Source organism: Carcharhinus amblyrhynchos, chromosome 1 (genome assembly GCF_965287045.1).
Source record: "Carcharhinus amblyrhynchos chromosome 1, sCarAmb.v2.hapA, whole genome shotgun sequence".
Lineage (NCBI taxonomy): Eukaryota > Metazoa > Chordata > Chondrichthyes > Carcharhiniformes > Carcharhinidae > Carcharhinus > Carcharhinus amblyrhynchos.
Genome location: NC_137324.1, coordinates 78,963,931 through 79,036,019, shown reverse-complemented (window position 1 = coordinate 79,036,019; position 72,089 = coordinate 78,963,931). Strand labels below are relative to the sequence as shown.

The window sequence follows — 72,089 nt, the reverse complement described above, 5'->3', positions numbered from 1 at the left end:
CATTGGCCACAGTTTTGCACATTCGCCTAAACTATTACTAGCTCTTTGAAATGTTATTCCATTCCAATGCTGCCTATAGTGTTACACTGATTCGGATATGTGGCTTGCTGTCTGTAAGTCATTAATAAACATAGGGAATGGTTGTGGCACCAAAATAGATCATTGCAGACTCTACCAGCCACATCCTAACACTTACAGCACTTCTCCATTTCCCCAACTCTCTGTCTCCTGCTGATCAGCCAGTTATCTAACCAATTTCATTCCATCACAAGGTCAGGAATGGGGATATTTGCTGATGATTGCACAATATTCAATGCCATTCACAACTCCTGAGATACTGAAGCTGGATATTTCCATATGAAGCAAGACCTGGACAATATCCAGACTTGAGCTCACAAGTGGCAAGTAACATTTGTACCACACAGGTGCCAGGCAATGGCCATCCCCAATAAGAGAGAATCTAACCATCCACCCTGGACATTCAATTGCATTACCATCGCTGAACACCCTACTAGCAATATCCTGGGGGTTACCATTGACCAAAAACTGAACTGTGCCAGCCATACAAATACTGTGGTCACAAGAGCAGGTCAGAGGCTAGGAATACTGCAATGAGTAACTCACCTCCTGACTCCCCACAGTCTGTCCATCATCTACAAAGCACAAGTCAAGAGTAAGATGGAACACTCATCACTTGCCTAGATGAATGCAACTCCAACAATACTCAAGAAGCTTGACACCATCAAGGACAAATAAACCCATTTGTTGGAGCCCCAATCACAAATGTTCATTTCCTCCATCACCAATGCACACTAGCAGCAGTGTTTACTGCCTACAAACTGCACTGCAGGCACACATCAAGTTTCCAGGACAGAATTTCCCATGAGAAATTTTGCTACTGTTTGTTAGAGCAAGGATATGAGAAACATGAGATAATATCAGAGAGTAAAACCAAGCTGCACAGAATATTGGAAAAGATAGCAGTAGAATTGGAAATAGTGAGTTAATAGGTAGAGTACAAGAGAAAGTAATAGGGTGGAATTTTACGAGATTTTTTCTTAACTGTTCAGCTAGTCTGAAAATGGGAGAATTCCAGGTCCATTTTTCACCCCCAATCTTATGCACTCTATCTCTGAAAAGATGGGCTAGTCAGTTTCTAGCCAGAGAGGCTGTAGGTGGGACTTAACTCACCGGGCAGCCTGTAGAGGGATGTATCGTATATGTGCAGACCTCTGACACTGCACATGCGCATTAACTGTAGAAGGGTCAGACAGATAGAGAGTGAGCTGTCAGGCCCCTGCTGCTGGAGGCTGCCTCAACTAGCTCCCCTCCACCCGCCCCCCCCCCCCCCCCCCCGCCACGGTCACAGTGGCCCACGATCTGAGGTGCAGTCCCTGCTGCTCCCCTGCCTCCCAAACTGATTGTAGCCCCAACATCCGGATCGATTGCAACCCTGCCGCCCAGACTGATCGCGACCCCCTCTCTCCATCACCGATCACATGCGGAGTGGCAATGGGTTCCCCTCACCTCATTGGCCCGTCCACATTGGCTTCACCCGTTGGCCCTGTCCCTTGGCACTGCCACAGGTCATTGCCCAGATGCCTATTGGGCATTGCCCAGGTGCTGGTGGCACTGCCAGTCTGGTACTGTCCTGCTTTGCACTCCCCGGGGGGCCTCAATGGTCTCCGGTTCCACTGGCGAGGCCAACATGGCTGTTCCCTGTTCGTGGAGAGCAGACCTTTTCCTCACCAGAGAGAACCTCTCTCGCCAAGGCCATAAATGCAAGCGAGCCCAGACGATTGAGGACAGGGCTCGCGAAACACATTGAAATGAACATATACATAAACCTACGTAAACTTAACAGCCATTTCCAGCGAGAGGCTGACCACACTGGAAATCTGTGACAGGCACGAAAACCAGCACCATTTACACTAGCTGCTTTATGCCCGATTTTACAACATTTCCCCGTCACGTAAAGTGGCTGTAAAATTCTGCTCATTGAGTCCAGGTCAGGGTTACTATGCATGTATGTGAATGCAAGGAGCGTGGTAAATAAGATTGGTGAATTACAGGTGAAGATTGCCATGTGGAAATATGATGTTGTGGTGATAACAGAGACCTGTCTCAAAGAAGGGCAGGACTTGGAGTTAAATTTTCGGGTGTTAACTATTCCTGAATACAAAATGGTCAGGAAAGATTGGAAAGGAGGAAAAGTAGGAGGAATCATGGTATTAAGGAAAGCACTGCAGTGCTGGAGAGGATATCTATCCCTCAATGTTTGCTTTATCAATCGAGCATAAACCATAAAAACAGAGACGTCATGTTGGAGTTACATAGAACTTTGGTAAGGCATTCTTTAAAAAGTACCTGAATGAGCACTTGGCACAGCACAACATTCAAGGCTATGGGCCGAGTGCTGGCAAGTGGGATTAGGTGGGAAGTCAGATATTTCTCACATGTTGGTGCAGACACAATGGGATCCCACTGAGGTCAACAGAGCTTCCTGAGGTCCGCGCCTTGCCTGCAATAATTTCCGTGGCAGGTGGAGTGGTAAACTACCAGTCGATGGGCTAATAGGCAGAAGGACCGTTTCTGCTCTGTGTGAAATAACGGATGCTCAGAGGTTCATTTTCCAATTGTCATTCAATGTAGGTGAGGAACCAGAGGATTGGAGACCTGTGAATGTCGTACCATTATTTCAAAAGGTTGAAAGGGATGGGCCAGAAAATTATAGGCTGGTCAGTCTGGCTTCAGTCGTGGGCAAATTATTGGAAACAATTCTGAGAGACAGGATAAACTGTCAGTTAGAAAGGAACAAATTGATCAATGGTAGCCAGCATGGTTTTATTAGGAAAAGATCATGTCTTACTAACTTAACAGAATCTTTTAAGAAAGTATCAAGGAGGATTGATGAGGATAGTGCAATGGATGTTGTCTCCATGGATTTCAGGAAAGACATTTGACAAAGTATCACATGGCAGACTGGTCAGAAAACTGAAATTTCATAGGATACAAGGGCAGGTGCAGGTTATATCCAAAATGGCTCAGTAACAGGAAACAAAGTATAACAATCAATGTTTTGTGAACGGAAAACAGTTTCCAGTGGTGTTTTTTCAATTTATTCATGGGACACAAGTGCTGCTGGCCAGCATTTATTGCCCATCCCTGGATGCCCTTGAGAAGGTGGTGCTGAGCTGCCTTCATGAATTGCTGCAGTCCTCATGTTGTGGGTTAACCACAATGCTGATAGAGAGGGAATTCCAGGATTTTGATCCAGGAACTGCAAAGGAATGGTGATATATTTCAAAGTCAGAATAGTGAATGGAGGGGACCTTGCAGGTGGTGATGTTTCCATGTATCTGATGCCCTTACCCTTCTAGATGGAAGTGATTGTGGGTTTAGAAGTTGCCACCTAAGGATATTTGGTGAATTGCTGCAGTGCATCTTGCAGATAGTATACACTGCTGCTACTGAACGTCGATGGTGGAGGAAGTGGACATTTGTGGATGTGGTGCCAATCAAGTGGGCTGCTTTGTGCTGTACGCTGTCAAGCTTCTTGAGTGTTGCTGGAGCTGCACCCATCCAAGTAAATGAGGAGTATTTCATCACATTCCTGACTTGTGCCTTGCATGTATTGGACAGACTCTGGGGAGTCAGGAGGTGAGTTACTTGCCGCAGTATTCCTAGCCTCTGAACTGGGCTCGCCACTGTATTTATGTGACGAGTCCAGTTCAGTTTCTGTCAGTTGCAACCCTAAGGATGTTGACAATGGGTAAATCAGTGATGGTAACACCAATGAATGTCAAAAGGCAGTGGTTATTGGTGATGGTCATTGTCTGGCACTTGTGTGACATAGATGTTCCTTGCCACTTGTCAGCCCAAGCCTGGACATTGTCCAGATCTTGTTGCAGTTGAACATGGACTGTTTCAGTATCTGAGGAGTAGTGAATGGTGCTGAACATTGTGCAATGGCAAACATCCCCACTTCTGATCTTGTGACAGAGGGAAGACACTACCCCGAGGTACTCCTGCAGAGATGCCCTGGAGCTGGGATGACTGACCCTCCACAACCACAACCATCTTCCTATCTACTAGGTCTGACTCCAACCAGCAAAGTGTTTGCCTCATGATACCCATTGATTCCAGTTTCGATCGGGCTCCTAAATGCCACACTCGGTTGAATGCAATTTTGATGTCAAGTGTTGTCATTCTTACCTCACCTCTGGAATTCAGCTCTTTCATCCATGTTTGAATTAATGCTGTAATGAGGTCAGGAGCTGAGTGACCCTGGCAAAACTCAAACTGGGCATCACTGAGTAGATTATTGCTGAGCGGATGCTGCTTGATTGCACTGTGAATGACCCCTTCCATCACTTTACTGATGATCAAAAGTAGACTGATGGGATGGTAATTGGCTGAGTTGGATTTTGTGTACAGGACTTACCCGGACAATTTTCCACATTGTCAGGGAGATGCCAGTGTTGTAACTGTACTGGAAATGTTTGGCTAGAGGAGCGGCAAGTTTTGGAGCACAAGTCTTCAGCACTATTGCCGGAATTTTATCAGGGCCCATTGCCTTTGCAGGATCCAGTGCCTTCAACCGTTTCTTGATATCATGTGGAGTGAATCATTTTGGCTGGAGGCTGGCATCTGAGATCTGGGAATCACTGGAGGAAGCCAAGATGGATCATCCACTTGACGCTTCTGGCTGAAGATTGGTTTGAATGCTTCAGCCTTATATTTTGCACCGATGTGCTGGGCTTCCCCATCATTGCGGACGGGGATATTTGTGGAGCCTTCTCCTCCAGTGAGTTGTTTAATTGTTCACGACCATTCACAATGGCGGGACTGCAGAGCTTGGATCTGATCCGTTGGTTGTGGAATTGCTTAGCTCTGTCCATCACTTATTGTCTATGCTGTTTGGCATGCAAGTAAGTTGTAGCTTCACCAGGTTGACACCTCATTTCTAGGTATGCCTGGTGCTTTTCCTAGCATGCCCTCCTGTACTCTCCCTTGAACCAGGGTTGACCCCCTGGCTTGATGGTAATGGTTGAGTGGGGGTTATGCCGGGCCTTGAGGTTGCAAATTGTGCTGCAATACAGTTCTGCTGCTGTTGATGGCCCACTGCACCTCGTGATGCTGGTTGGGCCTATATAATGTTGGGCGTATATAAATGATGTGGAGGGAAATGTAACTGGTTGATTAGTAAGTTTGCAGATGATACTAAGGTTGATGGATTTCTGGATAGCGATGAGGACCGTCAGAAGATACAGCAGCATATACATTGGTTGGAGACTTGGGTGGGGAGATGGCACATGGAGTTTAATCTGGACAATGTGAGGTAATGTATTTTGGAAGGTCTAATACAGATAGGAAATATACAGTAAATGGCAGAACCCTTACAAGTATTGATAGGCAGAGGATCTGAGTGTAAATGTATACAGGCCACTGAAAGTGGCAACACAGCTGGAGAAGGTAGTCAAGAAGGCAAATGGCACGCTTGCCTTAATTGGCTGGGGCATTGAGTTTAAAAACTGGCAAGTCATGTTGCAGGTTTATAGAACCTTAGTTATGCCACACTTGGAATATAGTGTTCAATTCTGGTCGCCACAGTACCAGAAAGATGTGGAGGCTTTGGAGAGGATACAAAAAAGATTTACCAGGATGTTGCCTGGTATGGAGGGCAGTAGCTATGAAGAGAGGTAGGAAAAACTTAGTTTGCTGTCACTGGAATTTTGGAGATTGAGGGTTGACCTGATAGACGTCTACAAGATGATGAGAGGCATGGACAGAATGGATAGTCAGAAGCTTTTCCCAGGGTGGAAGATTTAAGGTGCGAGGGACAAGGTTTAAAGGAGATGTATGAGGCAAGTTAGTTACATAGAGGGTAGTGAGTGCCTGGAACTCACTGCCGGTAGATGTAGTGGAAGTGGATATGATAGTGACTTTTAAAGGATGTCTGGACAAATGCATGAATAGGGTGAGAATGGAGGGAAATGATCCCCAGAAGGGTAGGGGGTTTTAGTTCAGTCAGGCAGTGTGGTCAGTGCAGGCTTGGAGGGCCGAAGGGCTTGTTCCTGTGCTGTAATTTTCTTTGTTCTTTGTTTGATGAATGCCCAGTCTGGAGTTGCTAGGTCTGTTTGAAGTCTGTCCCATTTAGCATGGTGCTAGTGCCACACAACATGATGGAGGTTATTCTCAATGTGAAGGCAAGATTTTGTCTCCACAAAGACTGTGCGGTGGTCACACTTATCGATGCTGTCGTGGATATGTGCATCTGCAGCTGGGAGATTGATAAGCATGAAGACAAGTATGGTTTTCCCTCTTGTTGGTGCCTTCACCACCTGCGAGTTTAGCAGTTATATCCTTCAGAACTAACCAGCTCAATCAATAGTGCTGCTGCCAAGCCACTCTTGGTGGGGGTGGACATTGAAATTCCCCACCCAGAGAACATTTTGTGCCCTTGTCACTCTCAGTGTTTCCTCCAAGTGTTGTTTAACATGGAGGAGTACTGATTCATCAACTAAATTTGATCTGATTTGAGTTATTATTGTCACATGTATTAGTATACAGTGAAAAGTATTGTTTCTTGAATGCTACACAGGCAAAGCATACCGTACATAGAGAAGGAAATGAGAGAGTGCAGAATGTAGTGTTACTGTCATAGCTAATGTGTAGAGAAAGATCAACTTAATGCAAGGTAAATCCATTCAAAAGCCTGACAGCAGCAGGGAAGAAGCTGTTCTTGAGTCGGTTGGTACATGACCTCAGACTTTTGTATCATTTTCCTGAAGGAAGAAAGTGGAAGAGAGAATGTCTGGGGTGCGTGGGGCCCTCAATTATGCTGGCTGCTTCGCCGAGGCAGCGGGAAGTGTAGACAGAGTCAATGGATGGGAGGATGGTTTGCATGTTGGATTGGGCTACATTTATGGCCTTTTGTAGTTTCTTGCAGTCTTGAGCAGAGCAGGAGCCATACCATCCATGTCGACCATCCGGCACATCTTGCAAAGGTTGCTGTGGCAGGGTTGTGTGGTGCTGTGGTCACTGTTCTCCTGAAGGCTGGGTAATTTGCTGCGAACAATGGCCTGTTTAAGGTTGTGCGGTTGTTTGAAGGCAAGAAGTGGGGGTGTGGGGATGGCCTTGGCGAGATGTTCGTCTTCATTAATGACACTTCGAAGGCTCCAGAGAAGACCTTCAAACAACCGCACAACTTCAAACAGACCATTGTCCACAGCAAACTACCCAGCCTTCAGGAGAACAGTGACCACGACACCACACAACCCTGCCACAGCAACCTTTGCAAGATGTGCCGGAAAGGATGCCCCAAGGCATTGTACGCTGGGGTGACCATGCACATGCTACGGCAACTGATGAATGAACACCATTTGACAATCACCAGGCAAGATTGTTCTCTTCCAGTCGGGGAACACTTCAGCAGTTACGAGCATTCGGTCTCAGATTTTCAGATAAGCGTTCTCCAAGGCAACCTTCACGACACACGACAACGCAGAGTTGCTGAGCAGAGACTGTTAACCAAGTTCCGCACATATGAGGACTGCCTGAACCAGGATCTTGGATTCATGTCACACTATCTGTAACCCCCATGACTCACCTGGACTTGCAAAATCTCACTAACTGTCCTGTTTGGAGACAATATGCATCTTTATAACCTGTGCTTAACGCTCTCTTCACTCACATTGTCTGTACCTTTAAGACTTGATTACCTGTAATGACTTGCATTCCAACCAGTATTTTGTAAATTGAGTTTGTGTCTTTATATGCCCTGTTTGTGAACAGAGCTCCACTCATCTGATGAAGGGGCACTCTGAAAGCTAGTGGCTTTTGCTACCAAATAAACCTGTTGGGTTTTAACCTAGTGTTGTGAGACTTCTTCCTGTAATTTGGCAGCCAGAATGATACATAAAACTCCAGCTATGGCCTATCTGGCATTTTTCACAGTTCCAAGATTGCAGCCCTGTTTTTATTGTAATTCCTTACCCAATGAAGGAAAGCATTCCATATGCTTTCTTCAGCACCTCGTCCACCCGACCTGCCACCTTCAAGGACCTGTAGACATGCACTCTCAGGTCTCTCACTTCTTCAATTCCTCTCAATATCTTCCTTTTTTTTGAGTATTCCCTTGCTTTGTTTGCCCTCCGCAAAGACATTACTTCACACTTTTCCAGATTGAATTCCATTTGCCAATTCTCTGCCCACTCAACCAAACCATTAATATTATTCTGGATCACCAGCCATCCTCCTCACTATCAATACACTATCAGACACTCCGCCAGTCCGCAGACACACCTCCGGACACAGTCTGCAGACTCATGAGTCCCTCTGCCGGACTCATGCGCCCTCTGCTGGCCATCAGCTCGCCACATTGAGCAGCGGCTGCCGTGGGACGGGCAGTTTGATCAGATTCAACCCCACTCTCAGGGCAGGGGAACTCTTTCATTGCTAATCTACAACCACTGGACCTGAGGCCACTTCACCCGAGATTTCCTAAAAAACAACCGGTTCAGTTTGTTTTCTTCTATTTAACAACAGCGGTCTCCGTGGAATAAAAAGAGAAAAAGTCCAAATGAACACAAGAGTGTATTGCTGTACAGTCTACACTTTAATGATACACATGCCCATGTTCTGTCTGTTTTACAACGAACTGTTTTTTTTCCAATTCCATGGATATAAAGTGGCAATTTATATTTGCTTTTTGTAATTTAAAATCGGAAACAAAACAAACACATTGCACATTCCAGAGCAATATGCCACTGCGGCTGATAAAATGCCTCAAAATCCAAATCGCCTCCTCCTTAACTAGTTAGATGAGTTTTGTTTCTTTTACACTCTCCACACTACAATAGAACCCATAATACTTGGTCCACTTGGGCTTCTTATCAGCTGTCTGGTGCCTCATCTCATTATTTTGTTGGATTTGACTTTGCAAAGCACTAGAGTAAACATAATTTCTAAATGGATTCACCCATTGTATGTCTCAAGTAAGTTCATCAATTCGCGTAAAAATCACTGTGAAAGAACAAGAGGCCGTTGCTACATTTATGCGATTAGCCTAAAGTTCACAGAATGTTGTGATGATTGTTGCTCCAAGTATTTAGCGACATGGTCAGTCCCTACCTGGAAAATCTTTTAACGGGAAATAATTATTCTATGTACTGGGACGTCAGAATGTTCTGGTTTTGAGAAGCAGACTGATCCTCTTTAGTCACCCAGAAATGTGACAAGCTCAGCAATGCCATTGTCTTGTTACTCTCCATTCAGGCTCTCGACTTTACAGTTGCTGTCCTGATCAACAGGACACAGCTTTTGTGAACACGCTTTCCTATCTCTCCTCGCTGAATGGCTCTGCCCCTGTTTTTAGGTAAATAACACAGAGAGCGATACAATACGAAATCTCCTTTAAACTCTGTGTGGAAAGGAAGCCAGCGTTGTCTACTGGTTCTCATTTGAAATGAATTAACCCTGTACTTTTCATCTTGGGTAACATTCTGTCCTCGATTCTGTAAATATTCTGGGAGCCGTCCATAGTCACAATGGGATTAAACACCCGGTTTTCAAACAGGATTTATATCAGTCTCTCTTTTCTTATCGCTTCTGAAAAACCTCTCTTTGACTACCACTGATCTATACATGTCTATCACATCCATTCTGGTGCCTTCTGTCTGTTTACATTCCGATTTATCTCAAAACTGCTGTTTTTCGATATAAAACGTATGCCATATCATATTACATGTTGCACCAATTGTGGAGAGGCTGCAAGCTTCTTCTGACCATTAGAAACATTCGAATTCATAGAATCAGCGCTGAGACCCAGCACCGGGGAGAGTACAAGACCTCAACTTGTATCCCAGGATAGCAGTAGATCTTCGGGATGCAATGAAAACACCGCGCAACTGGTGTGAGTTTGAATCTGAAAGACTGCAGGCTGCTCCCAGCGCAGAGAGACACAGAGAAAGACCGACAGAGAGAAATCTCCACATTCATGCACCAAGTCCCATACCGTTGACTCGAAGTTCATATCCAGTTTTGGAAGGTAATTCATAGCAAGTTCAGTGCTAAGTTTATAATTGGCAGCAAATTACTTCAGCACTTCCGAAACACAGGTTTTATATCAGACTGGAGTTACATATTCCCCAGCCAAACCCAACCGATGGCGGCATAGTTTTCCAGGAAGGAACTGGAGTGGGGGTCGGGTATGAGGAAGACTCATGTTACCTGACTTTGTACACAAGGGAAACATTTCAGGGTTCGATTCGATCCATCAGTCCCAATGCACAACCCAAAATTAATCCACAGCCCACAACACTTCCAACAAGAATAAAAACGCGAATGGTTAATTAGAGAATGGCGTTAATGAATGATACCCTCGTTCATACTGAAGAGTGATCTGGATCATAATAGAATGATGTGGAGATGCCAGCGTTGGACTGGGGTGGGCACAGTAACACCAGGTTAACGCCCAACAGGTTTATTTAAAATCACGAGCTTTCGGAGGGACTCACTTAATGAAGGAGCAGCAGAAAGCTCCTGATACCAAAAAAAGCCTGTTGGAGTTTAACCTGGTGTTGTGAGACTTCTTATAGTAGATTGAGTTCGATTGATAGAATGTCTTCCCCCATCCCCCTTTCCCTCAGAAAATACTACAACACCCAGTTCTGTATGCCATACTTAAGGAAGGACGTGAAGATTTTGGAGAGACTACAAAGGAGATTCCCAAGAATAATTCCAGGGATAAAGAACTATAACTATGAGGGTAGATTGGAGAGGTTAGGATCGTCTTCCTTGGAGAGAAGGAGGCTCAGAAGAGACTTGATTGAGGTATTCAAGATCCTGAGGGATATGGACAGGGTAAATAGTGAGAAACTGTTCCCATTGAAGAAAGCGTCAAGAACAAGAGGGCACAGATTAAAATAATTGGCAAAATGGATAAACATGATGTGAGGATTTTTTTTCAACCCGAAGGTGGTTGGAGTCGGTAAGGAATATCCTGAGACGGTGATGGAGGCAGATTCGATCGAGGTATTCAAAAGGGAAATGGGTTGCTTTCTGAAAAGAAATAATGTGCAGGTTATGGGTATAAGGCAGGGGAGTGGGATTAGGTGAAATGCTTTTTCAGAGAGCCAGTACAGACTATATGGGTGGAATGGCCCCTTTCTGCACTGTAAAGATTCTGTGTTTCGCTATACTTGTGGATTAATACGAAAAGACATTAAAAATTCCCAATTTTTCAAATGGGGTTAATAGGTCGGCCAGCACTGTCACCATCAGACTGAAGAACACCCATGATGAAAACACATTGCACAGTTCACAGCCAATTTAATGTCTTTCTGCAGAAAGAAATGGTTGAAGGATACAATGAGAAGACCAATAAGTGCAGTTGGCCCTGTGGAAATATTCCTAAATCTCCCTGTATCTGGGTTAAATTGATAATTTATTCTTAAATTATCATGAACCAGACTGATCAAATTGGGGAATCCAGCATTAGCAGTGGAGGCTGCCTCGCTAAATATTTTTAAGACGCGGGTTGATGGGTTTTTGATAAGAGAAGGGATTAAGGGTTATGGGGAGAGGGCGGGAAAGTGGAACTGAGCCACGACAGATCAGCCATGATCTTATTGAATGGCGGGGCAGGCTCGAAGGGCTAGATGGCCTACTCCTGCTCCTATTTCTTATGTTCTTATGTTCTTATATTGGGGCCACTGGGATTAAACGCAAGATGTTGGAATCTGAAACAAAAACAGAAAATGCTGGAAAATCTCAGCAGGTCTGTCAGCATCTGTGGAGAGAGAATCGAGCTGACGTTTCCAGTCTCCATACGTTAGCTCTGTTCTCTCTCCGTGGAATGAACCCAACCTTCATTATTAGGAGCGGGTCTGAGACGGAATTCCCACTCAGTATCAGATTACAGAAATCCCGGAGCTAAGCAAACCACCCCATTTCCCAAACAAACCTGATCGAGTCAGCTCATCGAATCATGCTCTCACATTAGAAATCGTTAATTACTCATTGCAAATGTTAAACATTGAGCGGACATCAGTTTGTCAAACTGTTGTTTTTAAAGCGGGGATCGCAAGACGCGGGAAACGAGCTACATTCGTGCTGTGACTGTACTTGCTGACACAAACACTCCGTCTAAATAGTTTACAACAAAAAAAAACACCCACTCTCCCCCTCAGCTTCAAGCACGATTCATAAGGAGCAAGTGATTTGCCTGGAATAGATGAACAAGACTCATTGCAAGCACTGTGGGTACAATCTGTCACTGAGGCTGCCCTCTAATAGCGCTCACTTTGTACAAACGCCAGCTTTGTGCTGGAAGGTAATGTTTTACTGAATATTCGACAAAACAACATTGGGCTTGATAAGAGGCTGTTATCACTGTGATTGGTCATTCTAGCTCTGTGTCACATATGGCCGGGGTGGGGGTGGGGGTGGGGGGTGGTGGGGCTGGCATTGATGTGACTGGGGACCCTCAGCAAGCCATCCAGGGACACATATGGTGTGCATTTTAACGCTTTCTATCAGACCTCTAGCCTGATAAGAAACAAATAAACAAACAGCCCTGTCAATTTGGGAGACATATTTGACCCTCCTTTTCCCCATTAGGACCACACAGAGTTGTTGGCCAGTTTATTTAATTGCTTTCCCCGGTAGATTTATTCTCTCCACAGTTCCAGCTGCTCCGATTTACTGAGCAACCCGCGTTAAGCAAAAGGATGGAGGAGTGAAGGGCTGCTTCAAATAAAGGGATTCGCAAATAATCTCCCACCTGGTGAATGGTGTATCTTGGCACCAGTGATATTTACATCGATTCTGCCCCAATAAAATCGAGGCAAGCAAATGAAGAGTGTTCCTCTCTCGTTAAAGTAAATTAAACAGATTAGCCAGTGATGGGGAATTGTGTTTCACGTCTTCCGCCAAACTCCAAGATCTGCAAATGATTTCTCTCACAAGGGAATTGTTTTCTTGCTGAATGTTTGTTGAGGAGTCGCAGAGCAGAGCAGCTTGGAATGAGGCCGGGAATTCAGTGAGATGACCACTGGCCACTGTCCAGTGAGGGACACAACCCGCTCTCTGGCTGCGGATAACCCGAATCTGCACCGAGCTGAAATGCCCACAATCAAACAGGCCGATCACTGATTTCCGCTCCATAGGCTGCCGTTAGGCACAGATTTATTTGTTTAAAGCTCGCACATTGAAACATCCATTTTGAACAAGGGCTCGATCCAGATGGAAAACAAACTCCCAAGTAGCAGCCTGGGTGCAGAATGAGGCCACTTGTTGTAAAAGGGAGTGAGAGTCAAATCCACCGTGTCGCGGACATTCAGAATTGTGCGGAATAAACAGTGATTGTACCCAGAATAAAACTTTAAAAGGAGAGAGTTAGCATTAGGTTTATTGGTGTTTGATTGGAGTGTCACCTTCAAGTATTTATAATGTGGGCCACATGTATCACTGCTGATCTAAGCATATCTGCACGGTGGAGTGGACAGTAAAGCTAGCATTTCCCTTTATTTCCGAAGAAACATTCTGCGCGATTGGTTTCTTAACATGCCTGAGCATCACGACCAAAACCCCCCATTGCCAAACTCTGGCTCACTCTGGAGTGGGATAACAAAGGCAGAGGCGGGCTCACCCCAATCTGCTGTGTCCCTACTCCTTGATTTCAGATATACAGCAACAGATGCGGGGCGGGGGGGAGGGGGGGGAGTCGTTCACATGAGGAGTCTCAGTTCAACCTATGACGGCCCAAACATGCCAAGCTTTGCCTTCACTCACCCTGCACATCCCCCCGAGGGGAGGGGAGGGTGATCTAGAGCTGAATCAAGGTGACATGTTTAGTGGTGTGAAGTTGAAACCGGAACCTCCGTCAGACAGGCCAGCAGTACCCAGAGTACTAATGGCTACTGACCACCCAGCCAGGTTCCTTGTGGGGACTTGGTTACTGGAGGTGACATTCCCCCAACCTGCTCCAGACAACTCCCCAGGTCAATGCACGGAGGGATATGGAGCAGGGTGGAGTCCCAGGTGGCGATCCAGTGCTGGTAAAAGGCATTTTAGTTGTTCAGCAACAGATGTCACACATTCGCCTTGCATCCAGCTTGCTCTGCACTTGGACACATCTGCTGTATGCATCAAGGGTGGCACAGTGGTTAGCACTGCTACCTCGCAGCAAGAACTTCTTACTGTGTTTAGCCCAGTTTAACGCCGGCATCTCCACATCACCTCACAGCGCCAGGGACCCGGGTTCAATTCCAGCCTCGGGTGTCTGCCTGTGTGGAGTCTGCACGTTCTCCCCATGTCTGAGTGGGTCTCCTCCCACACTCCAAAAATGTGCGGGTTAGGGAGATTGGCCATGCTAAATTACCCCTCGATGTCGGGAGACTAGCAGGGTAAATGCTTGGGGTTACATGAGCCTGGGTGGGAGTGTTATCAGCGCAGACTCGATGGGCTGAATGGCCTATGATCAGCCGCCAGTCAATTCTCTGCATGTTTGCAGGCGTCAGCAATGGCTTTTCGGGTATAATAAATTCACTCAAACGAAATGCCGCTCAATTTATGCAAAGATGCACACAGGAGCAATATACCAGGCTGCATTTATAACATAACTGCACTCTAATCACAATGGGTTATCATTCATTCATTGTCTGCAGGGACAGATCAGCCATGATCTTATTGAATGGCGGGGCAGGCTCGAAGGGCTAGATGGCCTACTCCTGCTCCTATTTCTTATGTTCTTATGTTACAGATTTGAATATTGAATAAACGTCTTTAATTTCCTCATGTGAGAAAGTTGACCAAACCGCGCGCATATACCAACGTAGAGAGTGAACAGTGGGCAGCCACAGAGAAAGACACACACTGAATCACACAGAAGGCAAAAAAGAAAGCGAGGAGTATGAGATGAAAGTATTGATGCAAAAAAAAACCCCAGAACTGTTGGGAAACCCACTCTATTGATCAACATGTGATGCTCTTTATAACATGCCCCTGTTAACAGCTAAAACATTCCACAGTTGTACTAGGATACTGCTGACTGCTTCTTTCGGGGTAATACGGTATCTGAGAGGCTCCCCAGATTGGCCTCGCTGTTGCCTCCAATGATTTCCTGATGCACATGTGGAAGTAATAGTTAGGCCTGTACACTCACAGCGCTGAAGATATATTACTGCAGCTAGCGGCTGGAGGCAAGATGAGAAACAGCACAGAGCAGCAAAAAAAAACAGGAGAACGACCCAACCCTGCTCCTTCCAACAGAGATCCAGAGCAAGCACCTACTTTACGCATTCGTTTACAAAATCCCGCTCTCTGACTTATTTAAATAGCCGCTCCCCTACTTCGCCCCCCAACTCTCTGGGCTGTGTTTTTGTTTTGTTGTTCCAGAGATGATCTCTTCCTCACTGAAGAGGAACCGACTGAGCCTGCTGGACAAACAAACATTTCTAAACGACCATATTTCCCAGTTGGGATTTTCAGTGTAAAGATACGAGGTAATTGCCGGGATCAGCTCAGATCTGGCCAGTAACCTCCACCCCCCTCTACACACACAACACACACTCAGAATTACAGAAGTACAGAACAAGGGCGCCTCCTTCTCTCACTGGCCGAAGTTGGTTCATGTCATTACTGAAAATTCACCACATAGTGAATAATTAGACCCAGTGTTGAGGAATGCCTTCTGTTTTTCACTAACCCTAAAACAAACTTTTCTTCCCTCCTCACGTTCATTGTGGTTGACAAGGTTCAGGAAAGTAAAAACTCTCTGTGCAGTTCTTTCCCCACCCAAAAAAAGACCACCACCCCCATCTTCCCAACCTCTCAGCTGCAAGCTGTTTTCATTTGAGTGAAACTAGCCAACTAACGCTACTCTTTCTGTAGTTTGTACTCAGCAATTCTGGCCAGCTTGAGAAGGGAACCCATTCATAAAGAGCAACAATCCGCTAGCTCCTTCTCACAAAGGCTGAGGAGAGGGGTGCAAAAGGGAGAGAAAAAATATAATTCCCTCCATATAAAACTTTCTTCAAAAAGCACATATGGCAACTCTCTGAGCAAGACAGCCCTGGATGTGACTGGTGCCCTGCGTGGATAAGAGTTTCGGAGGACAAACCTCCACAGTCTGAAAGCTACAGGACTCCCAGTGTCGACTGAAATGTGCCGACTCTTATTCTGAAACGACCACAGGGACTTCATTTCCTGACAGTTATTTACTTAAAGCAGATGATTAGTTTTTTTGGAAGGATGGAACTGCAACATTGAATCAATTACAAGCTGCCGTTCTTCGCTCCCATTAAGAATCTGAGGCTGGCTCCGGTGTTAAATGTACATGCTGCCCCTGGTTGGAATAGGAGTTTGTGGATTTTCCACTTTGAGCAAGGTAAGGAAAAAGGGGGCGGGGGGGGGTGGAAGGTGGGAGTGTAGATGTATTGAGGGGGAGGTAGCTTGTTTTATCATCTCCTTGTGTAACAGATTTAGCAAAGCGTTGTAGAGGAGGAAGGGGCAATCCAGAGATTGGGAGCAGAGAGTTATCTTCGCCCAGTCTGGATGCGCGCAAACATCCAGACACTTGTAGAATTGTTCCGACTTTATTGTTTGTGAGGCTTCAGCTGCTCGTATTCAATATCGCCCGACTGTCCTCAAAAGACTCTTGACTTTAACAAGACACAGTGAATGAAATTTGTGCGTTTCTTTGGACTTGGATGTATGTGTTGAGTTTGGGGACGAGCTGTTTATCTGGGATGATAGCATGTTTGTGTTGTATTGCTCTACACTGAGCGCTTCTCTGGACCCTGTTGTGTCACGTTAGCCCGCCTGCTGCATTTTCACTTGGACAGCCCTTTAAGCTGATGGCTCCAATGCGTAAACTCTGTAATGACAAACACATTGGCGCTCTCTGTGGAAGCCATCGGGTGCCTGCGTCAGGGATTTAAGGAATTTCGAAGAGGCTTTTTTCTCTCTCTCTCTCTCTGGGAATACTCCGCTGTCCTGGGATCGAGGGTGGCGGAGGGAGAGATTTTGGGATTGTTCAGGAGTCCTGCTATGCGGATGAGTCACGTAAACAGGAAGGAAAAGAGAAGTGTGCCAGCAAAGTTGGAGAGTCTGTGAAGGACGAGGGCTTTCTGTGAAACTATTGCTGGGACGAGTCGGGAACGTGAAGGAAGAACAGAGGTAGGAATGAAAGAAAGATTGATATCAGCTCATGTCTCTGACTGTTCATTTCCCACTCCTCATCACCTCTTGGCTGTGTGTGCGCTCACAGCCCACTCTGTATCTGTTCCTTTACCCCAATCATTGGGAATGTCAATACAACTTTCCCCCAATTCCCTTGTTCTCTCCAATTGCCTCCACCCTCCCATCTTTCCCTCTCTCTTTCTTTCCCTTACATGTCCGCTATCCCTTTTCTCTCCCCCACACCCCCAACCCTGCTTGAATACATCTGTAATCTATTATAAATCTCTCTTGTACTTTTGGATTTTTATTGAAAGAACCATCTGATTTTCTAATTCCCCCAGCCCCCGCTTGTCCAGTCGCATTGCTCCCCATTTCCCTGGATACCATCTTCCCGGTGCAATCTCTCTGCCCCCCTCCCACCCCCCACCTTTTTCCTGTGCGTCTTGTTCCCCTTCCCTGTATTTTCCTTTTTCGCACAGGAGATTGAAAAGCAGCAGACGGGCGAGCAAACAAGCATTTGGCTCGAAGCTGTCACAGCTCATTATCCAAGTGCCAAAACGCTGCGGGAGCCTCGCAGCAGCCGGGGATGGAGCTCGGTGGCGCTGAAAGGGTTAAGGGGAGCCAGGGCGATTAAAGAAAGCGCACAGAGAGCGGGCTATCCTTGCTGTGCTGGTCGCTGGCACTTTAAGGAGCAGCATTATTTAGATATGTAAAGTCTGAGACAATGGCACTCCTGTAAGCCTATCTTGATAAAACAATTCCTGTCCCAGGGAAATCCTTTCTGTTTGTCTCAGTTTAATCCCTTTAGGCGACTGTTATAAACCAGTACAACCTGGCGGTTTTGGAAAATTGTGATCGTGCAGTTTCGTTCCGTGAGAATAATTAAATCTTTCATTAACTCCTGGCTGGGTTGAACAAGGTTTCTCAGCCGGAACTCCCACCAACGAGTGATGCAAGCCTCTTTCTCAGATATTCGGGCTGAGAGAGGAGGATTTCTTCTCAACATATTCAAATTGCCAACTCAAAGCAGCCCAGGAGGGTGTCATTTCACAGACCCCTTCCTTCACTTGTAACATGAGAGGGGCGCTCTTTGCCCAATCGCCCCTCCAAGTCTAGAAGGGACTGACTGGAGCATTTGGCGATGGGTTTGGTTCTGCCCTTGTCATCCTGGAGTTTTCCCCCCTCTTTGATGGACTCCAGAAGTTGAACATTCGAGGCGGTTCGCAGAAATCTGATAAACAAACACAGGGGTTGTGTTCGACTTCTGCTACATAAGCAGTATGAGTTTGTAGACAGAAATCACACAGTCTCCAAATGCGCTTGATGATGCACTCTATAGTTGGTGTGAAGCCCCCCTCCCACCTTTGCACAGATAGTGTGAAGCTCCCTCCCCCTCCACTCTTTGCACAGATAGTACGAAGCCCTCTATCGTACAGGGCAACTCATCTTTCTGTGACCAATCGCTGGCAGACAGGATCCGGGGTAGGGATCAATCTTTTGTACAAATCACTAGCTGTTGGGTTCCAAATCAAAAACCCCAACCTGTACAGGCTTGAATAGCCTAAAGGTAAGAACTGAGTGGCATTGACCCTCGCGCCCTGCAAGAATAATGCTTGTACGTGGGCGGTTATCTATTTATTTGTAGCCTGGGTAAAGTTAAGTGCTTATCCAGTTTTATCTTTGTATTTTTCAAAGGGCACGTTGTTTGCAACGAAGAATGTTGAATAAAAAACTTAAATGCTGAATATATCACTTTCTGTTCATGTCACATCTTGCAACCATTAAACCAGGTTTAAAAGTGTCACAGTATTAAGACAAATGACGGCCTCCCACAAGTTAACACGCATGATGGGGCAACTGGTTGTATTTATTTTACCTAATACTGCTCGAAGCATTTGGAGGACACAATGTGTGTGCATACATTTCTAACAAAGCAACGCCCATCAACACGATCTCTCTCACAGCATTTCACTATCGTAAATAGAATATAAATGTACATGTAAATAAAACCCCATGCGAGCATCTAGTACTCCCTCTCTGGATAAGAGTAGAATTGCAGCAGGGATTGAAGACAAAAAGTAACTCATTTACGCCACCCTCGCTCCCTGCTGACTACGAATAAATGGCAATAACTAGATTTCAGGAAGTGACATTTCCAGGGGGTAATCGAATTGACAAGGATTGTTTCCACTCATTGTTGTCTGTGTGATATCGCAATGAGATTGTTACTGCTGTCTGTGTCGGGGGAGCGATACACTTGTGGGCTTCTATTTACAAAAACGGACACTAATCATAGACTATCTGACTATAGAAGGATTCGGTGCCCACAATGCGTTGGCGAGTTAGAACAGACCAGCCAGCGTGGCAGAACAAAACTAACACTGACCGCAATGTTATGACAATAAATTACATAACATTGACAGGCTAGTTACTCTCGCTAGTGCAACAATAGCTAGTTCCCAAGGAAGCTATGCACGTACACTCCTTTACCCCACATAAGTTATTGGGAAACAAGAGTCATTTAGAATCTAAAGACATTTAATGGGCATTTTAAAGTCTGGCGTGCTTCCCTTGGTTTTGCTTGCACGGTGTTAGGAAAATTCTATGTTCTCAAATGTATTGGAAAACCAATTTTCCGTTGGAAGCAGTTCTTTGGCAATCTCGTAGCGCCAGGGTCTCCGAAAGTGGTCAGTGTTTGTAAACAATCCTGCTTATTACATGCTGACCACTTCTAGTTAGTCTTCATTTGAGGGGCAGAGTATATCTTTAAAGTAGCCCATTTATCCTCCCTCTCTGAGCTTGTGTTTTTCAAGTTCTCCCTTATCCGAAACTAAACGGCAAGATGAACATTCCGGGAAATTTCACACACTAGCTCTTGATTGAAATTTAATTTAGAAATCTGACAGTTTTGTGTTTGGTAAGGTTGTACAATTTCTCAGAAATGATTTTTAAAAATGTGATTTCTGCTTGTACGGTCTGGTTGCTGTGACACCCACACGCAAATAAATCACTTATGTATTGGAAAACCCCCTTTGTATGCAGTCAAACTTCCCAAGGAAGTTTTTTTTCATTTAACTCTCCGTGCAGTAGGTTTCCGTTATAAATCATCTGTCACAAAGAATGAGGATTTTCTGTTTATTTTGCCTGTAGAAGTCAAAACCACGCAAAATTATTTAGGTAAATTATCCAAGAATATTAAGCAAATGAATTAGAATTGTCTTTAAAGGAATGCGTTTTACTTATTGCAACAGGGTACCTTTTAGTGTGCTGCTCTTCACATCGATGTTATTGTGGAAATGTTTGATTTGTATTTTTACTGGGTCGGAATTACACAGATTTACTCGGATAATTGTTTTCCCTTTCTGAGGCTAAATTGCAAATACAGTAGCGTAGCCACGTTTTGAAAAAGTTCAAAATTACAGTGTTGGAAATAAATACAGGCAGCAAAATATACAGTTAGAGTAGGATATTGTGTCTTTGTAAAGGAGTTTTCTGACTCTCCTGCCTTTTCAAATGATAGGGTGACCGATCAGACAACACCCTGCTGCATGTAGGCTGCTGTTCCATGGAGGCACAGCCCCACCTCGTGGACAATCTCCCTCACATTTACACTTTACATTATTCACCGTCCGCTTTCCCGCTTCTCCGGTGAAGTTCTCAATCGGCCGCTTATCGCTTGCTAGCGGAACGCAGTTTGACCCAAAAGCAATATGAGGAAATGGTTAGGATTTGGGATGCTCTGCCCCGAGACTATGGGGGGAGGACTGTGGCATTCAAAAGCGAGCTGGATCATTATCTGAAGAGAGAAAACAATTGCTGGGACAGGGCAGCTGAGTGGGACGAGCGGAGTTTGCTCCAGTGGAGTCTGCACAGGACACAATGGACTGAATGGCCTGTTGCTGCGCTGGCCCTATTTTCTAAATGTATAAGTTCATCGCAAAGACATCAAAACGACAATGCTATAATTAATATCAAATCAATATCGTATGAATTTAAGAATAAATTAGATATAAGTCTTGGGGCTAAAGGGATCAAGGGATATGGGAGGAAGGGGGGATGAGGATATGATCAAGATGAATAGCTGAGCAGGCTGGAAGGGCTGAATGGGCTACTCCTGCTTCTAGTTTCTATGTTTCTATGAATATCATTTAATATCATTAAACACTATTTAATTAACCAGCTGTGAGGAGAGGCTGATTGGTCTGCAGTTGTTTTCTTTAGAACAGAGGAGGCCGATTGGGGACCTGATTGAGATATACAAAATTACGAGAGATATGGACAGGGTAAATAGGAAGGAACTTTGCCCCTTCCTAGAAGGTTCAATATCCAGGAGGCATAGCTTTAAAGTAAGGAGAAGGAGATTTAGAGAAAATTTGAGGAAAAATCCTTCTTTGTAGAGGGTGGTGGGAATCTAGAACTTATCGCCAGAAAGGTGGAGACAAGAACTCTCATAATATTTAAGAGGCATTTAGATGAGCATTTGAAAGACAATAGTGTACAAGGCTACGGACCAAATGCTGCAAAATGGGATTAGAATAGATAGGTGCTTGATGGCTGGTGCCAGCAAGATGGGCTGAAGGACCTCTTTCTGTGCTGTCAAATTCTATGACTATGACTCTAAATAAGTCAAGCCAAAAGTACGTGGGTTACTATTAAATGTTCAATCATTTGACTGAACATGCAGCTGCTAAAAAATGTTAAGAAATTGATTATCCAGCTCCAGTCACAAACGCTCACTTGTTAGTCCTGGTTGGCCAAACTATTTACTAACATATTTACTATATATCTGGTAAAGAAGGTATGATTTGGCTCAGCACATATTTCAATTTTTTTTCTGTGTAACGTTACAGCCCAAACCAAATGAATCCATCTCGCATTGAAACTTCTCCCCCAACAATACAAATCCACAATTGAATCAATCTCCCCCCACAGCTCCCCACCATACAATTGCACAATTCTGATTTCAGATTGATTTAAAATTAGCAGGACGTATCAAAACAGCAGAATGTCACTTGATTTGAGTAATTACCCACATTCACCTGCTAGCTTCTGCAACCTAACTATGATTTTGATCGCTGTTTCATTCTGTGACATAATGCACACTCAGGGTCTGGGGGAACCTTGTCTGCAAGTACTATCTCTGGGAGTCAGTATGCTATCAATTTGTTAAGTTTGTAGTGGCAGGGATTTTCTTCCTATTCAGCGGTCATCTGCCAAATAATTACAGATGAAGCACTGCAAAGCAGGACCCATACAAAAATATACAGAATGGTCGTTTGAGATATGTGAGGGATGGGTTGGAAAGCAGTATTTTTGTTGCAATCCCAACAAGCAATCAAGAGGATGAAATTAAATTCACACTCACTTGACACCAGGGAGAGGGACACATTTGCCAGTATTTCTGATGAAATACAAATGCACCTTAAAGGATTATGATTTCACCAAAAAATTCTAATTTCTCCTTCTGTGCCTTGGTGTCAACTTTTGTTTCAGCATCCTGGGATGCTTTACAATATGTAAAAATTGTTGTTAATTCATAGTATATTATTTGAATGATTTAAAGTTGGCACAATCTAATCATTTCTAATATATTTGAACTCCAACCTTTATGCCCCTAAATTCCCTCCTATCATACATACTATGGTATTGTTAAAGTATTATTGTAGGAATTGGAGCAATAGAGTTTAGATAGGTCAGTACAGCAAATATGTTGGCCATCAGAATCTTTCCACTGGAGAATAATTCTTGTGTGTTGTATGTGTAATGAAAATTTTAAAAGTTTCTTTATTAAACAAATGTCATGATCCTGGACCAGACCCCCAAGCTTTTGGTATAATCCAGTTAGGGACCAGTAACCTTTTGTTTAAAATAGACAAAGTTTGAGATTTAAGATACATGCTAAGAAAATAATGCCACAAGATTCTACAGGTTTTGAACAAAGATGAACTTTACTACACAAGATCAGGAAGATAAACATTTTACAATATCTGACTTATACTCTAAGATGAGTTGAAATTAACAGGCTAATTGTTCAAACACACTGTATTGCAAAATAAATAGCAAATGTGACCAGGGCAGAATCCATGGATTTCTCACCAACCCATCCAAATGTCAGTAAACACTGAGTCAACCAATCTTGCTGAAATTCTGTCTCTCTCCTGAAGTCTTCACCATTGAAGATCTTGCTTCTGAATTCTTTCCAAAAATTACTCCAACTCAGATTGCCTCAACAGCAGCTTGCATCACAAGGCTTCAGTCTGATCTCCTGAGACTCTATTCCTCTGGATTCCAGAATATGCATTCAAGCACCAAGTCACGAGCACAACTTTAGCTCTTTGGCCACGCTGAGCAGAACATGACTGCTCCAAAGTGGTAGCTTCACCCCAAGCATGCGGTCACCAACCTTCTGCTGCCTTCTTCAATCTCCAGGGCTTCTTCAGAGTCCTCTTTGATTGCCAGGTCCTCTTCTGAGCCCACATCTACCAGTTGCAGCTCTTTTCTGGAAGAGTCCCTTTCAATGCTTCTCTTTCTTCTTAGCTGGGACCTCTTTCTGTACTCTCTCACTGTCCCTGATCTGGAACTTCTTCTGATTGTGACTCTTTGCTCATGATCACACGATTGAGGTTTTTACCCCTTTTTTTTTCTCTCTTCACATGGACACCTTCTGCACATGTACAGCTCACTCTCGCTCCTTACATGTACAGAAACTCTTGAGACATTCCGGGAGTTGTAAGTCCCAGGCTACATTAATACCTGTGAATGTGATTGAAAGCTGATAGGACTTCACCAATTTTCAGATATATTAAATGTTTTTTCATTATTTCATGGGATATGGATGTTGCTGTCTAGGCTAGTATTTATTTGCCACACCTAATTGCCATTAAGAAAGTGGTGATGAGCTACCTTGAACTATTGCTGTCCATGTGGCACAGGTACACTCACAGTGCTATTAGGGAGGGAATTCCAAGTTTTTGACTCAGTGACAATGAAAGAACTGTGAAATAGTTCCAAGTCAGTATTGTGTGTGGCCTGGAGGGGAGCTTTATTTGATGGTATTCCCACGCATCTGCTGCCCTTGTCCTTCCAGATGGTAGATATTGCAGGTTTGGAAGGTACGGTTTAAGGAGCCTTGGTGAATTGCTTGTAGATGGTACACATTGCTTCCACTGTGTCAGTGGTGGAGGGAATGAATGTTGAAGATGGCGGATAGGGCAATCAAGTGGTCGCTTTGTCCTGAATGAGCTTCTTGAGTGTTGTTGGAGCAGCTCTCATCCAGGCAAATGGAGAGTGTTCCATCACACTCCTAACTTGTGTCTTGGGGAATCAGATTTACAGGACTATTACATTACAGAAGGAGGCCCTTTGGCCCATTGTGCCTGTACTGTTTCTCTGAATGTGCAACTCATCTAATCCATTCCCCTACCTTCTCCTGTAACTCTGCACACTCTTTGTTTTCAGTTGACACTCTAGTTCCCTTTAGAATGCTTTAATTGAACCTGCTTCCACCACACTCTCAACCAGTTCATTCCAAACCCTAACGACTTGCTGCATGAAAAGGTTTTTTCTCACTTCGGTTTTGCTACTTTTGCCGATTACTTTAAATCTCTGCCCTCTCTTTCTCGGTTCTTTCATGAGTGGGAACAGTTTCGCCCTAAATACTCGATCCAGACCCCTCATGATTTTGAAAATCTCTATTAAATCTCCTCTCAGCCTTCTTTTCTCCAAGGGAAATAACCCTACCTTCCTCAGTCTATCTTCATAATTGAAACCAACCCTGGAACCATTCTTGTAAGCCTTTTCTCCACCCTGTCTAATGCCTTTGCTTCCTTCCTTGGCAACACTCAGAACTGAACACAACACTGTAGCTGAGGCCAGTCTAGTGAAATTCAACATAACTTCCTTGCTCTTGTTCGTCATGGCCCTATTAATAAAATATAGGATACTGTACACTCTAATAACGATTCACTCCACCAGTTCTACCACTTTCAATGATTTATGCACACATACAACCTGGTCACTTTGCTCCTGCATCCCTTTTAAACTGGCACTCTCTTCTATGCTATCTCTCCATGTTATTCTTACAAAAATGAATCACAGTGCATTTCTCTGCATTGAGCCTCATCTGCCACTTGTCCATCCACCCCACCAACTTTTCTGTGTTCATTTGAAGTTCTACACTGTCCTCTTCTCAGTTTACAACATTTCCCAAGTTTTGTGTCATCTGCAAACTTTGAAATTCTGCCACATTAATGACTTAGATCATTAATATATATCAGAAAAAGCAAGTGTACTAAAGCGACTCCTGGGAAACTCCACTACAAACCTACACAAATGAAAACGCTCACTAGCCACTGCTCTCTGTTTTCTGTCATTCCGCTAATTCTGTATCCATGTCACTATTTTCTTTTTTTATTCCATGAGTTATAACTGGGCTCACAATTCCGTTGCCTTTTGGAAGTCTATGTACACCAAATCATCAGCATTACCCTCATTAACCATCACTGATACCTCTTCAAAAAAATTCAGCAAGTTAATTACACATGATTTTCTGTGGAAAAAAATCCATGTTGGGTTTACCTTAATTAACTTGAATTTTTCTATGTAACTTTTAATTTGGTCCTGAACAGTTGTTTCTAGAAGTTTCCCCACATCTGAAATTAAACTAAAAATGCTGGAAAGACTCAGTAGTTCTGGCAGCATTTATGGAGAGAGTCATACAGATATGAAACATCATATCTGTTTCTCTCTTTACAGGTTCTGCTAGACCTGCTGTGTACTTCCACCGCTTTCTGTTTTTATTTTAGATTTCCAGTATCTTACCAAAGTTTAACTGACTGACCTGTATTGGGTTTACCCTCAAAAGATGTTTTGAACAAAGGCGTAACATTTGCAATTCTTCAGTCCTCTAGGACCAACCCTTTGTCTAAAGAAGTCTGAAGAATATGGCCAGTGCTTCTGCAATTTCCACTCTCATTTCCCTCAGGAGCCTTGGTTGCATTTCATCCAGTCCTTATCAACCTTCTGTACTGACAGCCTATCCAATATATCTGTTGAATTTCAAACCTATCTATGTCTAAATTATCTCCTCTTTTAACGTGATCTGGATAGCATTTTCATTGTTGGTAAAGACAGATGCAAAGTATTCATTTAATGCCTCAGCCATGCCATTTGTATTCATGTGTAAATTCTCTTTTCAGCCTGAATCGGATCTACTCCTCCTCTCGCTACCTTTTTATTATTTATATGCTTATAGAAGAATTTAGGATTTTTCTTTTGTGCTAGCTGCTGGCCTCTTTAAATTCCTCCATGCTTCTCCTATTTATTTCTTCACCTCTCCTCTGAACCTTCATAGTCAGTTTGATTTTCAATTGTATTTTTAACTTGCCATAGAATCATAGAATTCCATTCGGCCCGTCGAGTCTGCACCATCTCTTCAAAACAGCATCTTGCCCAGGCCCTATTCCGTAACCCCATGTACTTACCCCACTAATCCCCCTAACCCGCACATCTTAGGACACTAAAGAGTAATTTTGCATGTCCAATCCACCTAATCCACACACCTTTGGACTGTGGGAGGAAACTGGAATACTTGGGGTACATGGGGAGAATGTGCAAACTCCACACAGAGTGTTACCCAAGGTGGAATCGAACCCCGATCCCTGGCGCTATGAAGCAGCAGTGCTAACCACTGTTCCACTGTACTGCTCCTTTAAATTTTAATCACAAACTCCCGTGTAATTTGAACTTATGACTTCTGGTTTACAAGACTAGCACTCTAAGCACTGAGCTATGAAGCCAACATCTGTCATAAGCACGCTTTTTCTTCTTTATATTAATTTCTATCTACTTTGTTAAGAGGAAGTAAGTTACTTGTCTATAAAATGTTTAGTCATTCATCAGAGACACTAGTGCTCACAAATTCACAGCCATAGAGAGAAAGCTGCAAGGATCTGAGGGTTTGTACTGGATTACTCACTGCTCAACAGGAGTTTATTTCCTGAGATGTTTCAGCCTGCATTCATTACCACAGATGCAATCATTACCATGATTCTCTCAATCCTTTAGGTGATGCATATTTGGGCAGGGGGGTTACTGGTTGGGAGAGGAAGGATGGGTAGGGAGGGGATGGAAAGGGTTGGAGCGTGGGTGGGGAGCATCCTTCTCACCTACCACGTCAAGGTCTTCTTTTCCTAAAGATCATTAGGCTGAGCCTGGGGAAACTTGCCCTTTGCAGGAAGCTGCTGTGAATGGAGGTCAAGCCTGGAATCTGAACTTTATAAATGCAAGTCCTATTCTTTCCTTTTCCTTTGCTCTTTAATCTCTTACTTCTCTAGTGAGAGTTTCAGAGTGTAACGTGTCACAACTAATGGAGGGGATTTTTTTCTTGTCAATGAGATATTACTTGAACTTTCAGATCCAGACTATCAGTCAATCAAAAGAATTTAAGAAGCTCATAATATGGTATCTTTAATTTAGTTTATGGATATTATTGCAGCAAAATCAAAGTGAAAATATTGATCGGTGAAATGGCTTTAAAGGACCCTATTTTATAATTTTGTTATTGAGTGATGAGTTGCATCTTTTAACAGGGAGTATGTGTTGATATTTGACTCTTGAGGTTTTAATGGCATGTTTTCAGCAATTACCAGTACAATACAATTAAATACTTCGGAAAGTCCATTTGTTTGTTTAAGGACTGATTGATTGGCTGTTCTCCATCCTCTCTCCTCTTATCAAATACTGCTTCATTTTCAGACTTTATTTTGCCTTTCCGCTAAAAGATTATAGTGGGGTCCCCATTCTTCAAATGAAGGAAGCTATTGTATTACATACAGGATAGCACTGTACACATATAGCAGGAACTGTATAAGTTTAAATAACAATTTTTCCAAACATTCCATAACAAGATAATTGCTTTGTAAGCATTAACATTTGAATTTCTATGACTGATAGGTTGATGGAATGATGTGAAAATGTAAGTGATTTTCTTTTAAAAATCTGGATGTGCACAAACAGATCCCTTGCTCACAGGAACATTCATTTATCTCTGTACAATCATTCACACATGTCATCATTACCACATGCTCACATACATATCCCCATACCTACACATGCATAGAATGTATGTGTTAATGTACTGCACTTAATGGGCTGCACAAGCTAATGGTTGCTAATACAAGAAGATCTTATGGGGCACGATTAAGTAGCAATCCCAAAGTAGGTTATTGTGTTTGAAGTTAGATGCCAGAACAACCAGGTCAATAAGTGTTGAGTACTGGCGAATCCTGAACATTTCTGCCAGCTGCAAATCTCTACAGCCAGCCCAAATGCAATGTAAGGGCAGGGGTTTTATCATCTTCAGGCTGTCCTGTATTCTGCTCAACCTCCATTTGATTTGTTGTTGCTCGACTCAGGGTTATTAAGGTGTTAGTTAAGTTTAGTTACTCTCCCTGTTTAGCCATTTCCACTTCACACTGACTCAGTAAGTCCTTGTTTAATATGTGTAGGTGTGTTCCTAAAAAGTGCAACTTTAAACGAAACCATGTTAAATGAATTGGATTTTCCCCTTCTAACCAATTGAAAAGCAGTCAAAGCTCCCTTTAACTCACTCTCCCACTCTCTCCTCGAACCCCCCCGTCACTGACTTTCCTGCCTTCTTATCAAACCCTGTTACTGAACCTCCTTCTCTTGTCAATTCTCCCTCTCACTGACCCTCCCTTCTTCCCACCACTTCCCTCTCGCTGTAAACAAGGGATTAGTGGTAAGTGGCAGGAAAAGCAGTTTTGAGCTTCAGGGTTGCAGAGGCAAGCTGCAAGCTGGAGAGGCAACGAGAGGGAGAGTCAGAGGGTTGGTGAGCTGGAGGGTCAGTGAGAGGGCGGGTCAATGATAGGAAGGGTTGGCAGTAACCACGAGCAGATCAGGTAGTGGGAAGGCTGCCCCAAAATAGCGTTGATTGGGTCACCTGACCTTATGTCAGAATGTTAAAACCCCTGACGCTAAACACAAATGTTATTAACTAGGTGACGTAAAAGTGGAATGATGTAAAATGGAGCAGCTTAAAATGGTGACTTAATGTTCTGAACCTCCAGTTAAAATTTGGGATCAAAACATGGCCTGAAGTTGTAATCTCACAATGTGGCAGTTTGTTATCACAGGGAATGTGTCTAGTCAACATTATATAGAAACATAGTAAATTCATGGCAAATTAGGCAAACCTAATCCTACTTTCAGCTCTTGTCCTCCAGCCCTCGAGATTAAGACAATTCAGCCGCCTATTCAAGTCATTTTTAAATGCAATTAGGGCTTTTGTCTTTATTACCCTTCAAGAGAGTGAATTCCAGAGCCCACCACCTTCTAGGTGACAAAAATTCTCCACAACCATTCCCTCTAATCCCTTTACCAATTACTTTAAATTTATGCCGTTTGGTTATTGATTTTTGTTTTGCCAAGAATCCTTCACATTTCATCTAATTCCCTCATAACTTTATACACCTCAATTAAATCTCTCCTCAATCTCAGTCTATCCACTCTCTGATCAGAACTAAAGTACTCCATTGTAAACATTCTCATAAATTTGTCCCATCTTCTCGCGGTGGGATGATCGCATCATTTGTGTGATATGGGTGATCAAAACTGTATACAGTACTCTAGCTGTGGCCTAACTAATATTTTATACAATTCCAGCATATCCTCCTTGTTATTCCTGCTCCTATTTCTTATGTTCTTATGTTCTTATTAGCTTTGGCTAATAAAGGAAAATGTCCCGTATGCTATTTTGATCACCTCATAAATGTTCAGGGAATCTGTATACATGCAGTCTGAGGCCCCTTTGATCTCTCTACACTTCTAGAATCTTGCCATTCATTGCCTGTTCCCTTGCCTTGTTTGCCCTTCTCAGGTGCATTAACTTACACTCCCCTGGACTGAGTTCTATTTCCCCTTTTGCTAACCATGCTGTCAGTTCTTTGATATCTTCCTGCAATCTACAGCTTTCTTCTTCACCAAAAATTACACAACCAATTTTTGTATCGCCTGCAAACTTCATAATCATATCTCTACATTTAGTCTAAATTATTGAACTATACCATGAAAAGTAAAGCTCTTAGCACTGAATTCTTGCGCACATCCACATACCCTTTGCTTCCTCCCACTGAGCTAGTTTTGGCTCTAGTTGCCACTTGCCTTGGATTCTGTCAAGTCTGCTATGTAGGACGTTGTCAAAAACTTGGCTAAAATCTAAATAGATTGTTTCAAACTTATTACCCTCATCAAAACATTCAAACAAATTAATCAGCTACGATCTTCCTTAATAAATCTAAGTTGACTGTCTGTAATTAATCTCTGCCCTTCCAGTCAACAATTTTTACTGTCCCTCAGAATGACTACCTAATTTGTTTACTCCACTCTTTCAGATAGTGCATTCCACATCTGAACAAGCATTGATGCAAAAATTTCTGTATTTCCCCTGTATCTATTTTGACATTATTTAAACTCTATGACTATTACTCACTTGTCACAGTAAGCGCGATCAAAACTCGTCATGAATTTGAAAGCCTCTATTAAATCTCCCGTAACCATCTCTGCTCCAAGTTAAGAGCGGGATTTTCCGCTCACCCCAAAACTGGAAAATCCTGTCCGAGGTCAACGGACCTTTGCACAGTCCACCCCCTGCCTGCTATGATTCCTGTGGTGGATGGGAATAACGTTGACCCCCTCAGAGTCAGTAACATTAGAGGATGGTAGATATCCTTCCCTAAACGACATTAATGAACCAGATAGGCTTTTTTTTCAACAACTGATGATAGTTTCACAGTCACCATTACTGAGTCTAGTTTATGTTCCATATTTTATTAATTGTATTTAAATTCCCCAGCTGTCATGGTGGAATTTGCACCCTTGTCTTCACAACATTAGCTTGGACCTCTGGATTACTAGCCCAGTGATATTACCACTATGTCACCATCTCCTCACCCAAAGTCCCCTTTTTCAGTCTTCCAATGGCCTTGATATCTCCCTGAAGTCTGGTGTCCAGAATTGTACACAATACCCCAGCTCAAAAAGAGATATGTAGAGGTTTCACATGGTTCCCTTGTCTCATTAAACTAAGCATCCTATATGCTTTCTTAACTCCCTTATCAACTTGCCATGCCACTTTTAAAAATGTGTGCACATGTACTCCAGGAGCCCCTGTTCTTACACTCTCCTCAAAATAGTAAATTTAGATGTTACTGTCTCTCCATGTTGTTCCTCCCAAAGTGCTTCACCTCACATTGACCCTCATTAGATTGTATCTGTCTACACATTGACAGCTTAAATTCTCCTGAAGTCTGCTTTGATTGTCCTCACTACTTTCTTTATTAAAATGTTTAATATTATCAGCAAACTTTGAAATTTCATTCTTTCTACCCAGCTCAAGACATTTATTTATAACAAAATGTGCACTTGGCTTCTTCCTCTCACTGATAGAGATCATGTTCTATCTCCAACACAAACTCACTCATCGGGGCGGGTACAAAGAGTAAATATGAACCACGTTGAGGTTTGCACTGTGCTCATTAGGTAGGAGGTTCAGACTATTCAGTAGGTGATCCTCAACCAATTATTTATGTTTGACTTTATCTTATTGCAGTGTAAACACATATCTAGCATTACCAAAATGAATGTTTACCTTGAATCCTATACCTGGCTTTCTATCCTTTCATGACAGCAGGAGCTGACTGCTAGATGACTGATAATCAATAAGGAAAATTAGGAAAATCTTGAGCCAACATTGTTATGAAATAAGGGTTTTTAATTGTTATGCCATCACCAAACAGTTTGGAGGTAAGAGCAACCTGAGGTTGACGCAGGTAAGAACTAAAGTCTTAAACGGGCATGACTACAGCCAGCAGAATCAGAATGAAGGAGCTCAAGGTGTACATCCCCTTCTCCCAATGGGATTCTGACAAATCTATTCACTGAATCAATCCATTCATTCAACTTTACATTCTCTATGAATTTTCTTTTCAGATCTATAATGGTCTTGCAATACTCTGCTGACATAGCTTCATTTTTCTCCCGAGTGTTGGATCTTTGTCTAGACCACTGCTCGTATTCAGCTTGCAGAATGTGTAATGCTGCACATATCAAATTACAAGCGGGTAGAATTACTCCAGTGGAAAAGATGACCATGCCCTTCCACATCCCTTCAGTGGGCTTTCAACCAACTGGTTCCAGCCAGCGTTGACATCACAGTCTGCAAATGGTTGGAGACTTGTGGTTGCAGAAAGAAGCGAAAAACCTAAAGAGAATAAGGGCATTCTGCAAAAAAAAAAGCTTTGTGTTGTCATCTGTTCATGTGCGCTACAAGGTGTGATATATGTTTAGCATTTCTGAGTTTGTTATCCTACAGACATATCCTACAGAAGGAGGAAGAGAGGTTGAGAGAAGGAACAGTGAGAAAATGTGTAAAATACCTGGTGAAGTCAAATGTAATTAGATTAGGCGGGTGATGCTTTGCGGAATGCTAAAGAATAACAGTGCAGGTCTGAAATTCTGCACTGGCGTCCAATTGGAATGTGGGTGTTCTTGGCAATGTAGGCTGGCGTTGTGGGTGTGAGAAAAAGAACGAGACACCCTGTGAGATGATCAATGGACAAATCTGAGTTTATTTAATTTTCAAACTGTGGTCACATAAGGTATACATTCCATGCCAGCTGTAATGTTCAAAATCCTCACAGTACATCTCCCATGAGAAGGATTGCTTGGAATGGGCAGATATCCCTCTGATCTTTTGGCTGTGATGTTAACAGCGTCAAAACCAAGCTGATGTGTACCAGTCCAATCAGATTAGTCAATGAAAGAAAAGCTCAGATAAGACCACACAGCGGCTGATCATGTCAAAGCAGCAACCCCCTCCCCCCCCATACACAGAAAATTGCTACAGTTTTGTTCTTGAATGGCTAAATGACTTTGGGGAGAGACAGTGGTCTTGTGGTAATGTCACTGGTCTAGTGGTAATGTCACTGGAGTCCAAGTACCCTTGGGGTTGAATCCTTGGCAGCTGGTGGAATTTAAATGTAATTACTCAATCTAAAAAAATAAATCTGGTCTCAGTTGTGGTGTCCATGAAACTATCCTCGTCTTCAAAACCCACCTGATTCACAACTATCCTTCTGGAAAGGAAATCTACTACCCTTACTCAGTTTGGCCTACTTGTGACTCCAGACCATAGCCCTCTGAAATGGTTTAGCAAGCCATTCAGTTCAAGGGAAATTAAGAATGGGCAACGAATGCTGACCTTGCCAGTGACGCCCACATCTCGAGATAAAGATTTTCTCCCTAGCATTGGTTGGCTGTTCAAGTTTGGATAACTGAAGATTTCCAGATCTTTCAAGTCTAGTTTTAACAATAGCAAATGTACAGTGCTTGGAATGATTGGCTCTGAAATTACTGAAAGGGTGCTTCTCTTGACAAGTACCATGAATTGCTTTTTTCACCCTCCAAGTTATATTGTTTTTGCACTGCTAAATACTAGATGTGTGAGTTGATAATGCAGCAATACTAGCGGAGCGTCCTCATGAACATTGGGTTCATCTCCTTACCCAATGAAGTTTATCAATGGCGACCGATTCTGAAGAACGACAGAGCAGGAAATAGGGCAAATCAGAGTCGAATCATCAAATCCCTATAGTGCAGAAGGAGCCATTTGGCCCATCAAGACTGCACCAGCCACAACCCCACCTAGACCCTATTCCTGTAACCCCATGTATTTACCTGCTAACCACCCCCCATCCTCCCCACCCCCCAACACTTTAGCATGGCCAAACCACCTAACCCGCACATCTTTGGACTGTGGGAAGAAACTGGTGTACCCGGAGGAAACCCACACAGGGAGAACATGCAAACTCCACACAGACAGTGACCTAAACTGGGAATCAAACCCAGGTCCCTGGCACTGTGAGGCAGCAGTGCTAACCACTGTGCTACCGTGCTGCCCTAATCCAGAAAATGAAATAAAAAGAGAGAAGGAAACTGTGTATTAGAAGTGAGAAGGCAAATGGAAAGAAGTATAAAAAAAAGTTAAAATTCATAAAGCTTGAACAATTTATTAGCGGTGGAAGTGAAATGTTGTTTCTGGGCCTTCGAGCTTGAGAGGCATGTTGGCATCATGGATCACATTCTTATAGCGTGAATGATCAGCCCAGAATGTGTGTGGTGAGATTAATTCCTATTAACGAGGTTTATCCAGCAGTTTTATGATGAGATTTCTTTTTGGTTTTGGTGAGATTGACAGCAGATTGGCGCAAATCACCTCACCATCCGTAGTGAATTGGAACTCACAGCATTTCCCTTCTTCACCACAAATTCTTTTTCTTATTACGTATTAGTAATGGCAGGCGCCATGAACTCACTCATTATTTTTTCAGCAATTCATAGGCAATTGGATTTATGGAGTGGTATTATATTTGTGGGAATGTCAAACCAGTGCTTCAGAGCAAATTAAAAAAAATAACGCAGTGACCCTACAGTAAATTGTCTGTTAGTTGCACAGCCAATATGGTCTCTTCATCAACTGTTCTCAGTTGATACTCAATTCTTAGTCATTTAGATTTGACCGAAAGAAGTTTAGTTTGGGTCAGTTTTAAGTATCTTAGGAAATAGCAGATTTTTCAAGAAGTCCAAGCTTGGGTTGGCTGAAAAGACAAAGAACCCTGGTTTCTACTTGGGCTATTGGCTTTGATATATTTAAGTGCAGTATTTCAGATTTCCCTTATCTGTGAACAGACCAATTTTGAGACAGATGGCTGAGGTATCTATGTAGGTTTCTATCATAAAGTAGCTGAAAAGATTCACTTGCAATTTATAATGGTGCATATTACAAAGAGTGATAAGGAGAAGTAACTGAACATCAGAAGCTTTCTGTTTCACAGCACTCCCTGAATATACTGATTTATGAATCAAATGCTTTGTAAACTAGCATGAATCTCCCTACCAAAATGCACCCTTATTATTATAATTCTACAATTTCTGAAAATCATGAGCAACGTCAGGCATTTAGCTGTAAACTCAACCGGTATCATGTGAGTTAAACGGGCTCATACTGTTTGAGAGTAAAATTCCTTGAACATAGGAATGAACCATGAAAAATCTACCAATGTTTATGGAATAGTGCACAGACTGTCTCTTTTCTCTTTCTCCAGTAATTTTCCACAAAATGGGCATATTCTGGAAGATATTCCTGATAGTGGACTGTCTCTTCTTGGAAGTCTTCAAAGGTAACCATTTCAGTATGTGTTCTAAGTGAAAATTCAAAAAATGCATCTTTGGTTGCACAGTACAATTGAAAATATTAAACTGACATAAAATCTTAATGGGAAACAGAAAAAAAGAATGTTCCCCCTCCTGTTTGTTGTGGTCCTGGCCTAGTCAGGAATTAAAATCTCCAAGGAGGGTGAGTTTGTCCCCCTTTGAAGAAAAGTAGCTGGTTTAGTGCAGATTTTCATCATATTTCATCTCTTTGCCAGTGTTTGTTTGGCATGTGGGTAGGCACTGAGGATTGTAGGATCAGTTTTTAGGAATCTTGAGACCATCACCATAAATCAGTTATTAATGTCTTTGGTCATAAGCGGAGGAGAAGTGCAATGTCAAACTAATCCTGTTGTCCTTGCCCAAAAACAAGAATAACTTATGGTTGCCTCAAGGAAGTGACCATCATCAAGCAATCTACAATTTTCCACCAGATCTACCACATAGGTTTATTTACCTCAGGACTGAATCAACAGATGCCCTTGTTGAACTTGGTTGCTCAGCTGAGGCAAGTTGTCTACAGCCAATGCAAAAGCAACTGTCAGGAGCTAACATGGGGCTTGTAGGGAGCACTGAAGTAATGGAAGGACCTTTGCCCATAGAGTAGCCAAATTGTTCTGATGGCTCCAGATATTGATCCTTACTTGGCACTCAGCTCTTATCAGAATAATACGTGCAATAACGGGAAAAATTGTTTTTATTTTTCAAGTGCCTGGACTTTCATCAGCCAAGAATAGATATTAGGAAAGAGTGAGCATGCGTTTCCTGAGTTTTCATCCATTTGTACAGAAAGTCATGGACAACCTTTTTAAAAATGTACTCCTAGTGGGTGAGGTGTCACCCTGGATACATTCATTTGGGGAAAATGGCCCATCATTTGTTTCCATAGACTGTATTAATTCCAACATTCTACTTTTATTATGTATGGTATAAAATAAAAAAAACAGTAACTGCTGGATAAACTTGTCAGATCTGCCAGCATCTGTGGAAAGAGAAACAGAATGGATAACGTGTTGAATCAGGAAGGCAATTTTTATTATACGCCTTACGTTGACAACAAAGTATTTGAGCTCGTTTTTCTCAGAATTATATTAAAAGTAACACTTTTTGTGATCTGGTGGCATAAAATATTGGCACACTTCTTGATTGTTCCATGGTAACTTATCCAGTGCTTGCCTTAGTGATCTTCCAATTTTAGCCAGGTGATCAGGAGAGGAGCCAAGCAGATGCAAGTTATTTTATTGGAAACACTCCTCTGAGCCACCTAACAGAATGTGATAGAAACTGATTGGCAGAAGTCTGCAGCCAGGGCACTCATCCATTCACTTATGAATGGTACAAGGCTCTTTCATAAAGCAAAGCACTGGTATGAAAAGTGAAGTTTGGAACTCTGTAAATGATTATTCCTTGTTTGAGCATTCCAATGTTTGAACTGCATTTCATTTTGTTTGTGGTGATATTGAAGCAATTAACCCTGACAGAAGATAATTGGGCACAGCAGAGTGTCTGTTTAGTTCTATGAATGATGACCATACTTCTTGCTTTCAGGGCCCCAACTGGCCAAGTGCCAAACACTACCAGATGTTTATCCCAACAAAGTTGAATTAAGAGTTGCTCTCCATACATCGTTCAGTCTGAAGTGCTCTGGGGAGAATGAAGTAGATTGGGAGGTGCCATTTTACGAATCCGATAACAAGAATTTCAGGAACCAAGATGAAAACAACAACAGCGGAAACTTTGTGAAAACTCTTGAGATCCTGAATGCAACAGGAATCAATACTGGCCTGTATACCTGCTATTACCCTGCATTCCAGTCTGATGATGAGCTTGTGGGACGAGATATCTATGTTTTTGTTCCAGGTGTGTGCACGTATAAGAGAAGAGTTCAAGTTTGTATACAACAAATTATTATGTTTAAGTGACAATGGCTTTATTAGCTGCCATTTTCATATCCCTCCCACACTATTGTTTGCCCCAATTCTGCTGAAAGCCCTATGCTGCTGTGGTAAATTTCTAAGGGTAAGTTTTTGGCACATGTTAGCCTGTCGCCATTTTTTAAGTGTATGCCAATCCAGTGAGTTTTGCAAGGATTGCAATTGAGATCTCTCATGGCCTCACAAGCACATCCTTTCCAGTAAGATTTATTGGATAGTAAAAAGGAATGTTGGTTAATTTATTTTTCTTCCTCCACTGGTTATAACAACCTGGCTGAGATCAGCTAACTCAGACTGGAGATTGAATCTGGCATTTCCAATTGGCTCAATTCCATGCTTGGCATTGTCTGTACTTCTGAACTGTCAGGAAAACTACTGCTACCTCCTTTTACTTTAGAATTTTTCTCTATTCATTCATGGTGGGCCTCGCTGGCTGGGCTGGCATTTAATGCCAATGCTTAATAGCTGGGTGCATGTCAGGAGTCAACTACATTGCTGTGGATCTGGAATCACATATTGGCCATTCCAGGGAAGTGATAGCAGTCTAATCAACTGTAGTGGCCCAACACCAGAAAAGTGAAAGGCAATATACTCCAGGAACGATGTCACCAAATCACTCAGGAAAATCAGCAGCTAACGCAAATTTCACAAAGGCTGAATCTATCCAGATTTTACCATATCAACTGAAAAGAAAATTTTAATTGGCAGGGGGTGGAGCAGAATGCATGATAGGGCTTAAAAATTGTCAAAATTATTATTGCATGGTTTTCCTGCCTTCACCTCTTCTAACATCAGAGGAAAATAAAGATCATAGATTTTCTTTATTGGCAGAGATGGTTGAATCTGGAATGTCACATGGATAGATATCTTTACAAATAAGATACTGTGATGTGTTTAAATTATTTTACCAGCAGTCATCTTCCAGCCTTATCATCTATATCTCAACAGCCCTATTGTCCCTCGCTTGCCCTCCCTAAGTCATAAGTCATCACTACCCACCACACTATCAATGCTCTCGACTCCTGCCTTGGTGTGCCAACCCTATCTCCCATGCTTGATCATCTACCCTCAATTCTTCCTGGCTTTCCCATCCTGTCTTTAATGTTTCTCAGTTTCCATATCTGACTTGCATTTCCAATTTCCCCCTGGTTACAAGTTGCTTCTCTTCCTTTTGTGTGTCTGCTCAAACTGACTGTGAATCTCCAATGACATCACTGCTAATGCAAACAGTTTTTAAACATAAGAGCAGGCAAATCTAGTCATGCCAGGCAGGTTGGGTTAAAATGTTTAGGCTGTTTTAAAGTGTTGCTTGCTATATATTGTAAGGTCACATGCCTTGTTAGTTAACAAATGCAGGCTTCAGTTCAAAAATCTGACAGTAGCTTCAGAAGGACAGAGGGGTCAGAGGCATCCTTGTTTATTCCAAGGATTTATTTATAAAAGCAACACTTCTAATTAGATTATTTCATTCTCACAGCGAGTTAATGTAAAAACTGTGACCTCTCCATCTGGAAGGTGAGGGCAGTTTGAGTTGGGTGCTTTCCAGCTCTGTGCTTGGCTGCTCAAAGTCAAATATGAGTGACAAGTTGGATGACATCACTTTTTCCTTTTCTTTAAACTGTACCTCCCTTCTGCAAACTGGCTGCGAACAGCTGAAAGTCGTTCAAATCAAGAGAAATTAGTTGATGTCACAACTTATTAGCTGCCAAACGTGTAGCAGTTTGAATTCGATAGTTTGCTGTAACCATAGCTATGACTAAAATCCCCAGGGTGTCATCTTGGTTTGACACTGGTGCAAAGTTATGAAATCCAGCATTCATGAATAATGCTGGACACTCTTCATGCAAAAGCTCAGTAGTGAAAACCATATCCTAACTCTTACTGAAAACCTGCTGAGCATTGGGTCTAAATTGTTGTTCTAACAAAAGCAGTCCAATAGGATGTAAGTCATAGAGTACAAATAGTGCAAGGTGTTAATGTGAAATGAAAATACTCTCCAGTACAGTGATTATGGTCAACGTATTTTTGATGTTGTTTATTGGAGATTTCATAGAAGCCCTACAATGCAGACGCGGGCCATTTGGTCCATTGAGTCTGCACTGACTCTATGCAAGAGCATCTTATCCAGGCCAGCCCCTGCCCTATCCCCTATACATCTTTGGACTCTAAGGCACCATTTAGAATGGCCAATCAGCCTAATCCACACATCTTTGGACTATGGGAAGAAACCGGAGTACCCAGAGAAAACCCACACGGATACAGGGAGAACATGCAAACTTCATTCAGACAGTCACCCAAGGCCGGAATTGAACCTAGGCCCTAGTGCTGTGAGGCAGCAGTGCTAACCACTGTGCCACCATGCTTTGTGATGTTCTGCAAAGGAAAGATTGTGCTATTCTGCAAGGGGCACCGCATTTACATTTATACAGTCATCTTATATTGTCATTCCTTCAAACAAGGCCAAGGCAGTTTATTGTTAAATGCATTATTTTCTTTTCAGATCCTAACTATATCTTCATCCCGCCAACGTATTTTGAAAATGTAGTAATGGCGGCAGAGGGTGAAGTTGCAGAAGTCCCATGTCGGGTGTCTGATCCAGATGTTCAAGTCACTCTGAAGAATGTTGATACTAAGAGCATGATCTCTGCCACCTATCATAATAAAGAAGGATTCAGTGGTCTCTTCGAAGAGGGAACGTACATTTGCATTGCAACAGTCAATGGTGTGGAGCACAGTTCAATAGAGTACATTGTTAATAGATTTAAAGGTGAAGCAACACTTGACTTTCTTGTCTTTCATTTGAACAACACTAGTTATGATGTATTGATTTGATCTGATTTATTATTGTCACACGTATTCATGTACAGTGAAAAGTATGGTTTCTTGCACGTGATACAGACAAAGCGTACCGATAATAGAGAAGGAAAGGAGAGAGTAATTCTCTATTCTTAGTGTTACAGTCATAGCTAGGATGTAGAGAAAGATCAGCTTAATGCAAGGTAAATCCATTCAAAAGTCTGTTGGCAGCAGGGAAGAAGTTGTTTTTGAGTCGTTTGGTACGTGACCTCAGACTTTTGTATCTTCTGCGTGCAAGGGTAAAACGAAACCCTGAGTTTCCTCACGTAGATGGAAAAGGTCCCATGACACTCTTTTGAAGAAGAAAATTGGTATTATCACTGGCCAACACTTACCTCTCAACCAAAATCACAAAGACAGAATAATTGGACATTATCACACTGCCGTCTGTGGTAAATTATGTACAAATTGGCTGCTTAATTTCCGACATTACATCAGTGACTACACTTCAAAAATGCTTCAGTGGCTGTAAAGCACTTTGTAATGTCCTGAAGTTGTGAAAGGTGCTATGTAATACAAATCTTTTTTTGCCCTTCATCTTTTCCTTTTAGCTTCTGAGCGACATTGCCAAATTAATGTTTGTGAAACCCAGCGTAATTAGGAACTAAATGGGGACTGCCAAAACCAAGTTTACAAGAAGCCTTTGTAATGAAAAAATAGAAGAGATTTTCATTCCATTGGACTTCATTCACTGGGATGCATGGTGTACACCACATGGATCCCATCATAAACTTTTGTATTGTTACTTGATAACACAATGGGCAAAAGAAATTCTTCCAGTGACTAAATGCAAAGACAATTAAAGGTGGTTAATACTGTTGTTACCTTTTGAGGATTAATACTTAACTTAAAGATGAAAGTCATGTCTATTTCAAAGTACTTGAAAATAAATATTATTATTATATCTGCTGCTACTGAATTGGATTTTAACATTAACATTTTGTACCTTTAGTGGCAAAGGACCTTAAAGTTGAAATAGAAGCTGAGAAAACTGTAGTGAAAGTGGGTGAACCCATTTTGGTGACTTGTCTAGTAATGGATAATGAAGTAGTGGATATAGACTGGAATTATCCAGGAAAAAATGTAAGTAAAACCGATTTTCCTTTTTTCTTATGTATTTTGTTGCCTCGGGTGGAATCAACATTTGGGAGTACAGGGCATATCTATCGAATGTTTTAGGGGTGTGATATTTTCATGATTTAACTAATATTTCTAACAGTACATTATGATATAAGCCTGAAGATAACAGTTACTATATTTCTTCCAGTTTAATACGAGGTGTAAATAATTTCACATTTAAGATAGTTCTCTCAGTGGGTGTGTAAAGAAACCAACTAGTCATAGGTGATTTTAGATCTAGCATTGTGCAATGAGATAGGATTAATTAATATAAAAACAAAATATTGCGAAGGCTGGAGATCTGAAATAAAAACAAAGTGCTGGAAAAGCTGAGCAGGTCGGGCAGCATCTGTGGAGGGAGAAACAGAATTAATGATATCAATTAATAACTTTGTAAGAAAGGAACCTCTTGAGAGGGTTAGAATTTATATTGAATTTGAGAATGATTTAACAAACTTGCAAACTAAGTTCTAAAAACTGAACAAATTACGTGGGCATGAGGACTGAGTTGACTAAGGTTGATTGGGAAACCACATTAATAGATAAAATAAACAATGATATGCATTTTAATAATTAACTTTCCCCTAAGGAACAAAAACCCATAGGAAAAATACTCTAAATGTGGCTAATAAGATGAGTTAATAAATATTACAGAAGGTACGTTGGGGTACGACTGGATCATTTGATCACTTGATCCTGTTTCATTATTCAACTATATCATGGCCGATCTTCTACCTTAAAACCATTTCCTTGCATTATCTTCATATCCCTTGATACCTTTAATATCCAGAAATCTATTGATCTCCATCTTGATGTGCGCAATGACTGAATTCCACAACCCTCTGCAGTAGAGAATTCCAAAGATTTACCACTCTCTTGAGTGAGGAAAGTCCCCCCATTCTCAGTTTAAAATGGCCCGACTCTTATTCTGAGAAGGAGAAATCATAATCATTCACATGGATTCCTTTTTCATTGTAGAAGGGAACTGAGGCAATACAGGCTATTAAGGAACTAAGACAACCAAGCTTCAAAATAATGACAACCCTGCAAATCGAGGAAGCCACTCTGGAAGATGCTGGGGTCTATGAATGTTCTGTGATACATGCGACTCAAGATACCATGAAATTAAAGCAGGTTCACATCCATGTTAGTGGTGGGTACAAATCATTAGTGTTTGACTATTTTTCTATTTTTTATTCTGGTGCATGTGCATGTGCACAAACAAAGACATAGACATCTAGAATAAGTTATCTTTGAAAGATTCCTAATATAGTCTCACTTGTCACATAAGGCATTCTTTGACTTGATTACTAAATGTTTCATTCAATGTTACAAAATATGTTGGATTCAGATTTAAAATTCCACTAAATGCCGCTTCTAACATCTGACTCTAAAATTCTTAGACCATCGCAAACCCCGCAGGCTCCCCCCAACCCCCCCATCACCTTTGCATTTGGTTGAGACTTGTGTTATTTTAGGGTACTCCCCACTGAACAGGCATATGGGGCAAGTTAAATACTCCCAACCATTTCCTCTCTTTACATCCATTGTCACTCCCATGTAGTGGAAGCAGGTGCTCAAGGTGCCTCTATGTAACATTCCACTATCATATCAAACATTTAAAAATTCAGATTTCCTGTTGCATCCAAATGGAAGGCTGAAAAGAAGCACAAGGCAGAATTATCCTGTGATGAGTTTGGTGGTGGGTGGGTGCAGTCAATCTAGCATGAGTCAAAAAGTTGGAAACTTGCTAATGTAAAGTTACATTGTAGTTGTCCCAGTAGTGGGTTAATGATGGCTGGCCATCCCACTGGCAGCTGGCATGAATCAGACTTTCCAATCTTACCTCATGTCAGCATCAATCCCAATTGCTAAAGATTGTCTTGCACAAGGCGTTCCCCAATTCACCAGAGACCTTGAGGTGCTGCACTACCCCTGATATTCTGTTCACCACTCTGCTGGGGCAGACCTATTCCTGTCCTCCATTTCCATGATAAATTGGTCTTCATGGACAGCATTGTGCTGCTGGACCCATGAGCCTTCCTGTGTCACCATCTTGGTTCAGTACTGCACCTGGTGTTGAGGGGTACAGGGGTCCCCCCCCCCCACCACGTGCCACACACCTGTGTCTACTTGGACAGCACTGCACAGCCCAGGTAACAAAGGTCGGAAGTTTACCAGGGGTGGGGGTTAAGGTGAGGGGGTGTAGGTTGTGGTGGCCTGATGAAGACATGAGGGGGCAATGTCGAATAGGAGGAGGGCTATGAAGAGGGCTCACAATGGCAGGCAGAGGGGAAAAGAGATGGATGAAGATGACAAACAGTGGAAGGCAGAAGGAAGACCAACAGGAGGGAAGCTGGCCACTGACATGGCTGCATGAAAAGCTCACAAAAAAAGGGATCAAAGGGGTACCACATTGTTTACTGGAAGGGGATGCACAAGGACTCCAGATGTGGTGGGCAGATGTTCAAGGGGGATGGGCACCGCATAGATGATCAGTTTGGGGGAGGGTGGTTGATATCCAGGAACAGACTTCTTCTCGAGGCTTCTGGTCCTTTCCATCTGAGCTGCAGACATTCTGCATGGTGCAGTGAAGAGAGGTGGGCTGAAGACAGTGATAAGAGTGTGCCGCACTGGTATTTATTTATGGTGCCAGGACATTTGAACTCTTCAGTTGAGGGTTGGTTGGCAAATCAACTGCTGACCTGCTAGCAGAGTCAGAGGGGAAGTCACCTCTGCATAATTAATGAGGCTCCACACACAGAATCTGGCGTGAGATCCCACCATTCTGGTTGGTGGGACAGGCACTACCCAAGCTACCAGCCACCGTACTTAGTCTCAAGAATTCCACCCAATGAGTGAGAGATTACTTTGGGTCAGTGGGAGGAGCCAAAATCAGAATTGACCAATGGTTTGCTCTTCTTTGATTTGCTGCATGACTTCTGCAATACACAGTAGCACTCTAATTACAATCAGAAAGAACACATTCCCCTATTAAATCTCATTGTCAATTCGGTATTACATTGGGTGAAACATGGGAATGAACATATGAGGATAGGAATTAAACTTATCCCTTCCAAACATGGTGAAATCCAAATCCCACTGACACCTACCCTAACCACACAATCTCCTGGGAAAGGCTTTTGTAACTAGTGGTAACTAGATCTTCAAGTTAGAGATGATAACCATATTATGGAAAATTACAAGAAGTCTTTCTGGGCTGATGTGATTTTATTTGCCTTTTTTTTGCATTCCCAGAGAAAGGATTTATTCATTTGGATCCCAACTACGGAACAAAAGAGTTTGCAGATCTACATGAAGTCAAGCAGTTTGTGGTCAACATTGAGGCTTACCCAGAGCCCACTGTATTGTGGCTGAAAAACAACATCACCCTGCTTGAGGATAACAACGAGGTGATGATCAGCACAGTAAAAACCCAGGAAATTAGGTAAGGGAGAAGCCACCACCCAAATATATAGTGAATCACGCATTCTCTTGGAAGTAACACATACAAAATTATTTACCTTCTGTATCACTGTAAAGATCACCAGTTAAATAACCATTCCATCTTCATGTATTATTGCATTGGTTCTCAGCTTTCTGTTTCTCTGTAATACCAGATTAGAAACAATCATGCAGTCTAGAAATTCCATTCCGGCTTGGGCCACATGTCAAGTTTTAGGCAGTGGGTGAATAGGAAGATGGGACCCACTCAGTCTCTGCTGGATTCTGCCCCCTGGAAGCAACAATGATAAGTTCTAATGGAAGAATAGTGGATGCTTCTTCATCTGAGCCTCCTCAATGCCTCTGTCTATTTTGATAATTTCCATAAGAACATGAGAAATTGGAGCAGTAATCTCTCTGGCCTTTTGAGTCCACACCATTGCTCACTAACCACACAGCTAATCTTCTAACTCAATGCTACTTTCCCACACTATCCCCATGTTCCTTGATTGCCTTAGTGTCTAAGAATCTCGTTTTTGCATACACTGAGCATCCACAGTTCTAAAGAATTCCGAAGATTTACTGGAAGAAATTTCTCATTGTCTCAGTCCAAAATAGGTGACCTGTTACCCTAAGATGGTGCTGTCTATTTCTACATTGCCCAGCCACTGGAAATAACCTCTCAGTAAAGCCGTCTCAGAATTGTACCTGTTTCAATGAGACCACTTCACATTTTTCTAAGTACTGAGGGACTTGCTGCATTGTCAGTGATATTGTCTTTCAAATGCAGTGTTTAACTGAGGCCCCACCTCCCCTCTGGGGTGAAACATAAAAGATCCCATAGTACTACTTTGAAGCAGAAAGTTTTCTTTGGATGTCCTTAACTAAATAACAGATTATTTGATAATTTATCTGAAATAAAAATGGAAAATGCTGGAAAAACTCAGCAGGTCTGACAGCATCTGCGATGAGAGAAACAGTGTTAACATTTTGAGTCTATACAACTCTTCCTCATCTGTACTTGAGTCAAATGGACTGACTACTTTTTGTGTGCAAATTGTTTGCCCTGTTTCCAATATTGAAATATTGATGCTACCCTGAGCTAACTCTAAACTATAAGTCTCTCAGTTTGCTAAGATTTAAGAAAGTGAAATATTCAGTGCCACCTCAAATTACTGACTCATCATTTACTATTTGCTGTTGGTGTTTTCCAGGTATCAAAGTAATCTAACCCTGATTCGTGCAAAGAAACAAGACAGTGGATCTTACACCATTGTTGTTGAAAATGAAGATAATAGTACCACTTATACATTCTATCTACAGGTTAAAGGTAAATGCACAAATGCCATTGTGCTCTTTAACTAGCCAATATTTGTAGTACACTCCTTTGTGATGCTAGGCTATGTCAAAATGAATATTTGAGGTAGTGGTACTTGTAAGTTTAAAATATTAAATCACAGATGCATAATGCTATGAAAACAGACACCAGAAGTAAACAGCAGAACCAGCAATCTCTCAAAAGAGAGCTAATGTTTCAGCACTGGACCAATTATCAGGAAAGATGGGATTGATTTGAACAGGAAGCTTCAGTGCAAAATGCCTTTGCTGCCCAGGCCTCATCTTCAAGCAGCACTGCCTGAAACTGCTCAAGGCAAAGGGAAATCGGTCAGCAAGCAGATAAGCGGTGGGATAGGGGTTTCAGGATGGTCCCACAAGGGGATAGGGGGTTGGGAAGGTCTGCATGTGGGGCAATGGACCAGCAATATTCCTTACGAGCCTTGAAGGAGTGCTCCTGTTACTGCTGGTCACACAGAAAAAACACTAACTTTGGACACTTTCCCTTATCCTTTTTGAAAGCTTCTGACCTGCTTTTGTCCAGTGGACAACTTTCCCACTTGGATTGGATTAAAATGCAATTAAGATCCTCTCCCTGATTAATATGAATTCCTGAGGTCAGTGCCAACTTAATCCTATAAATTATAAAATTGCAGGAAAGGGGTGACTGCCAAGCAGGTATTTGAGTTACTCAGTTTTAATTGGCCGCCTGCCTGGTATTTGCCTAGCAGGTAAGATCAGAATTGATTTTGGCGGGTCCACAGTTACTGCTGACAATTGATCTCATGTTAATCCATCATTTCATTTTCCTTGGCCATTTAAACATTCATGATCATGATCAAGTAAACTCTATTAAGTAAAGAACAAAATATGACTGGAGTTTTATTTCATTAATGGTCCAGGACCTTAAATATTTAGTCTATTTGATCTTTGTGCGTGATTCCTGATATTCTAAGTTTCCATGTAAGTGACATGTTTAAATTTTGTGCAGTCATTGGCAATTCCTTGTGTTATCTATACCGTTAATGATGTTAGCGTGGAATATTTTGCAATTGCTATGTCCTATATTATTTTTTGATAGACAAATACAGATTAAGATTTTTCATATTTTTAAAATTTTGTTTACAAGTGCCAGCAAAGATCATCAATCTTGTTGACGTCCATCATGGGTCTGCAAGTGGTCAGATAGTTTCATGTTCAGCTGATGGGACGCCCAGCCCAGAGGTCGAATGGCTCATCTGTACCGATTTAAAAAAGTGAGAACTTAATCTTTCAATTACATGGCATATTTAAGTGAAGAAAATAAGAACATAAGAACATAAGAAACAGGAGCAGGAGTAGGCCATCTAGCCCTTCGAGCCTGCCCTGCCATTCAATAAGATCATGGCTGATCTGTTGTGTCTTAGTTCCACATTCCCGCCCTCTCCCCATAACCCTTAATCCCCTCTCTTATCAAAAACCCATCAACCCGCGTCTTAAAAATATTTAGCGAGGCAGCCTCCACCACCTCAACGGGCAGAGAATTCCAGAGATTCACCACCCTTTGAGTGAAGAAGTTCCTCCTCAACTCCGTTCTAAACCGCCCCCCCCCTTTATCTTGAGGCTGTGCCCCCTAGTCCTACTGTCCTTTCTGAGCGGGAAGAGTCTCTCCACCTCTATCCTATCCATCCCATTCATCATCTTACTTGTCTCAATGAGATCTCCCCTCATTCTTCTAAACTCTAACGAGTACAAGCCTATACTGTGAATAAAAAAATTATTCTGTTAATTTTCACTTCTGCTAGAAAACCAAATGAAAAGTTGCATTTGAGTAAAATATTTCCCTCATTGCTTTCAAGAAGCCAATAAATTATATTTTAAATGTTTTAAGATATGATAAATTCCTAGTGGGTAGTGAAATGAAAACAAGCCTTAACAATTTTATATTTTTATATCTTCCTACAGGTGTGCAAATGACTCGATGCTCTGGAATGTTCTCCACAACAATTCGAGTGATATCAGTATTGAGACCCATCAGACAAAGAAAAATACTGTGGAGAGCAAACTGACCTTTCATAAAGTTGATAACACGGTGGCTGTGAGATGCATTGCAAAGAATGAGCTTGCAGTTGTTGCACGTGAAGTCAAACTGGTGGCTCACAGTAAGTAATGGCTTCTGTTCCATTCCATACTGTGGGCAATGGTCCAATGTGTGGCATAATGGAGGGGATTCTTCCAAAAAATTCTAGGTGCTGAATCCATGTAAAAACTGGAGTAACTCCTGCTAGTTTTTTTAGTGGGATTTTCAAAATGAACCTCCCACACTCTGAGTATCACAAAGTGCCTTAGGGAGATTCATGCTGAAAATCTGTCAGTGGGGCCTTTTCCTGCTGGAGAGGCTGCCAGCATAGTGCTGAGCGGGCCGCAGTGCGTGTGCCGATCTGTCAGAGCGGAGATCGGCTCATGTGCGGTAGTCCAGCACTGCCAGCCTCCTAATCACTGGCATGACAATCCTCCCAATTGTTACCCCGTTGGCAGTCCAGGCAGTTTTCAATGAAGCCGGAAACCCAGGCTCCAGAGATGCGCGGAGGCTGTGGCGCCCAGCAGGAAGCTCGCTAAGCAGTGTCCACTGATGTCTCCCATACCGTTGTGCTGCTAGAGCAGTGCAGTGGGCTGGGAGCATCACCCCCACTGTCTTTCAATAAATCATATTGCTGCATGCTTCATTTGGATTGCAGTAATTTCAAGTGGAGAAATACCATGCAAAGTTGGACACTCCAGGTAGCTGCATAAGGGAAGGACCTGGGGTTGTAGTTCAGGAAACGTCAAAGGACCTTGAGGTTGTCACAAAAATGTTGGGTTGCAGAGCTCCAACTGCTCAATTATAAAACTAGAAATGTAAGCCATATTCTGCACAGGGTTTTATGTTGTCCATATCCAGAGTACTGTGCCTACTCTTAGACTGCCCCTGCATAGGAGAAGCTTGGTTGTGGGATTTGGCAATCAATTCGTATTTATTTTAAGGGTTTTTGTTATGATAGATTTATTGAATTGGGACTTTTTAAGCTCTGGCAAAGCATTGACTTTGAGAGGATTTGTTTGAGCTTTTTAAAATGATGAAGATATAAGATTCTGCCGACTGGACAAGTTACTAAATTTGAGCTCTTCCAAACTTTACTGTCCATGTTCTAACTTGCGCCAAGTCCGAGTCACACACTCGCTCTGCTCCCAGACTCATCTCACTCTGGCAATGCCTCAGTTTTGTTAACGTTTCAATCCTTGAATCTGGATTATTTTGCATGTTGTCCCCTTGCTCAAAATAATCTGTGTGGTCAAGTCAAGAACAGTTTGAAAAACGCAAGATGATACATTTCTGTGCTGTTTTTAAACATGAATTGGGTAGGCCAAATTTAACTGATAGGATAAGGTCATGGTTCATTGACTCAAAGTTCATTAAATTCTCTTCATGGTAACAGGCAAAATTAATGGATTTGGAAAGCTTCGCCCAAATAAACATAGGGCACTTAAGAATTTTGGCTGTTGGAGAATCGCAGATGTTGCCCAACATTCAATTTTCTATCTAGTAGGGAACTTATTGATACCTGGAAGATAAGTTTCATCATCTTGCAAGAAGGTAACTGAAATGAATGCTTTCCATGCAACATATGTATCAGCTATATGGCCACAATGTTAGCCATCAGTAACTCATGTAGTTTATTAGCTGATGATTCCCTTTATAAAACCCACTGTAGAACAATTCAAACACATGTTGACATTGAGCAACGTACCTTAGGATGTGTGTGCAGCACCAGTTTCTGCATCATCAGTCATTCGAGAACCCAAACAGAAATCAAGATAGTCTTTGCTAAATGTAAAAGAGAGTCAACATCAATTGATCTGTGACTTCAGCAATGCATTGGGGATTCAGTGGCAGCCAGTATGTCAGTCACAAAGAGTTTCTCCCTGATGTTATTTGATTGCATCCATTCTGATTTCACTCAAAGGAAATGCCTTTCCCCAAAGCTCTTGGAGGAGCCAATCATTAACGTGCAGCTCCACTTCAACACCACCTCTTTCAGCTCCATCTCTGTTGCTAAATTATCGGGCTACTTATCTGGCATTCAATGCTGGATGAGCAGAAATTTCCTCCAATTAAATATTGGGAAGGCCGAAGCCATTGTTTTTGGTCCCTGGTACAAACTCTGTCCCCTAATGACTGACTTTCTCCCCTTGGTTTGAGATTAAGATGGACATGTTGCAAGTTTGGTGTCACACTTGATCCTCAGTTAGACTTCTAACCTCATTTGTACTATCATCAAATCTATTTCCACTTGCCTTTGCCCTTTTCACAACTACACAGCTGTCAGCCAATCAGATTGGCTAGAAGCATCCTGAAGTGGGGCTTTCTCTCAAGCGAGGGACAGAAGTCCCACCTCCAGCCAAGTTGGGAGAGATTTTGCAGTTTCTCTCGTCCTGAAACCATAAAATCTTCCCCAAGGTCAACAGACCTTTCCGTTGTCCGCCTCTTGCCCGCTCCAATGCTCATGGAGGGCAGGATGGGAAAATTCCGGCCATTGCAGCTGGTTCTTCAGGTGATGTCACACACCGCCACTCATTAAATTCTGCCCTTTCTCTTTTAATTTCCAGATGGAAATTTTCCACCTAAAGCATTAATAAAATGCATAACTCTTGGAATAACAACCATTTAAAACCTCTTTGCAGATCTCCATTCTGAACTGACGGTGGCTGCAGCAGTGTTAGTGCTGTTGGTTATTGTGATCATCTCTCTAATCGTGCTTGTCGTAGTTTGGAAACAGGTCAGTAAGTTTTGCAAGTTCATTAATGTTACAATTCTCAAAATGCAATTTAAATAAATCAAAAATTCCATCCAGTGTATTCTTTGGCAAAAATGTGTGTCTTTTACAAAAATACCCTGTGACCTTTTTAAATATAAAAATTAAGTTAATCCATTAAGGTTGAGCAAATGGTTCCCAATTGGAAGAACAAAGGCCTCAAGATCTGTTTATTCCCATTATATGGGAATTCTGGACTATATCATGACAGTGTCTTTCTAAATACATATTGATATTCTTTCAGGGATGGTAAATATATGGCCTCGGGCAAACATAACTACTCATGATGGAACTGGAAATCCAATTATTTTGGTTGCCATTTGCTATAATTTCATTAGGATTTAGCTTGGTCTTCAAGATGCAATGTCTCAGACTTGCATTTAAGTTTCCAGGATGGCTTTGTGGGGATAGAGGCCCTGTGATTCCCTTATATGGTTAATCAATGTAAGCAGAGTGGGTCTATGCAATTCCAAAAATTGGTATTCCTGTACTTTGGGTCTTCTATAGAGTGTGGTTGCTATAGGAATGTCTGGTGAGACCAATGTACTAGTTAACCAATCCAGCTGAGGACTCTAGCCTAGAATCAGGAACTGCAACCTTGAAAATTCATTGTTTTAATATGAGAATTTCATTGTGGTCTCATTAGAAACAGAACCACAGGCATCTAGAAAACGTTTCTGAAGGGGATTGACATGGCTGTCCCCAATGTTGAACCCCTCAACCAGTCTTCCCAACAAGAGGAATATCCCAGAAACACTAAAGGAATTGAACCCACCCTTTACTTTACAAGTGACGTCAATGTTGAATATTCAAAGTAGTCCAATGCCAATGTTTATGCCACCATTTTCTGCCTCACAATATATTGTTTAGGATTTATTTAGATGATTCCTACAGCAGCTTAATTTAATCACTGCACCGCCGCCCCCCCCAAAATATTCAAAAATATATCTGTATTTCATTGGAAACAGTTTAATTACAGATAATTTGATGGTGCACCAGGACATTGGTGTTGATATAAATAATCATAATGATGCAAAGCAAATGAATTTTAATACAGTCATCTTAAGACTGGAGAAAAAAGAAGATTCTCTTATTCCAGTATTGTGAACATATTGTTTTGTACAGAAACCAAGATATGAGATAAGATGGAGAGTCATTGAATCAATAAGTCCAGATGGGCACGAATATATTTACGTTGACCCCATGCAACTTCCCTATGATACACGATGGGAATTTCCTCGGGATGGACTTGTCCTTGGTAAGTCTTCATTGCTTTAGATCTCAGAGGTTTTGGTCATGAATCCTACTAGCCAGTCATTGCAATTGCTTAAATGTAATGTAACAGAATTGTTGAGCAATAATGCAAAATGCCTTTTATATAAGGTGATCTGTTCACTCCTTTTAGCCTTGCTTCAGTGGTAGTACTCTTGGGTTAAAAGGTCAGGGTTCAAATCCCACTCCAGAGGTTAGACACAAAAAAACTAGGTAGACACCGTCAACAAGGTTGTCTTTATGAAGAAATGTTAAACTGAGGTCCTAAATCTCAAATGAAGACAAAAGATCCCTTTGCACAATTCATTGATGAGCTGCAGAGGTCTCACTCATGTGTTGGCCAATTTTTCAAGCAATATCATTGAAACAGATTATCATTGCTATTTATGGGATTTTGTTATGCAAAAACATGTTGGGTGGGATTTTATGGCCTCGCTCAATTTGAGACTGGAAAATCCTGCCCGAGGTCAATGGACTTCCCCATTGTCCGCCCCTCACTTGCTTCGATTCCCGTGGTGGGCGGGCTGGCAGAATTCCAGCGACTGCCTCATTTCCTGCTTATTTTTCCTATGAGGATGCAAAGTGCTGTTCCTTTTAGAAAGTTAGAATATAAAGTACACCGTCACACATACTTCTAAAAAAACGCATTTTTAATTTTAATTTTAAAACTTTTAAAATACTCAAACTTAATTTACTATCTAAAATGGAATTTGATTATCTTGACATTTTTGTCCTGTCAGTTTATGATAATGTCCAGAAGCATAAATTATTTATTAAATTATTATTACCACTTTAATTATACATTCTTTGTGCTTTTTAAAGGGCGAATTCTTGGATCTGGAGCCTTTGGAAAGGTAGTTGAAGGAACTGCATATGGCTTAAGTCGCTCACAGCCTGTTATGAAAGTGGCTGTAAAAATGTTGAAGCGTAAGTGAGTCTTTGTTATCCACTGCACAGCTGGGCTTGATCTGACATCAACTTACATTGAGGAAATCTTATAAATTGTTGCAGTATGGTTGCAATACATTTTTATATGGCTATTTTAGTATATGTGGCTTTGTTTTATGAGAGTTTCCAGTTCGGGGGGGTAAATATTTCACAAAGTGTAGTGCCAGCATGTTGGAAAAAACAAGTACTGCCATTTCCAGCCCCAGCGTGGCAGGACTCGCTTGGAAAATGCCACAAGTCTGCCAAAAGTCCATTGACTTTGGTGGCATTGGTATATCCCGCTAGTGGGCAGGACCGGAAGATCTCAGTGCTGATGTACTTTTTCATGTGTGGGAAGATTAGCTGCAGGCAAAGCTATTTTAAACTGTTCTAGTCTACTTTGTCATGGTAAAGACCTAGGAGCAGCTATAACGTAGCGTTGGTAAAGAAAGGGACAAAAGGGAAGAGAAGAAATAATATTAAACACTCTTTTAAAAACATGTGCCTTGCCATTAAATGTTATTTGCTTTCAAAAAATAAGGTTTTTTGATAATTTTGTAAGTTTGTTTTATTAAAACATACATGCCTTACAAATATTGAATCGTATTATTTGTATAACTTGTGCCATTTTCAATTAGTATTTTATAGCTGACATGTATTTCAAATGTTTTCACAGCTACAGCCCGATCCAGTGAGAAGCAGGCCCTGATGTCAGAGCTGAAGATAATGACTCATCTGGGCCCACATTTAAACATTGTCAACTTGCTAGGAGCGTGCACCAAAGCAGGTAAGTATGTTATTTTCTGATGTCGCTTCACCCCTTTACTGTGTACTGTGATCTGAATCCATCTTCAGCAACTGTAAATATCAGCAGAGTATCAAGATGAGATTCAAATTTCCCTTTCAACTAATCCACCCTTGTATTACTCCACACAGCATTGGGGAAAATGTGCTCAATTCTGGAACGCATGGTACAATTTTACTTTTCTATCCGCTAGGTCCGATCTACATTATCACTGAATACTGTTTCTACGGAGATCTGGTAAACTACCTGCATAAGAACAGGGATAGCTTTATAAATCGTTACTCTGAGAAAGGCAAAAAGGAAGTGGATATTTTTGGTATAAATCCTGCTGATGAAAGCACAAGAAGGTGAGTGTGTTCAGTAGCTGAATTGGAAGATAGCCTCTTGTAATTTACTTTTTAACAAAATTATAATGAGGTCAATCAAATCAATTTATCATCTTAACAAAGTATTCTCTTTAAATGAACCATGATATCACTGCATTACTTCACATGTATTATGAGTAATGTGGGAGACCTAGGTTGGGATTTTCCGGCCTCCCTGTTGCAGATTTTCCAGTGGTAGAGGTGGCTCACCATTGATTGCTGACAGGATTTTCCAGTCCCACTGAAGCAAATGTCTATTTGCCTTGCTTGTCAGCTGTGCCGTTGGCAAACCCGCTGCGGGGAATCGCCTTTGGTGGGACTAGAACATCCCACTGGCAGGAAGAGCCAGAAAATCCCAGCTCTAGTGAAAGTATTTCCTAGTGTTGTTACTTTTATTATATTCTGAATCTTGGTTTGATGACATTGAGTTAAAATAAAGACTACCTAACAGATGAAGAATAATAAGGTTCGGACAAAATCCTGCAGAGATCAATGAAGCTAGTGGCCATGAATGCTTGCTCAACTCTGTAGTGCCATCATTGCTTCACTTTTGAAGAAAGATGATTAATTAATTTGTAAGAACTATAGAGGCAAATCTTGCCTGTCCACTGTGAGGAAGGTTCTCACACAAATTGTCCTGAACTGCCACCTACCCCACAGAAAAGCCACACTTCTGGAAACCCACTAAATGCGTTTTTCGGCATCCAGAGGAATCAGAAATATGAAGAGTCAACACAAAGAACTAGATGGCCATTATTGATCTGTCAAAGGCATCATTCATCTTTCATTCAGTCTTTGGGAAAGCCTACCAGAGATTTGGATGTTCAGCAAAACCTGTTACTATCCTGCGACTTCTGCATGACAGTAATCATCCTTTGCAATGGATTGGAGAATGAGCTTTTTCATATCTGGATTGGCATCAAGTAAAGCTGTGTGATTGCATCAACTCTCTTCACTATTCACCCCCACCTGGTTAAGGAATTCACTCCTAATCAACTTTCACAAGGGGGCATGATTGAGTTTTGACTCATTTGGAAACTTTCAACCTCTATTCTCTGAGAGACAAGACTAAGGTGACTCTCTGGCACATCCATGACTTACAATGTCCCGATGACTATGCTGTTGCCCACATTGCAAGTGATATCCAGACCACCATCATCATTTAGCTACAAAAGGTTTGATCTCTCACTCAACATCAGCAAGACCAAAATCTTCAGCCACCTTTTCCCCAGATAAGTGTCTACATCTTCAGCTATTATTATTGATGGGGGGACTTAAGAAATCATTGAATGCTTCCCATATCACAGCAGTTTCCTTTCTTAAGTGGTCACCATTGAAATGTAAATTCAGCACTAGATCAGCAGTGCCAGCACAGCCTTCCAAAAATTACACAAATTGGTTCTTGATAATAGAGTTCTCCAAAAGAGGACAAATGTTTAGTCTACAATGTTACTGTTGCCATTAGCCTTTTTTACGACAGTGAGACTTGGGTCGCCTTCCAAAGGCACCTCTAGATGCTGGAAAATTTCTATCAGCAGGATACTCAAAGTCAAGTGGTAAGATAAGAGAATAAACTCCTTCATCCTTATTGAAATCTATTCCACCAGTCTCACAACCAGGATCATGTGAAATGAACTCCGTTGTTCTGGTCTGGACAAGCAACTGAAGCACGTCCTCTTTCCACAATTAAAGGATGCCATTTGATCTTCAGGAGGACAGAGAACACGGTTTAAGGACATTCTGCAAGCCTCATTGAAAAGAAAACAAAATGGCATTGGTGTGCAAGAGGAGCTAATCTTGTTATGTGGTAGCATATCCTCCAATAGGCTAAACACGATCATAAACTGACCTCATAAACTCCACGTGGAGCAGCAATGAAAGCAGAATGAGAGAGAGAGCAGAACTTTCTGAACTCCTCTTCCTCATAGCAAGTTCTGTCCTCTCTGCCCAAAGGTCTGTGGCTCCAGGATTAATTTGCTGAGTCGCTTGAAGATAAACAAATCATGAAGCTTGGTGGACATCATCCTCATTCCAAGGGACTGAAGATGATGACTTTTATTATATCCTGAATAGGTTTTTTTGAAGTTAGTTAATAAAAAACATGAAAAATACATGAGCGGTAACTTCAACATTTCCACTTAATTGTTATTAAATTCAAGCTAATTATACTATACCGGCATGCATAGAAAATTAATCAAGAGTCATTTTCAAGTCCTATAAGCAACTTCAAAACATTTAACTAGTAGATTGACTAAATTAGTGGCATATCCACTTCTGAACCAAAGGTTTATGGTTATGGACTCGGACATCATTTGAAGATTCAGCATATAATCTAGGCTGGGACTCTGCTACAGTTCTGAAGAAGTACCGTGATGTTAGATAGTCTATTATTTGAATAAAATGTGAACCAAATCTCGTTCTAGTCATTCAAGCGGATGTTTCCAATACCCTACCATCATTCAGGGAAGAGTGACAAGCTCCCCTAGTGTCATAGTTAACATTTCCTCCTCAACCGATGTATTCAGAAAACAAATTAAACTGACCTTTCTTCTCATTGCTGTTTGTGGGATCTGGTTGTTCTACTGTTGCTTTGACCTCCATAATATCTGTCTCTGTACTTAAAAGTATTTCATAGGTGAGACATTTCTAAAAGACCTGATGAGGTGCTATATGTATGCACCTTTTTTAAATTGAATGAAGAATGCAGCAATGTATTGTGGGTGAGATTGGTCTTTGCTGTGAAATGTGAGGTGGAAGCCTTTTATACATGGACAATTTTCTTCAAGCCGTGTGCTTTGACTGTCTTTTGTTCTAATGGTGAAGATCAATTTCTCTGTAAAATTTAAGCTGATATGGCTGGGACCATTATCCAAATATATGGGGGTGTAGTGACTGATAAAAAATGGCAAAACTGCCATATCCAGTACAACTCCAGTACAAGTCAGAAAAGTTACTGTGTGTTGAAGATTCACATCATGTTATTGTTTCTGCAGTTATGTGATCTTGTCCTTTGAGAACAATGGGGACTATATGGACATGAAACAGGCTGAAAGCACCCAATATGTGCCAATGTTGGAAAGAAAAAGCAGTTCCAAATACACTGACGTTCAGCAGTACATGTATGACCATCCACCATCACAAAAAAATAACTCCTTGACAGGTAAGAGCAAGCTATCTGTCCTTGTTCTATTTCATTCAATGATACTCGAAACATAGAAGACTTGTGTAAGCATCTGACTGAAGAAGAAGCTGAATAGCTGATTGGATCTGAAAAGAGTTCTGAATCAATATTGATAATTTTGTAGATATTAGCACCCCTCGTAACAGTGGGGTGATATTTTGTGACATTTTGTTTAGCTGAATCTTTTGATCCTCATTAGTGCAATTGTCTTAAATTCACCGTTACAACAGCTTGCATTTATATAACTTTTAAGTAGCAAAAATAGGCGCCGGAGTGTGGCGACTGGGGGATTTTCACAGTAACTTCATTGCAGTATTAATGTGAGCCTACTTATGACTAATAAATAAACTTTTCAAAATGTTCCATTGGAGCATTACCAAACAAAAGGTGACACTGAGCCACATCGGAGATATTAGGGCCAAAGACTTTTAAAGGAGCACCGTAAAGCAGGAATGGTTGAGAGCTGGAGAGGTTTAGGGAGGAGAACTCAGGGCCTCATCAGCTGAAGGTACAGCTGTCAATGGTGGAATGATTAAAATTGGGAAGGGGGTGGGGTCTTTCGGGTGATTAAAATTGGGGATACACACTAGAGGCCAGAATTGGAGAAGTGCAGATGTTTCAGAGGACTTCAGTCTGAAGGAGGCTGCAGAGAAAGGGAAGAGTGAGGTCATGGAGGGATTGAAAACAAGGTAGAGAATTTTGAAATTAAGGCCTTGCCCAACTTGATGCCAATGTGGGCCAATGTGCATTGGGTTGATGAATGGATGCAACTTGTGCAAGTGGGGGATCTAGGCAGCAGAATTTTGAATGAGCCGAAACTTGTGAAGGATGGTTAGCCTGGAATGCACTGAAATCTAAAGGTAAAATTGTATGGATGAGGGTTCGAGCAGCAGACTGGGACAAAGTGGGGCCACTGGCTATTTATATAATAGTGTTTTTATAAATCATGTAATAAAATGCAATTTCTAAGAATTTATGGAAATATAGGCTGCATGGAAAATGCTTCACCTTTTGGTTTATAAATAAGTGATGTGAATAAATAAATTGCCTTAAAATTTATCTTTTCATTACTTGCAATTGATGTTGTCATGGTGGAACTCTTCACGTAGTTTTTCTCCAGTAAATGCTGCTTCAGGTGTGAAGTCATGTTTACTGGTAATGTACTGCTTACTGGTAACTTACTAGAGTCACCATGTATTCCTTGGTCCAAGAAGTGGAAGGCCAGTTTTTAACTCATGGCACCATCCAATTCCCCACTCCTGATCTTTTTCCTTAAATCTCTTGCTTCTTTCAATTGTTTATTCGTCTTTGTTATATAAATAAATGCAAACTCATGATCATGTCTTACTGATAACATTTATCATTTATTCCACAGAGACTAATGAAACTTGGAACCCTCTCTTAGACGACAATTCAGACAGCCTCTCTTTCATGGATCTAATCAGCTTCACCTTCCAAGTTGCGCAAGGAATGGAATTTCTGGCTTCTAAAAATGTACGTATGGATCGTTTTGCTTAAATAACTACTAATGTAAGTCCACAAAAGCTCTCCTTTTATTTTGACAGATAATCTAATATGATTTGGCTTTATGTAGTAGAATTAAAATTTTTGCTCTTTGTTTTTATGCAGTGTGTACATCGTGATCTGGCAGCTCGTAATGTTCTCCTGGCGCAGGGAAAGATTGTTAAGATTTGTGACTTTGGTCTAGCACGGGACATCATGCATGATTCGAACTATGTCTCTAAAGGCAGTGTGAGTATCAGACAAGCCACCTCAGATCTGAAAATGCTTTCTTAATAAGTTCTGCAATCTAAAAAGAAAATTAAAAGGAGGATTCAGGCACAGTTCTGTCTTAGATCAGCAATTGTAAAATCTCCATTATTGGGTTTTTATAGTGACTGCAAGAATAAAGTCTGTATTGAACTGCAACCTTGCAATTGTCGCAGTATAGATTCTTATAATTTCAATGTTTGATCTTATGTTCCAAACTATTGTTTGCTCTCATCTCAGAATGATTATACAATACGTTGTTAACAATAGTCTATTTAAATTATTATATTACCATTTTTAAAGTCAATTTGTATCTTTTCAATTATATTTTCAGACTTTCCTACCAGTGAAATGGATGGCTCCTGAAAGCATATTTGACAACCTGTACACTTCGCTAAGTGATGTCTGGTCTTATGGCATTCTTCTGTGGGAAATATTCTCCTTGGGTAGGTGCAAGCTATGTAAATGATATTAATCTCCTTATATTCTAATAGTAATTCTTTATGCGAATACCTGTGTGATGGAATTATGCTCAATGTATAATCCATACTTTGGGGAGTTAGGATAGGTAAATATTTTGGGAGACAGATCACAGTGGATTCTGGTCGATTGCTAACCTATTATCTCCATTTTCTAATAAAAGTTAGGCAGCTCCAAGAGTCCTTGCTGCCTTTCTGCTTCCTAGCCCATAACTAAGTGCAACCCCATCGTTGGCCTGACTGAGAACTGTAACTCAGCACAGAGCACGGCTTGAACCTGAGGCATCTGGTCTGCAGGAATCAGAACCTTCAGCAGCTGACCCATCCCACAGCTCCCTTTTTATTAGGGAACCACCTCACCAATGCTCAATATCATCTTCTGATGATGGGATCAATATAGCTAGGTCACCCACCGTGTTGGCTGTTATCTTACTAACAGTGTTGTCACCATTTCTAATGGACCATTCACAATTTAAAAGACTGAATAACTTGCTTCAAGGCATTATGTGAAAGATTTTGTGATTTTGTTAGAAGTAGTTTCCAGCTGTAGTAAATAACCAGGGTGTTAATGTTCACTATATTCAAACATGAATTTCAATTATTTACATCTTAGATTTTCTTAATTTTGGTAATTCTGTATTGTTTTAATTAATGACTGATTTCTCGATCAAACTGCAAATTCAGCATTATGTTAATTGGTTAAGATTAGTTTTTTGCGTGATCCATGGTAACAGCTGAAAAGATTATTGTAGCCATCTGATGCTTTTAGTATCATATATGAATTGTTGTTCTTGTACGTTTTAGGTCAGATAATCAGATCTCTCATAATTTCTAACCGGATTATCTTGGCTGTTTTAGGTGGTACACCATATCCAGGAATGATGGTGGATTCCAACTTTTACAACAAGATTAAGAGTGGATACAGGATGACTAAGCCAGAACATGCTTCTTCTGATGTGTACGTTTATAGCTGACAAGCTGATGACTTTTAGTTTCTTAAAGAAATGAACACAAATGAATAACTGTCTTGAATTTTAAAGCTAATGTTTTGTTTCTTGTTTTAATCTACCCCAACGTAGCTATGATCTGATGGTGAAATGTTGGAATAGTGAGCCTGAGAAGCGGCCTTCCTTTACTCGTCTGGCTGAAATTGTTGGTGGTTTGTTACCAGAGAACTACAGGAAGGTATGATCTGTTGTTTGTCGTGCAGCACCCCAGCATTTTAGTTAGCAGCAGCCATGGTGATCAGTGAGGAAAGAATCTTAGATACTGCTATTCCTAAAATTAAACATGAGAACATAGAACATAAACCATCCTCACAAGATCAATACAAATGAGAAAGGCCATTTACCCCATTTTGATTCATCCATCCTGAAAGAATGTAAAGTTCTCTTTTACAATATTGAACTCTTTCTTAAATGATTTCAAGACCCTCTGTAGACATGCCGTCCATGTGTTGATCATATTTTGTAAAAAAGAACTTCCTTATATCTGTCCTAATTTTTCATTTTAATGGTTAATTTTGTGTCTTGTTGTCCTACTGTCACCATCTCTGTACAGCAGCCAATGTTTGTTTGGTAGTTTCACGTAACAGAGACCAATCAAGTGATTTACAGAGTTACTCAAAACATTTCATCCATGAGCCCACCTCATGACTGCCGGTCATTGGGCTAAATCAACAATACCACATTTCTAACACTTTGTGCCACAAGGAATCAGGCAATTGCTACCACTTTGAACCATGTTAAATGTGAGAAAGAGGTCTGTCAATATTAGTGCATCCTGAAAACGTAGAATACTAGCTGACAGTAATAGATAATCTGACCAGGCATATAATAGGTATCACATAGGACAACTATAGACACTGCTCATTGCTAGGTACTAAGCTCACCCCCTGGTTACCACTGTTGTGAATTATATTAATGTATGAGGCACAGATGTGTCCCATGATGCATAAGCCGATATACTCCAAACAGAAACTTTGCTTAGAAGTCCTCTTTCTTTTTTCAAACTCAACAGAGCTACAAACAAATGAATGATGACTTTCTGAAGAGTGATCATCCAGCTGTTGCTCGCATGCATGCAGAATCCAGTGAGTCTTACATTGGAGTCACCTACACTAATGAAGATAAGAAGAAAGATCGGGAAAGTGGATTTGATGAGCAAAGGCTAAGTGCTGACAGTGGATATATCATCCCTCTGCCTGATATTGACCCGGTCACAGACAGCGAACCTGGCTCTTCAAGAAACCGGCACAGGTACAAATGTCATAACATTTACCATGAGATGAAACATCCTAGAAGGTCCCAGTATGGCTGGAAAATTTTAGTTATTTCACTGCAAATTAGAAAAGGACAGTTGGACCTTTTTATCATGCATGATCTTTGCATCAGTCCCCATACCACTGCAACGCATCAGGGAGGTGGAAAGTTACGTGGACGCTTTGTTCTAGGCAACCCTTAAGCTAGGTACTGCTGAAATAATCTGGGGTCAAGAACAGGAGGGTGTGACTATGAAGTATGAAGACCCTGAGGTAACAATGGAGGAGCTTCAGACTCCTGCAATTGTCCAACAGGTTTTTGCAGTTTTTAGAACATAGAACATAGAACACTACAGCACAAACAGGCCCTTCGGCCCACGAGTTGCGCCGATCACATCAACACCTACCAATCTATAGACCTATCTATAACCCCCAATCCCATTAAACCCCATATACTCATCCAGAAGTCTTTTAAAAGACCCCAGCGAGTTCGCCTCCACCACCACTGAAGTCAGCCGATTCCATTCACTCACCACCCTCTGAGTGAAAAACTTACCCCTAACATCACTTCTGTATTTTCCTCCCCGCACCTTAAATCTGTGTCCTCTCGTAGCGACCATTTCAACCCGGGGAAATAGCCTCTGAGAATCCACCCTATCTATTCCTCTCAACATTTTATAAACTTCTATCAGGTCGCCTCTCAACCTTCGTCTCTCCAGGGAAAAGAGTCCCAGCTCCCTCAACCTATCTTCATAAGGCATGCCTCCCAGTCCAGGCAACATCCTAGTAAATCTCCTCTGTACCCTTTCAATAGCTTCTACGTCTTTCCTATAGTGAGGCGACCAGAACTGCGCACAGTACTCCAAATGAGGCCTGACAAGGGTCTTATAAAGTTGCAGCATTACCTCCCGATTCCTAAACTCAATCCCTTGATTAATGAAGGCCAGTACACCATACGCCTTCTTGACCACCTCCTCCACCTGCGAGGCCGATTTAAGAGTCCTGTGGACCCGGACCCCAAGATCCTTCTGCTCTTCAACACTAGAGAAGGGCAGGGTCTGAAGGTGAAATGAGTAACTGACTGTGGTGTGAGGAGCATTTTGCCTGAGATCAATGGAAGGGAAGAGGGGTCCACTGCCACTCTGCTTGAGATCAGTGGGGGGAAGGGGAGTCTGCTGCCACTCTGCCTGAGAATGGTGAGGGGGAAAGGAGGGAGAGGGGCCCACAATCGGTCTGGGTGACAAGGGGGTGGGGGATAAGGGGATCAGTAATGTTATAGGGGGTGGGGCAATGTCTGTGGGGTCTAGGGGGAGGCATTATCTGGCCTGGGAGCGATGTGGCAGGGGAGCAGCATTCTTTTTCTGTGCGTGTGCAGTTGGAGACGCCAATCGCAGCTGTAAGATTTTGGACACTTCAAACCCCGCCCACAGGCATCCGCAGCGTTATTCAGAATTGTTGATATTTTTGCAAGCAGAGCGTATATGGGGGTGCCTGAGAAAGGGTCTAAAAATTGGATCTGAAACACTGCCAGTTTCAAGTCTAGCCAGCACTTGGAATCGAAATGGTAAAATAGGGCCCAGTGGGTGCATTGGTTATGATTTTCCAAAATTCCCTAGATTCTGGAAAAGTCCCATCAGACTGGAAGTTAGGAAGTATAACACCACTATTTAAGAAAGGAGAGAGAGAGAAAACAGGGGACTACAGTCAAATTAACCCAATACCATACACTTAGTAAAGCATTGTATAATTAAACATGTCAACATGGTTCTACAAAAGAGAAATCCTGTTTGATAGATTTATTTGAGTTTTTTCAGCATTTAACTAAATAATAGATAAAGAGGAACAGGTGGACATAGCATCGGTGGGATTTCCAATAGCTGTTTGATAAGGTGCAACAGAAAGATTAATATATAAGATAAAGGCTCATGGAGGTGAGGGTAATAGATTAGCATGTATAGAGGATTGGTTGATGGACGAGATGCAGAGAGTAAGGATAAATGGGAGGTTTTCAAATTGAAAGGCTGTGACTAGTGAAGTGTTGCAAGGATAAATTTGAGGACTCAGCTATTTATACTCTATAGTAGTGCTTAGATTAAGAAACAGGGAACTAATTATCTAAGTTTGCTGACAATACAAAGTTAAATGGGAAAGCAGACCGTGAGGATGTCAAGAGGCTGCAGAGATAAAGAAAGGTTAATTGAATGGGCAACAAGGTGACAGGTGGAATATAGCATGGGGAAGTGTGAGGTTATTCATTTTGGTCATAAGAATAGAAATGCAGAACATTTTTTTGAAAGGCCTGAAACTTGTAAATGTTGATGGCATACGACAAAGAAGGCAAAAAGTTAGCATGAAAGAACAGCAAACAATTAGAAAAGAAAATGGCACTTTAACCTCTAGAGCAAGGAAAATGGTGCGTGAGAAAGAAATGTTGTCACAATTGTATAGGGCTTTGGTGAGACCACTGTGTGCAATTTTGGTCTGTGTAAGGAAGGGCGCACATGCCATGGAGGCAGTATAGCAAGGGCTCACTATCTTGGTTGCTGGGATGAGATGGTTGTCCTATGACGAGAGGCTGAGTAAATAGGTTTGTTTATGTTCTCTGTAATATATGTTCATCCCTTGTGGCGGTATACCCCCAAAACAGCAGTTTTCAATCTATGTCAGACCCATTGCAGAAATGCTATTTGTAGATTAATTCTACCATAAGAAATGCATTGCTTAAATGTTTTGCAAATTATTGCAACAATGCCATTGCTTCCATATCTGATGAGTATTCACTTTCAGTTTTCACACAAAACATTTCTAGAAATGGACTCTGGCTATATAGGAAGAAATCTTAATTACCAAAGGTATCAGAGGAAAGAAAGATAACTAAAGGAATGTTTATGAAATTTGAATATATATTTTCCTAAACGTTTAAATTTCCCTTCTTTTAGGGATGCCATGCAACATTCCTGGTTTGATGGGCAGGAAGTAATGTTTCCTAACCTCTTCAAATGTCATGTTGTTATCTGTTGCTAATGGATAATGCCAGGAAGATATCATTATTTTATATTGAACCTAAACAATTGAGAGCTCACTGTAGAGTGAATCATGCATACCCACCACATCATGCCAGTCTGTGGCTCAGCATAAGGTGCACAAATTCATTGTGCCACCAGGATATTTGCATATATTATGCTTGTTTGCCTTTTATTTTGACACTCTGGTTCCTTTGCAGCTCCCAAACATCCGAAGAAAGCGCGATTGAGACAGGCTCCAGCAGCTCAACTTTTATAAAGCGTGAGGATGAAACCATAGAAGACATGGAAATGATGGATGACGTAGCAATTGATCCCTCAGACCTGGTGGAGGACAGCTTCCTGTAACCAGTTCCATTTATTGTGGGAAAACGAACTGCAACCTATTACAGATATGACTTTTTCTATAACCACTTTTTGAGGCATCCCAAGGAGAGAACTCTGAGGTGGGAACTTGATAATATATCTCATAGCAGAGGCTAACTTGGAGAGCCATCCTGGGAAAACAATATGATTTCTATTGTAGTACATATCATGTGCATATTTCAGTGCATTATTTTTCTATTATGGTACTCTCTATTGTGTTTTTTTTTAAGTGTGTTGCACACTGCCATTCCCATGAAGTAAACATGAGGCCATACAAAGTTAGTTGTGTGTTTCAGAGGCCTTTTGCTACATGGAAGATGGTTCCTTTATTCAGATAATTGACTACATTTATTATTTTAGCTGACTGCTTTGTACGTACATAAAGATAACCATTACTAAGAATGTATGCTGTGTGCCTGACGTTGTATCATATCATTATCCCTGTAGCAGGAGGAAGACAATGACTATATCAATCCCCAGGTGGGTTACAATAAGTTGTTTATCATTGTGTTCAAATTCACCAAATGTGTTCTCTTCAGTGCTTACTTCCTACCCATTATGAATAATGATGTTTCTTTTGCAAAGCACAATTTTTGGAAGTTATTACATGTGAAGAACACCACTACATCATTGGCAGATTCTATATTTGACTGTTTCAATTGCATATGCAAATTCAGGAATATTCTAAAATATTACAAAGCCAGAGCAGATGTATTGCATTATACATCTTCTGGAGTCTACTGGGCTAGTAGGTTGAGCCTAAGTCTAAGTGACCTGTTTTTTAATGCAACTGCCAAATGACTAAATGATTTGTCAAGCTTGGAAAATTGATGTGGTCATGCACATCATGTACAGAAGCATATGAGGAGTAATGAAGAGGATTGCTGCTGAAGATTTCCTTTCAAGGGAGCTGAAAGGGAAAGCCAAGTGCCTCTTCTTTGAGTCAGGAGCTAATGGATAACCTGGCACCAGAAGAATTCTTTGCTTTAAATGTAAACAACACAGTGAGGCTCAAAGGTCTTAGTGATTCCTTGTCTGCAACTATTCCAACCAAGAGGATGCCAGAAAGCCCAGAATTCCATCTGTAAATATTGTAAATGCTGTCACACCAACAGATGTATTGGAAGTCAATTGGCTCCCATTGTTTCTGTAAATGTTGATTGAGGTGATGATGTGCTGTCACATTGGAGTAGGTGAAGAGCCTTATAGATAACCCTTAATCTGGAGCTGGAGAAGTTAAAGATATTACAATATATTGTATGAAACAGACATCTTTATAATATATTCATGGTGAATATTGGACTGTCTGATCATCGTGCAGAAGCAGATGTATTACTGAATGCTTTCTTGGAATAACCAGTACATTGGATAATTTGATGGTAAAAGTTCTTTTGAGGAAAGTATGTATTCATAACATATTCCTGACAGTAGGTTCCAGATATAACTACAATGATTGAGTTTTGTCTGAGGACTGCAAGCAAAGACCTTTATAATCCATCCAGGATCTGGATTAAGTTTTCTGATTTTCTGTGTACATCATGAATGTATATGTAGATATCATGAAAGCTTCCAGAGTTGGTCATTAGTTTGAACCCTTCTGAGAAAGTATTTGTCAACTCAAATCAATTAACAACCATTATCTACATTTATATAATCACTTCCTAATTTGTTGATTTAAATTCAAACTAGTCATCAAGTTTTCCCACATGACTTGCTTCAAATAAATATTCTCACTGAGATAAGCTTGAAGATTAGTAAACTCCACTGTGGGAGCTCATCCTTCATCCATTAGCTTGTTCCTAATTCAGTGAGACACCACACATGCATATCTATTTTTGACTGAACCAAGTGCATAATGAGCCTTTCCAGCTCTAAGATGTATTGACTGTCAATAAGACATGATTGTTACTCAGCTGTTTTCCTTTTATATTTTTCTTGCCTTGCGACATCCAGTATAAAATGTGTTCCTGCAATACATGGCAGATCCTCTGGGTGGGACTGATATATTCTGCCTGCTGAGGTACTCAGTATAATATACATTCCATTATACTTTCTGTATTAACCGTGGCATTATAGAATAATCACAGAGAGAAACTGGCAACAAACTACTTTTCCAGCTGCTTCCAGTTGTTTAGGCACATATTCTGCCATTCGTGATTTTACAGATCTCTTAATACTCAGGCCAATGTTGGAAAACAGAAAACATTTTCCTCCATATTTAGTATTAAAAAAAACAAGTTACTCATGTCAAGTGACGTTTGGAACATACGTGAAATTTTTGTTATAAAATGTAAGATAAAATGTTAAGAAAATAATCCCTGATTTTTCAGGCTGAATGTTTCCATTTAGAGAACGATTTCAGACAAAACCTTAAAAGACCATGTTCGGGATTCTTTAGCCTTGTTCGCAGCTGGGATTCTCTGGTCCCACTACTGTGAATGGAGATTTGGCTGAGTGCCAAATTCTCCGTTCTCGCGGTAGTGGGATGTGCAAGACCAGAACTTTCCGGCCTAAGTTAATGCAGCAGAGGAATTGATGTAGCATTTCCGAGGAAACATGACTTTAGCTTTGGATGGCTTGAATGTTAAAATGTGGTTAAACTTTTATCCAGTGATCTTACTAGATGACAAGGGACATTGGATATATCTAATGATGTTATACATCATTTCTGTGTATATATATGTATATATATATGTGTATTTCAGTGTAGTCATCCGAGTTACTGCCGTACATTTATGTCTAGCTGTATCACTGCCTATGTTTATATTTTTGACTGTGATGTACTCCACAGGCACGTTACATGTTGCACTTTTGAATGTCTAAAGAAAAGTTATATTTTAAAATTTACAAAAAAACGTAAAATGATTTCAAAGGGATCGAATTGTGAAAGCGTGGCTGGACTGTATGTAGGTTAAAGTCTCAAACATTTTATTATGATGAAATTACACAAAGTTTTAAAGACCTTTTTTTTAAGAAATACTTTATGTTACATCAAATACACATTGTCTAAACTCAGAATCTCTATTTCAATAAATCCAGATGAATTTACTCATTGAGCTTGTACTATCTTTCCTTCGTTCTTACTGTTAAATGAAGGTTATACTTTGCCATTTCTCATCATTTTGCCATTAGTAAGGTTCCTCCAGGATAATGCACTTCCGGAACACCCAAAATTTGTGATAGAGAACTAATTGTGACTGCAATAATTTAAGATTATTCATTTGTGTCACAAGCAGGTTTACCTTAACACTACAATTAATTTACTGTGGAAGTCCCTTAGTCGCCACACTGTGACATACTGAGGGAGGATTTAGCATGGCCAGTTCACCCAACCAGAATGTCTTTCAGGCTGTGGGAGGAAACTGGAGCACCCAGAGGAAAACTGCACAGACACAGGAAGAATGTGCAGACTCCACGCAGACAGTGACCCAAGCCAGGAATCGAGTCCAGGCCCCTGGTGCTGTGACGTAGCAGTGCTAACTATAGGTAGTGGGGAGAGGTAAAGCTGTTCCTGTGTGTGTACACCTCTTGTACACAAAAAATGTAACACACAGAATAAAATTTCCCTCATTATTACAATTCGTATTACAAATGGTGTTAGTCATCTAAAGTAGGCTTGTCCAACCTTTTTGGGTGATGGGCCACATTTCATTTTTTTTCTCACCCAAGTGGCAGATAGTCAAATTTCAGTGAGATAAAGATCCATATAACAGTTGTCATCAATTTCAAAAATACCATTGTCAAAGTTATACATTTCAAAAAAGAGTAATTAATAAAAATGCCCATTAAAATGTGCCAAACAACAGAGTTCATCAATAAAACCATTTTTGCTTACGAAGCAGAGCTAGAGAGAGACAGACTCTGCTCCACGGTCAGCAAGTAACTGGTGGGGACCAGGCCTTAACTGAGGAGTTGGGTTTAACAAACACTAACCTGGCATTCACCCCTGGTGGTGCACATTCTGGCCTTGGCAGACTTCACATGAAGCAGATGGGGGGGCTGGTAGAAATCGGAAGACCAGATCTCACCAGTGAGAATCTCATTTTATGTTTCTCATAAGATTTTGTGCCTGTGTCACCATACGCGCTTGTGGTATTTGGGCATTACGATGGCACAGTGGTTAGCACTGCTGCCTTAAAGTGCCAGGGACCCGGGTTCGATTTCCGTCTTGGGTCACTGATTGTGTGGAGTCTGCACATTCTCCCCATGCCTGCATGGGTTTTCTCCGGGTGCACCAATCCAAAGATGTGCAGATTAGGTGGATTGGCCATGCTAAAATTGCCCCTTAATGTCTAAAGATGTGTAGATTGGGGGATTAACCATGGTAAATGCACAAGGTTATGGGGATAGAATGGAGGGAGGGAGCTTGGGTAGGATGTTCTTTCAGAGAGTTAGTGTAGATTTGATGGGCCAAATGACTCTTTCTGCACTGTAAGAATTCTGTGGTATAGCATTTCTCTGCATCAAACACCCATCGTTGTCTATTCAATTAATAAACATTGTAGAGCACTGAAAGAGTAAACTGATTCTTCAGCGGATGTTATGTGCAAATATAGATTTCTTTAAACTGGGTGCTCATTAAAAGACTTTTACTATAAACACCAGCAGACGAGAACGGATGCAAGTGGGCCTAGGTTGTGGTATCTTCCTTTACATCTGTTTGTACTTGCACAGCCTACTGGCTCCGGTCCTATCTCATCTCATTCTCCGAATTGATAAAGTCCCATTAGACCTTGTTCTCTCCCTAGCTCCTTTATTCTACTAACTGATTAAATAATGTTACATACTTATCAGATGACATCCCTGTGAGAAAAACTGCATTATCTCCTCTGAATGCTTTACTAATAGACTGCTCAAAAGTGGCTGGTACAGTCCCAATGCTTGTAACCTATGTGAAAAATAGTGTAAACTTCCAGTGCAACAAACAAATTAGAAGTGTTTATTGTATATTTGGAGAGCCTATTGACACCTGTACACTGTGTTGGATAATTGTATTGACTGAATTCAAGTTCACACAGCAGGAATTGAAGTCAGAGGCTGGAATTCTCTGGCCATTCATGCCCTACTGTTGCTACCAGTGAGGACGGAGAATTTGGCGCGCAACCAAATCTCCCTTCACTACAACGGGACCAGAGAATCCTGTTGGTGTGAACGATGGAGAATCCCACCCATGGCTTCAGATTATGAGTTTCAAACACTAAACTAGTCATCCTGAAGCCTGGATGAAACAAAGAATAAAAAATTTATTCACACCACAATGGTGTCAATAGGCTGTGTTGGGCCAACTGCCAAGCAGAATCTTTTTATTTCCCTTTTTCTTTCATGGACAAGGTCAGCATTTGTTGCTCATTTCTAATTGCTCTTGAACTGAGTGGCTTGCTAGGTCACTTCAGAGGGCACTTAACAATCTGGAGTCACATATAGGCCAGACCATTACATTCTGCACTCTCTACTTTCCTTCTCTATGAATGGTATGTTTTGGCTGTATAGCGTGCACGAAACAATACTTTTCACTGTATACTAATACAAGTGACAGTAATAAATCAAATCAAATCAAAGACCAGGTAAGGATAGTAGATTTCCTCCCTTAAGGGCATTAGTGAGCCAGATGGGTTTTTTATAACAATCAACAGCAGTTTTTTAGCCACTACTGAAAATAGCTTTTAAATCCCACCAACTGCCTCAGCAGGATTGGAATCCATTTCCCCAGCGCATTAACCTGGGTCTCTAGATGACCACATCTGCAACATTACCACTGCACAATGTTCTATAATAGCCCATGGTGTGTTTTCCTTCAATCTGAAGACCCAACTGATTTGATCATCCCAAAGTAGACAGAAGCAGGAGGAGGGAAGAATTCAGAAAAGATGGAAAGCCATCAATCCACATCACTAAGCTGAATTTTAACTTTTGGACTTGCTCACAATGGGAGGGATGGACAGCGATTCAGAAGTGCACTAGTTCACGGAATGGGTGTAGCCAGTCTCCTCAGCTCAATCAACTGGAGAGGCAGGCCTGATGATACCCAGCATCTGACTCTGCAATCCAGTATTTTACACAATTTGATTCTGTTAGGATTTCAAATGGTAAATGTGTCATGATGTAAGCTCTTTGAATAAAGGGTTTTAAATCTCTGGTGAAGAGAGGGAAGTCACAGCAATATAAAATTGAGAGTCAGAAGATTGAGTAGCTTAAAACCCCGAAAGCATAGGATTTTCCTTCAGCTTCTGCCCTGGCACAGAGAGGTATTCCATTCAATAGCTCAGACAGACAATTGAGGGAGGATAACAGCAAATTACTGCAGATGCTGGAATCTGAAACCAAAACAGAAAATGCTGGAAAATCTTAGCAAATCTGTCAGCATCTGTGGAGAGAGAATAGAACCAACATTTTGAGTCTGGATGACCCTTCGCCAGAGCTGAAGATAATAGAAAATAAGATGATATTTATACTGTTAAGGTAAAGGGGAGGGATTGACAAAGATGGCATAGACAAAAAAACAAGATTTCTCAGTAATCTCTTTGAATCAATCACAGCAGATTTGATTTGATGTCTATCAATACCGTTTCATGGGCAGCATGATGAAACAGTGTTGGCGCTGCTGCCTCACAGCGCCAGTGACCTGAGTCTGATTATGGCCTTGGGT

General features: G+C 41.5%; 1 protein-coding gene across 3 annotated transcripts; it reads left to right on the top strand.

Moving 5' to 3' along the window:
• Positions 1 to 15,966: 15,966 nt before the first annotated feature.
• Positions 15,967 to 68,491, top strand: pdgfra (platelet-derived growth factor receptor, alpha polypeptide). Of its 3 annotated transcripts, none has more exons than XM_080187517.1 (23): positions 15,967 to 16,393; positions 35,370 to 35,444; positions 37,024 to 37,335; positions 39,910 to 40,131; positions 41,218 to 41,348; positions 42,363 to 42,537; positions 44,643 to 44,832; positions 46,043 to 46,158; positions 47,293 to 47,419; positions 48,108 to 48,304; positions 50,865 to 50,959; positions 52,121 to 52,253; positions 53,090 to 53,194; positions 53,871 to 53,981; positions 54,193 to 54,346; positions 57,358 to 57,524; positions 58,921 to 59,039; positions 59,175 to 59,297; positions 59,650 to 59,761; positions 60,653 to 60,752; positions 60,874 to 60,979; positions 61,814 to 62,052; positions 65,278 to 68,491. In XM_080187517.1, the coding sequence occupies exons 2-23, from the start codon at positions 35,384 to 35,386 to the stop codon at positions 65,423 to 65,425; spliced, it is 3,243 nt and encodes a 1,080-aa protein (XP_080043643.1). In that variant the 5' UTR covers positions 15,967 to 16,393; positions 35,370 to 35,383; the 3' UTR covers positions 65,426 to 68,491. The 3 variants fall into 3 exon arrangements, with proteins under 3 accessions (XP_080043643.1, XP_080043622.1, XP_080043634.1); XM_080187496.1 differs by having other exon boundaries at positions 15,968 to 16,393; positions 39,910 to 40,176; XM_080187508.1 differs by lacking the exon at positions 15,967 to 16,393 and adding an exon at positions 16,528 to 17,184 and having other exon boundaries at positions 39,910 to 40,176.
• Positions 68,492 to 72,089: the final 3,598 nt, after the last annotated feature.

Excerpts from the sequence above, each read along its gene's own strand:
- pdgfra (XM_080187496.1), top strand. The coding sequence starts at position 35,384 with ATGGGCATATTCTGGAAGATATTCCTGATAGTGGACTGTCTCTTCTTG. Across the intron at positions 41,349-42,362 it reads GGAATTATCCAGGAAAAAAT|AAGGGAACTGAGGCAATACA; the intron begins GTAAGTAAAACC and ends TTTTCATTGTAG. Across the intron at positions 53,982-54,192 it reads AGGAGCGTGCACCAAAGCAG|GTCCGATCTACATTATCACT; the intron begins GTAAGTATGTTA and ends TCTATCCGCTAG.